Consider the following 72,089-nt stretch of genomic DNA (forward strand, 5'->3'; position numbering starts at 1 on the left):
TGTAAGAACAAACAGCTAATATTCCATGTGTAGTTTTAACATTTTAATACCACGTATTTTGAATAATTAACAGTAAAAATTAACGTTCTCTTGGATTTCAGGCAATATTATATACTGCTAACTACTGAACTTGCAGGGCCTACTATTCAAGAACTTCAAGAAGATATCCAAATCCAATGCTTGGTGCCTAAATCTGTATTAGGACAATAAAAATCCATTTTGTGACCTTGGGTGTGAAAGTGAACAGTCAAACAGAGCTCTAGAATATTATTTACAGACATTTAACAACTGGTTTGTTGAGATTCTGGAAGCACATTTGCTTGAAGTTGCATTTTTTTATTAACAAGTTCATAGCACTGTCAAAAGGGAACATCAAGTATCTAGAATAATTTACCATTCTATTACCTCTATTTGTAAATCTAATTATTTTACAGAATCAGTGCTATGAAAAACTCAGCATTAGAGAAACTGAAAGAAAAACCCAAAAAGCACTGGATTTCCAAGGAAAGAGTCTTTCATTCACTCAGAGAGCACTTGTGAAGCAGGGCACATTACTACAAACGTTACTACAAATCCCTTACGAGGTTTTCTGTTATCTATAAAAGCACCTTGAGTTTATGAACTATTCTCCTTTGACACATTCCAGTATTTTTCTTTATAATCCTGAAAACAGTGAGGTCAACAAACAAATATTTAAGTACTTTTCAAAATAAGATATTATATTAGAATTCTATAAATTAGACACCAGTTTTATTATTATCTACTCTATGTAGCAATCCAGTTATTGGTAAACAGGTATACAACAGAAATCAAATTCTCTTAACTGAAGGCTTCACTCTGTAAAACTGACTGTAATTTTTTCCTCAGCATTTACAATGTAATTTGTTTATATGTTTTACAAAATGCCATCAAATATTCCAAGGAAGGGCTTGACATCATTGATTTCATCATCAAGAACATATCTAAAGAATATTAAGAAAACAAACAAATTAGGTATAGCACATCAAAACCTATGAAAACAAGAACACTACACATAGGCAAGAGATACCAAGACAAGCAAAATAATTTTAAATAATTGCATTTTTAAAAAAGGTAATTTTTACTATTATTATCAAAATTAAACTTTTTAAAAATTAATGTTATAAATTAGCACATTGCTTAGAGGTCTGTATTCCATGAAGAACTAAGCACTTGAATGCTGAGGCAACAGTAAAATGTAACTGTTTGTTACCTGGGATCCACTTCTTTTTCCTGTTCTTTTGTGAAAATAAAAAAATCCTCTTTTCTAGTGAATCTAGAAGAGTCTGAGATTATCTTTGAGATGGGAGAACACCGTATGTTTTTCAGCTCTTGAGAAGCATTTGAGTGATTTTTTTCTTGAAAACTGAACTGCAACATAAAAGTTAAAAAGTGTATATGGTTAAAACAACTACCAGAAAGAGAAACTGCCAGATTGTTGTAGAATGTAGTGCAGGTATTTAATTGATATTATGGTATTTGACAAGAACCAAGCATGTGATAAATATAATTATATACTGCATGGAAAACCTATCAAATTGAGTTCAAACAGTTTTGAAATCATGCCATATAAAGTAAATTCATGTCTTATTTCTTTGTATTAGGAACATCACACTGAACACAGGATTCATGCAGGTTTGGACAACACAGGTTCAGAAACTCAGGGTGCCCAAACTGATTCATAAGTAAGATTTACATATTAAATACTCCAAGAATAGCAAATTCTGTTAGCAGTATATTTTTACTCACCGAAGTTATATTTCTACTCTGTACAGATAAATTCCCTTTTGATGTGCAACTAACCACAGAAACATCCGAGTTCTGAGTATTGGTCTCATCATGTACTGTGCATGAACTGAAAATACCAAGTTGAATAATTTCAGTATTTTTACAGAAGTGCAAAATTATTTGCTTTTCAGTTCAGGATTTTCTACTTATTTCCCTACTCAATTAAATTAAAAAAATTATTATAATTCAACAATTCATACCTTTTAAATGTTGAAATTCACTCACTTTTATGAGTGAATAACTTTCTATATATTGAATTATACAGACGTGTGAAATACAAGAGACATTTTAAACTAGCAGAATTCTAAACTAGTAATAAATTATATGACTCTTACTCTTGTGAAATAGTATTTGTGGCTCTACTTCTTGTATACTGGCAAAGGGGTTCACACTCATCTGGAATTTGAAGGCAGATATTTCCATGTTCTTTTTAAGAATGAAAGTTTTAAAAACAGAGTTAAAAACCAGCCAAACCCCCTTGTAAATATTTCACATTATAATGATAGTTTAAAAATTAAAATAGTTTAAAAATTATTCAAATCTCTTAACACTTGAAATATTTCTTTTGTGGGTTTTGGTCTAATGTAAAGTTAAGCAAAGATATGGAGTCAGATAAAATAATTATGCAGTTGTAAACCATAAAAAAATTTTAATTATGACTTCTTCAACTTTCCATTCTGTATTAGATTTGTCACAATATATGACATTTAAGACAGAGTAATAAACCTGTCAGTGAAGTCAATCAATCAAATATTTCAGGTAGTTCTATTCATTGTATATTACAATAATTTATTCTTAAGTAATGGCCTGTAGAATAACTTGTATGTAGGAAACAAAGAAGTTTGTTGAAATAACCTTACCTAATTCTCTACTGACAAAGTTACTAGCAAGTACTAATTTGTCATCATCAATATCATCCCAAATATCATCTCTCATTTCAAAGTCCACATTCAAAGCATCTGAAAAATAAGATCTGCTTTTATCTGTATCAATAAACTTATACATTAAATATTTTTAACATTTTTTATGCTATTGTCTCTTGGCTCTGCTCACTCCCAAAATACTTGGCATCATTTCCAAACTGGCTGAGGGTGCACTTGATCCCACTGTCCACCTTGCCACCAAGAACGTTAAAATGATGCAGTATAGCTGCCAACACTTAAGGCAGTATGAACTAAAAAAGTGTCGATTCATTTCAGCACCGTGTTTCTTACATCTCTGAGTGTGATCTAAACACTGGAGCTACAACTTATCAGCCAAATTAATCAAACCCTGACTTACATCAATCTACCGTCACCAAATACAAAAAGGCATGCAGTGAGGAAAACATCGTAGTTACATACTGATAATGGAGACTGATCATTTAACACCAAATGCAAAAACACTTGTGACCTTTTAAGTGGAAGAGAAATAGAAAGAGGAATTTTGCCAACTGCCAAACGAAAGCTCACGTTTCACTAACTTCTTTCATCAAAAAGAAAAAATATTTATAGATATAGGGGTAAAATGCCTCTTGTATTACAACTTGTATTACAACTGGCTTCAGAGGAAATACATCTTTCAGAAAGTATATATTTGGACCTTTATGTATTTGATTTAAGCATTAACATTTTCTTTTAAACATTTAAATGTTTAGATGTACATTAAAAATTCTTGCAAATACCAGAACGAAAGCCAATTAAGGCCAATCCGATTCCCCATACATTCAGTGTTCTACAATGCTATACTGGTTGCTGTACTGACTTCAGCAAGTTTGAGTTTACCACTATATGCAGATAAAAACAGTGAAAATTGTAATTTCAAACATTAGCAATAACTTACTACTCTTTCCATAATTCCAGGGTTGCATTTGTTTCTGAGATATTCCTAAGCTATTAATATTATCTGCCTGGTCCACTGAAGGTGATAAAGACAACTGTTTATTGCTAGATCTATTAAAAAAAGAAGTAAAAAAGTCAGGGACAAAACAGTTGCAGAAAGGTGCAAAATAATTTTTTTTCACAAAAAAATTCTAGTAGTTACAACTAAGTATACTGTCTAAAGTAAGACAGATTTCCTTTTTATTACTTATATTAATCAGTACCTTGGCAATGCTGGCAATGAAGATTTAGGTGTAAAACCAAATTGTTTGAGATCCACATTTTGAGCTTGATTTAACATCTGCATCTAAAGAAAGCAGAATATTTTAACTTTTAAGATAAAAAAATAGCAGTTCTCAGTTTGTTTGTAACACAGTTTAATGACATCATTAATACTATCTCAAGTTAGCATATTATTTAAATGTCCTATATAAAACCTTCCTGATGTCTGCTTATCTAATGTAATTGGTTAAAAAGATTTGAATTATGTGCTTCTAGTGGAGCTATCCAAGCACCCTAGCAAAGCCAGACTGGTTAACTCTCATCTGTATTAGCTATAGGCTAAATAATCCTGTATTGCAAACAAACAAAGAAATAAAACTCTGAGGAGGAAATAAAACTCTCTAATATCTCCAATGTCATTCTTGCTGCAGAAATATCTGGTTTAATACTACATTTAAAGGGATAAAGTGCAAGCCATGAAATCTTTCACAGGTTAAAAACTAATATGGATGGTTTTCTTACAAAAGTGTATCTACCTGCCGGTGAAAGAAAATCTCTTAGTAGCATGACTCTAATAAATACCACTATTTGTTTCATTCAGGTCATATTTTGACAAAACTAAGTCACTGTACGGTACCTTTCAACGTCTTTGGACCTCACTCACCACAATCTATCAAACACCATTACAGGAAAAACAGAGTACATGCACAAAAGTGGACCATTGGGAGTGTTCCAAACAGCAGCAGAACCTCTTAGAGGTTCCCAAACCTTTGTCGTTATTTGCTTTTTGCACTCCACGCAGAAAAAACAAATTTGAATGTTCATACTTGGTTATAAAATTATTTCTGCAAACAATACATACAAATACATAAAGATTAAAATAAATATATTAAACGGCTGACTGTATTCAAATGAACCTTTAGCCGCTTTACTGGAGGTATAGATGAAACTGAGTTCCTGCTCCTTAAGTCAGCTAGGTACACAGAAAACTGTGTATCACCATTCATCTGCGACTTTGGAGGTACTCCAGTTTTACCTGAAAAAATGAAGTAAAATAATCTTCAGATTAGTTTATTATGGAGAAATCCTAATTCTTTTCAAATCAATGGAAACTTTGCCACTAAGCTTAGTATCTTCTCTTAGAAGATTCTAAAAGATACAACATGCTAATTAAAAAATGTAACACACCAATATCAATATGAAACTGTAACAAGCTTGACATTGTTCTTAAATCAAATGCTAGATGGTCTGAAAAATATTCTTAATCACTGTAGTGCCTACAAAAGTGTTATTGACAAAGCTTTCTATAACTGCTTTTGTGGCTGCATCATAGCAACAACTCTGGTCTATTTTCTTGCTTGTGCTGCTTTTGCTGCTGTAGCTATCGGTATGAAGGAAGCTATTCTAAATCATATTTGTCCAAAAAGTATCAGAAATGGTAGACTTAATGACACTCACAGCAGTCATGCCCACACACATCTTTATTTTTACAGCGATGGTTGCATTCTCTGTTTCCGTATTTCTTGTAAGCAATCTCTTGTTTAGATCTGCCTCCTAGATAAATATAGAAATTCAAACAGTAATATTCGATATCAAACATCCATGATTTTTCTTACTTTCAAAATCATCAAAGAATTGCACAGTAGTAGTATATGACAAGCAGAAGCAGCAGCACTGTACTTTTATTACTTTTGAGAGAGAAACAGCATGGATAAATAAAGATCTAGCTCCCTACTGACAGCAAAATTCAATTTTCTGTTGACTTTGGAATTAGCCAGATATTGTGATCAGACCATTTACCTGTATCTACTTTTGTTGCTGGCAGACTTTGTAGTGAGCCACAACATACATCAAGTGTAGACTCAGCTTTCAGTTTTCGATTTGTAGCCACCTTTCGTCCCTCTGGTTTTGGTCTTAAGTAAAAGGCTGTATATGTTTGCTGTATATCAAAGCCAACTTTGAACAAAAAAGACAAAAATATTTAAAACTGCTCTAAAATGTTTCTAAATTATTGATTACCTTCAGTTTTCTAAAGTGTTTAAGAAAACATAAATGTTATTCAAAGGTCATGGAAATTTAAGATAATGTCCCATTAAAAGCAAACTTTTATATGAACAGATTCTTTGTGATTGAGATTAAAAGTGCTAAATATTTTCAGAATGTTATAGACAGTTAGTAGAAGAAAAAAAAATTAGTCCCTTTTACTGAATGTTTCTGTATTGTTTTAAAAGTACATTTATCCATGGCTTTGCACTGACAATGTAATTTTAATATTTAAAATGTACTACAGTCTGTGCTCACTAACAGCAGCAACTCTGTATTGGCAAAGGCATAAAATAAGTATAGTTGACAGTACTTTTGAAATTGAATGCTAAAAATGGTTCTATTTCTAATTAAACCAAGATTCATACAAGACTGAGAGACACCTTTTGTAAAGAGATTATTTTTGTCTTTTATTAGGGAAATAAAATTTCCTGGAAATATTGCTGGAAAAATGGACAGGCTTTTAAAAAATTTCAGATATCCTCCAAGTCTGAAACAGAAGCAGACTTCAAAATAACTAGAGACTAGGAAGATCTGGTTTTAGCATCATTTCACTGTCACCAGATTCAGAGAAATTAACTGTTGTGTTGAGTTTTACTGAACTCAGTACAATGTGTAGATAGCCAAGTAGCAATAAAATGTCAAATTTTCTTCCTTTCTGTTTGGTTAGCAAACACTTTTTTTCCAGAGCCACAGGTTTAGCCATAGAAATATAGATTATTCCAGGCTTATTACTGTAATAATCTCAATATTCATTGTTTACCATGGAAGCATCAACTCCATTTCAGTTAATCTAGCACACAGCAATCTTCTTTACAGTTAGGCTATGATGACAGAATTTAATAGTGCCAGTCTATTTTTAAATTGTATTTTAAAGTTCTGTGTTTCAAGGTCATAACAGTCTCCTCATCTGCTGCTGTAATTCCAATTATATAGAAATTGACACTGAGGGAACAACGTTTAAATCTCACATGTTAAGATTTTCAACTGTACAAGTTTCTTGCAACTGAAGATGAATCCATATCTAATACCTCTTTGCCACTATGCAAAACATAACAATTCACAAAGATATAAATAAACCTATCAGCTTGACAGGTTATCCCAACTGAAAGTTAAGTCACTTGAAGGCGAAGGACAAAAGAGAATCCGAATCTCTACCAACAGAGCAAAATAATGTCTCCTAGTAACAGTTTTGATGTTTCCCAATTCCTTGGTATGGTAGTAAATGAAATAAACTGTTAAATAATTAGGACTGGTAATAAGCAACCCAGTAAAACATGTGATAGAGTCTTGTTTCCAGACCAGCTCATTTTATTTTATATTTTTGGCTTGATATGAGGTGTTTTAATAATTTATTCAGAATTCTTATGCAGTTGTTTTTTAATTCAAAGCATACTGCAACCTACCATAATCAGAACTAATTAAATTTATACTAATGTCTTCTGATTTAAGAGCTCTTTTTACTTCAATTTTCTTTGTCCAATTTCCATTTTTCAGCAGCACAGAATCCCTGTAAGGCATCAGTAAAGTTTTGTTAGACATGGACAATGAAAACAAGACTGTATACTACAGTATCTGTTAATGAGTGAAAGAGTCTGTATTTGGTCTTAGTTATTTGGGTTTGCTTGATCAGTGGCCTAAGAATAACCTTCCAATAATATAAGATTTATGGCCGTAAGAGAGCTGGGATCCTGCAGATCAGCTTAAGTTGTGCCAAAAGTGCCAGACTTCGTTCACAATTCTCATGAAGGTCAGGCAGTTGGAAAACATTTTGTTTCTCTTTTCCCATTTGCTCCAAGCATCTCTAAGCCAACTGGAGATTTTAACTCCATCTTTGAGGGAAAAACAATTTTAAAAAAATATAATTAAAGAAATATAGCTAATAGGAGTAAGTAACAACTGGTGAATATATCTTTTTAACAGGTATTTTGCTTGTCTTCTATTTATGGGAAAATTATTATGACTTTCATAACATGACATCAATGTTGTATAGATATTTACACAAACTCTCTGCACTGACAAGCACACTGACATGTTTTTGGGGTCTTTGAATCTTGTGCAGCATTTTAAATGACAACAATGACTAGGAAATGCTGTAGAATAAAGAATAATTTTGCACTATTAGGCATCAGTAGGAAGTATTGCAAAAACGGCAAGTCGCAGAACAGATTAAAACCCAACACCCTAAAAAGATGTAAGGCAAAAAAACCTGATCATACATACATAATTTTCTGATTAAAAATGACTTGGTTGTCAGCATCTCCTATGACCAGTGTAACATAGTGAAAGTCTGTCGCTGTTCTCTTTGTCTGTAGCTGCTCATAGTTTGTTAATCTGACGGTTACTAAGAGTTCAGCCAATGTATCACTGTATTTGGGAAGCTAGGGAAAATGATACAGAAGACAAAACTGCTAAAATATGCAAAGGAAAATACATACCCTCCCATAAATTTCTACCTGTTGATACAAGTACAAAAGCTCAATTCAAGCAATTTGAATTTGTGGTACAATTTTTATTTGTTGTTCTGAGACACTATTATACAGTTCTAACTTGCCTTAGCTGAATATCCTAAATTTGGTTAAGTATTGAGAATAAAAGACATATGCAAAGAGAAATATGCAAGAATAAAACTTGTGATAGAGAGGTTATATTTTGGCATCCCAACATTCCTCAGTAAGATACTTATTATTGTTACATCTTTTTTCTGAGAATCAAACTATTCATCTGATATTACGTCAAATGAAAAACTAAACTATAACTGATTGTTATAACAAAAAGTCAATAGATGTGTGAAATAGTATTAACTTCAAAGATGTCTTTATTTGTACCAACTTTAAGGTTATTTTTCAAATGTTACATTTCAGAAAGGCAGAGCAGCTATGTGACCCATTTAAAGATAAAATGCATATCAGAACCTCGAAGCTCTTGACTGCATGTGGAACTGCACCTTTCCTTTGGAAGGGCACCAACTAGGTTAATGTAGTCATTTACTGTTTCTCTGTATTCCTAACTGTGATGCAGAAAATAAATATGAGTTAATGCCTCTTCAATAAGTTTTATTTGGATGTTTTCCTGTCTCTAGGGTTTGTTTACATTCAAGATAGAAGAGACCTCTCAGACTCACATATAAAACTAGAAATGTGAATATACTGGTTTGTATCTGTAACATAAAATGCGATTAATGAGAGAGTGAGGGGCCAATATATTATAGGAATGTCTATTCCAAGGCTCTCCTTTGATGTTTAAGAGTTTCACTATACATACTAGGTTGGAAGGAGGTCACAATATTGTGTAATCTTCTATCAATGAAGACTCAAAATTTCTTTAAGTCAGTATTTGCTCTTTCATTTAATAATACCAGCATAAAAAACATACAACAGATAGAAAAGCATTTACCTGTTCAATATCAAGTTCATATTTTGGAAGGTGCAAAACAGACTCTTTTATCTGGTTTCCAAAAGGAGGGTGTCGGTTTAAAATCTGCAAAGATTGAATTTAATTTCTGATACATTCAGCTGATTAGAAATGCCAAGAGAAATGTAAATCCAAGGAATCCGAGTCACCTGAGTAATTATGCTAGCAACAAAAGCCCTTATTACCCCTGGCTCTCTACTGTCAGGGATGCACAGAACAGCAACATTACCAAAAGAAAATTCCAGTACTTTTTCATGTTGCTACTGCTTCTGTTCAGGTAACAGCCAACGAACTAGACAATGACCTCAGAACCCAACTACTCAGGTTTTAGACGAGATGACTCTTCTATGTTGCCCTAGCTTCAACTAAAATGAAACAAATGACAGGGAAAACCACAAAAGGGGCAGAAACAAGACCTCAAATTCCTGAAGTCAAAATAGAAAAAACCAAGTAAGATTGGTTTCCTTCAGAAGTCTGTTATATCTTCCAAAACGCTAGAATAACACTTTCCTCAGAAAAGAAGCCAAGAACCAAAGAACTTGCCCTGGGGTAAAATCTAACTTCCTTAAAATAGGAAGTGCTTTATAGATGATTCAGAAGAGTTTTACTCTATCACTATCTCAAACTAGCAATAATGGAAATTGGGGATTCTCATAACTAACATACATTAAGAGAAACTGTATATATTTCCTTTTATATTTTTTCTAACACTCCTCAAAGGGAAATGCATATTGTCCTTTCTTTCAAATCATGTTAATGATAAAATTCTACATATTTAAGCAACTGCTTTCCAAACCCAGCCAAATCAGTGAAATAATTCACACTAATTTTGCTACAATAAAACATCATATACATTTTCAAGGACAAGCAGCAGTAGTTACACACTTTTTTAAAATTCACTAGTAAAAATGAGTAAGCCAACTAAACCCCTAAATTTTGCTACGATCACACAGCAAATATATATTAACCATACTGTTTTTACTGGTGACAGTATTAATGCTCAATATTTTCCTTATCATATTTATCTGTGTACAAAATAATAAATTACCAATTCAAGTTCTCTTGCGTTTATGTCTTCAATTTTTTTAAATGACGTCAGCCCAGCACTGACCATAGCATTTGACAGTGATACACCTGTGAAAAATTTAAGTTTTATGCTGTTAAGGGACAATCAATAACCTCAAATTATTCTGAAAAACTGCACTATAGCAGGTGAAATCAAAGCATAAATAATTTTATATTACATTTGACTTAGCTTTCTGCCCAGCAAATCACTACATTTCTTTGCAGTTGATTAAATATTTTAGTGTTATTTAATTTCTCCACTTGTAAAGAGAAGAAATGCAACACAAATCAAACATGAAAATATTCAGTATTTCAATACTGACAATTTTTAGTTACATTCTCTTCAATAAACCAGATTTCAGATCACTTTCTATAAGAATCAAGAAATGTGTTCTGCATATTATATGATGAAAAAAAAGCACATTACACCCTATTCTTTGTGTCGTATTTTTTTCCCTATCCAAAGAACTACTTAACTATGTTAAAATCATAAGATTCAAAACATTTTTGAGCAAGATAATAACGAAAGTCTCTGAAAAAAAATGCATTTATTAGAATCTTCTAGGAGTCTTTGCAGAATTAGCAAAAAATTTTCCTGCGGCATATCTGCCATAAAAGCACACTGGCAGAGAATTTCACATACAATTTTATTCCTCTTTGTGATTCGCAGTACTTCCAGTGAGATTTAGAGTTATCACAGCACGTGAAAAGGAACTTAACTGACTTGGAACTACAGCTACTAGAATAACTGCAATGATTTGAGATAAAACATAGTAGCAAATACTTAGAATAAGCATATGGATCCTTCTCAGGCAATTCTGCAAAACAGTAAAGGAGATCTGAAAATTAAGTGAGAAGCCTCTCTAGAGACTTTTAGGTTGCTTCTTGGAAGACATTACACCAATCTTATAAGAAAAGACTCATATCAGCTCAAGAATTCAATGATTTAGAGACACAGAAGACCTTTTGTCCTTGTATATTTGAACAAATTTTGGGTCTGATTGAGGGAAAGAATCTTTTACCATCTCCCCTTTCCTTTGCAGAAGCTCTGCAGTCTGAAGACTAAAGACTCTCATGTATTACCTCCTGCAGCTAGAGCTTTTGCCCTGTTTCTTTATAACTGAAGCTGAAGACTAGTTCCTTTGTTGTAATTCCTAAAATGGCAGAAGGATTTCCACTAATAAAGAAACTACCAGATATAAATAAGACATTTTATTGTTATCATTTCTGATAAAAGAATAAATGGACGTGGAAATCAAATTGAACAGGTAATAAGGGAGATAAAATCCTGCATGGCAACTGATCATCATCCTGTCAGTTCAGAACAAGCAAACAGAAATTAAGCACACCATTCAGCAACAAGAGGGAGCATCATTATTGGACAAGAGTTGTAGAAATGCAGTAAGAATTCAACTGAATCATCAATCTCAGAATAGCCAAGTGTGAGTTAAAGAACGGTTACTCTTATAATGGAAATACTGATTACTGATTTAAGATTCAAAAAATAACATACTGAGATAAGAGTTTAAAAATTAGGGATTTCTGCTACATGGTATCAGCAAATTTCTGTGAACTCAATTTATTTAACTTCACAAAGACACAGATTAAGTTTAGCAGCCATAGACAGAGGTCAAGAATCAGACATTGTACTATTGGCATCAATTCAGTATTTGATTTAGGAAAACAGTGATTTGTCAGAACAATGTTCAAGAGAAGCTTTTGAGGGGAACAAATGATACTTTGAAAGTCAGTAGTTCTTAGTAGCATATGCTGCAAGAGCTATGACAGCATAAGAAAAATGTACAAAAAAAAAGAGGAAAATTGGACAAATATGTGTAGATAAAGCACATTATCAAAAAACTAAACATGATTTTATTCTATTGAATATAGTGTACAGGAAAGGATTTGTCTACACTGCCAATGCCACATTTACTCCACGCATCCTAACTCCCCAGAAATGCTGAACCCGAGGCAGGTCCCTCAGATGACTGTGTTGCCATCGGCACAGGTGCGGAACAGTGGAAATGCATTCCCAGCACACCGTACTGTGCAGTGCACAAGCTAACAGGCCTTGTCCCTTCTTTGAATGCACAGGAATGAAGCACTACAGCTGCTGCACTTGAGCTGGCAAGGCTGGAATGTACCGGACCATACAGACTTTCTGGTTTAGCCATTCTCTCATTTGCAGATCTCTGTACTATGCTGTTCGGTACAGAGTGAGTGTGTCTTTAAAGAAGAAATACAGAGAAGGCTGCAGTGAATTCTGAAAGCATGAAGGTGTGATAAGACCAGACATCAAAGCAGGAAGCTACACGACTACCTCAAACAAGTATGACTACATTTTTGTAACACGGAGGACTCAAAAATTTCTGAACTCCTTTTCAAATAATTATGACAAGCCAGTACTTCCAGCTGGAAGCTCATCCAATAACAGGATACAGTGATAGGAAGAAGATCATTAGAAACTTTTGATCATCATGTGTGTAAGAACCTCATGCACAATAAATTTATTTCTATTTCAGGATTCCTACCGTGTCGCTGTGAATTAAAGGGCTTTCATGCATATAAGTAAGAGGAACTACAGTGACAGCTGCTTGGAAAGCAAGGCATAGCCTAGTCAGAGACATGCAATCACACAGATGTGGAATATGCCTAAGACACTGAGATGAACATTAAGAACTACGAACAATTCAGAAATACTTTGAAACCCTGAAGGAAAGTACTAAACAGTTTGTTTTTGTTATGACAGATTCTTCTGACAACTGTGGTACTCAAATGTGGCAAATGAGTAATTACGAGACTAATTTTATTATGTAAGCAGACACCACAGAAACTAGCAGGCTACTGAGGAGTTTTGATTCTCTATCAGATTACACTTTTATAACTTCTGTCTAGTACCTACCAATTTTTTCCAATTGTTTAGACACATGAAGTGAATTTTCCCAAAGTCTGCACCTGAAACACTTTGCTAAAATCAAAGAGTTTAATAAAGCAGAGAAGTTGTTCTTAGATGATGCCAGAAAGTCAGATAACCCTGTAAAAATAAGATTGACTTATATTAATCAAATAAAATGCAGTTTATTGGTATTTGTACCAAAAAAACAGATTAAATTTTACCATACATCTAGTAACTCGTAAGCCATTTCTAAATATTCTGCCAGTATCTTGTGTCAAAGTAAAGTCTTGAACTGGAATACATCCCAGCTGAGCCTGAATGAGACTGGAAAAAGAATTTTTTTGACATACAAGCCATTTTATAAACAAAGTACAACAACATTTAAAAAAAAAAAGTAAATACAAAATAGAAATAACGAAATGCAAGATCTGGTCCTCTGTAAAATTAAAATTTTAGCAGGGACTTCAACAGCCATAAAATGACAGTTTTTCAACAAAAAATAACAGCACAATATAATATTTACCAGTTTACTTTCATTTCTCTTGTTTTTATCTTCCCCTCCATTGGAAACCTATGCAGGAAAACATACATATTTTCTGCAATTCATTTTATTCATTGCTAAAAAGGTACTTTCATTCTTCAATTTTTTTTTTTTTTGGTACCTGATAGTTATTTTGTCCTTGTCTTTATTCAAAGTGTTCAATATTTTCTTTTCATTTGTTCTTAACTTGACATCCAGAAATTCTGCGCAGCTGGAGATCATTGTAATCTGTAGCAATTAGTTGTTTATTAATTGTTTTATTTGCCATTTTTTCTATCACTTCTTCCAAATTTTGTTTTTTAAACGCTTTAAAAATTTTATTGTTTCAACACTATGACCATGAAAAGACAGTCAATCAGTTCTTTCTAATATTGACCAGCTTTCTTTCATTTTCCTATAAGACTATTATATAAAAAAACTGGAAAATTTTCTTTCAGCTCTTAGATTACTATTTCACCTGAAGTTATCTGAAATTAATCACACTGCTAACACTTTATCACATACAAGGCAAATACAATCAGCTTTTTCCATCTGCTATGTATTTAATTTTATTTTCTTCATACTTTAATAACAAAGATAGCCACAAGAGAACAAGCATTCCATTTTTTCATGGAAAATCTGCTCTACCATAGTATTTGCTTGAAAACAAAATGTCTTTTATGACTTAACAGTAGCAACAGTAACCTGTTATCTAACAGAGGAAAGTTGTTTAAAATAGAAAGACAATTCCTTTAAAAGTGAAATATACTCTTGATGCAGTTGGTTTTTGCAACAAGAATACCACAAAAGAGTAAAATGTTTAACACATGAATAGAAAAGCTTCAGCAGCTTTCTCTCTCATCTTCATAAGCAAGCTTAGTGAGGGGAGAAAGAGTTGGAAATCAAAAGATCTCAAAGTACAAGGTCCCAAAAATACCCCATATAGAATTTAATTAAATGCATTCTCTAAAACTTTACATTAACAAAGACCAAGCTCTTTAAAAGAAACAAAACCTTGTGCTTTTTATCTTAGATTCTGTTTACAATCAATTGAACATACGTAAATTTTCTTTAAAAAGTAAAATTACCAATTCATTTAAAGTCTCAGTTCCCTTAATTGTGAAAAATTGCTTCACTGTATCAAATGCAATATAATACCACGCCATTAATCTTCCTGTCTCTGAAAAAGAAGAATATATCTTAAAAAATAAATATGCCAAGTCTATTTCAGTGAGTTGGGTGTTTTTCGAGTCACAAAATTAAACTACTTTTCTTATTACAGGTCTCTGTGAGATTCACCACTGACTCAGTTATTGCCCCCAGTCTGAGGGGCATTACTGACCCGTTCATGGATTGGCAGAAAGAACCATGTGCCAGTTAGTTTTCTCCAGTGGAGATTAATTCACACTAACATGCCAGGCAGTGAACTGTGGTTGCTGAGAAGCCAACCACCTCTGGCAGAGGACTACAGACATGAGCAGATATTGATAAAACCTGTCCTTCATTGCACTGTGACACATCCAATTATCCTGTCACAATGTTCTGCAATTTTCTCCTAATCTGCAACAAATTTTCAGCAACAAGAAAAAATTGTTCTCTTAATGTTGATCCACGTGACTTGTTAAAGAAACCTGTTCATATATTCTAGTCAAACAATCTCTCAGATTCTGCTCTCTACAAGCAGAATTTGTGTACTCCAATTAATGGGTCATAAGAAATGTTGTGACCCTTCATAGTTCTATCTCAACATCACTTCTGAAAAGTAGTTTATTTTAAAAAACTGTTACCTGTTGGCTTGAAATTATTTCCTTCATCCATCCTGATCAAATCAAAAGATGATAAATCATTTAAGTTCTTCAGACATAGTTCTGTCAAAAATTTGAAAATATCTGTATTTTTAGTACATGCAGAAAAACTTTGTACCAACCAGAAACATCATCAAATTGCTATGAACGTATACCCAAGTAATTCCACTGAACTCAAGTAAAGTTTTTAGAATATGATCCTGCTTCTACTAAAGTTGGTGGTTACCTTCTGCCTGAGGAAACTCACTGACAATCCGACTCTTTTTCAGCAGAGCAAAAGTAGCAAAGGAAAAGAAACAGTGGTGGAATGCAGGCTGCCACATTCAATTGTGAATGACAGACCGGAAAGCCCACACCATTTATACAAAAGATTTCTGCTGCAGAGTTAACACAAATGCTTCAGATTTCAATGATCCACAAGTATTTATTAATCTTTCATCAGAAATTTTCATACTGTATCAGGTGCATTTGTCTTTAGTTCACTGAATCTATTGTGTCAGGTATCTTCATAACAATGACCAAAAGTGTTTTAGTTTCTCTTTTTCAAGACCAAGGCAATGTTCAGAATTTAAAAGTCAGTTAGAAAAGCACTCAGAGTGATAGTTCATAGAACAACCAGGAATCATTCACATTACACATCAAATGTATGAAAACAGATAACTATATACATTACTACAAAATACTTCATGTGTGCAGGGAAGAGGAGCTAGTTTCTGTAACAACTTTAAAAAGAGGTTATTTTTAAGATAAAAACACTTCAAGAAAATACAATCCACACTGAAAAAGCATTTTAAAGTGAATTCTTCTATCCTTCTAACTGGAGAGGTGATTTCATACCATGCTTTTTCCCATAAAGGCTTATTTAGGTAGTAATATGCTTCATTCCCTCTATTCCTTTCAATCTAATGCCAAACCCAGAAAAGTCCTGATCTAAAAGACACGAAAATAGACAGAAAACTACTGAACAAGCATATGAACAAGGTAACTTTTCTTACTGACAAGTACTTCTTTTTTCGCTATGTGCAAGTCACAGTCAATGCCTCTCCTATTTGGAGACTTCAAGCAGTAGCACCTACACTGTGTTCCTGAGGACGGGCCTTTGGAACCCCTACACAATAAACAGCCTCGGCATCCTTCCACCAAGCCCAACATCAACAAATTCTTCCTACACAGGTGTGTAAAATGCAATAAATATGTAAGTGGAGTCCAAGTACAAACTCTACAAATTTCTGGGCGTATATCTGTCCATGTTTTCATGTACCAGGCCCTCTTCCAGATACTTAAGTTCCAAATGGTCTAGTACACAAATGTACAGAACTATGATGGACACGAGGACTCACTGATGATAGAAAACTGTATTTGTGGATTTGCAGAACTTGACAGCAAATAGTCTTTTATTAATATACTTATGTTGATCTACCAGAAAACTTACATTAAAATAAATTAAAACCACTCAAAGGGAGTTGGATGCTATTTCTGTATTTAAAGATGAGAGGCACTGATTCCCAAACTATTTAGTCAGCTGTATGTTTTCTGATGGAATTCTAAATAGCTAAAATGCAGTATTAAGAAAAAATCAGTAATTGGATTTTATTCAAGTCTTCGCAAAAAAACCCCTCTTAAAATCATGCAATTTTAAATTGTTTCTGAATAAGGTGACGATATTTGCATTTTACATGCTTTGTTTTCAAAGCTAAATTTATCACAAAGGGAAGACAACAATTTCTAAAAAGGACTTTCTTGAAAGTATGGCAACAGAAATTAATGAAAGTAAATGAGATCAATCAAAGGAAAATTAAGAAGAATGACAAGCAATCAAAATTAAAGTGCTCTGCTCCATATTTCTGAGCATGTATATGGAGATAGGTAAAAGCATTTAATTATTTTCCCATATACGAGAAAAACAAAATTCACTGATAGTGTTTCAAAATTATTAATAATTAAATAAAATAAATAACACAAGATAGTAAATTGCATTTGTTCTGCAAATGGATCTATTGCAATTAATGGATATATACATAATGAGAGAATCTGCCCCAAAACATAACACTTTACTGAAAAAAACCTAAAAATTTCACACTTACCTTGTAATTTTGCTTCAATTCCAATTTTATCCAATCCAGGTGAAAAACCTTCATGGAAAAGACAAAAGGTGTTTTAACCTAATACAATTATACACTTCCTCCTCAATATCATCAGCCATCAAAACTGATTTGCTGATTTTTGGGAGCCAGATAAATACCCCAAAATAAAAAGGTGTTAATATTTATTATACTGTGAACAAGTCAAAAGCCTTAGAGAGTGTAACTATCTAAGTATCAGTAAGTGGTTGTTGGAACAGATGTGCAAAGGTAAAAGCTGCAGATATTCCTCGATGTAAAATATGAGTCCTAGAAGTTGCAGAAGTGTCAGTAGCAACTTCCCAGGTACAGTTTTCCTATTTTAGAATACAGAAAGCCACCTAAATTGTAACATCCATTCAAGTAGTAGATGTACTATGTTCCAGTCCCAGTTTTAAATCCTTATGAAAAAGTGTCCAGTGACTTCAAAATCAGTGTAGAGCAAGTGGGCAGGAACAAAGATATGGTCAGGGATGGGGACCAAGATGATGTTCTGGACAAGACAAACTGAAGAAATTGGAATTAATACTACTGAAGTTTCATTCCAGAAAAACTATGAAGTATTAGACTTTTTTTTTTTTTCTTAGCAGCAGATGACATATTCGGCACTGAAAAACACATTATGGCTTGATATAGCATAAATATATGGTCCAGTGTATTAAGAGCAAAAGAAATACATTATGAAGCTGTAAATGGTTCCTTCATAGTTTTTAAATGTTATACCATGCTAAAACTCCCATTACTTATGTCAAAGAACAAAACATTACAGGCCATATTGTACATCTTGTTTTCATCTTGTTATGAAATAACAGTCCATAAGAAATTGATAGAAACAAATAATATGGGTGTAACACATCCTAGTACCATAATTTAGATAAATTTAAAAAATATAAAAACAAACCATAATGAGTTGGATTTTTTAAGGCTCTAATGTACAAGAACGTTGACCGTATCCACTCCAAAGCTACAGTGACATCTGTGACAGTGTGTAGCACTATTTCTGCATTTAAGTGCTCGACAAGATGCCTGTGCAAGCTAGTACAAAAAAACAAGAGTTAAGTATATTTACCAATTAGCAATACAAAAAGTGTTAAAGCTATTTTTTGGGAAGAAACAAAACCAAACAAACCCCTCCCCCAAAAATACAACTGTCCACTGTAATCAGCAAAATCAATAGAAAACAGTAAAGATAATGTAAATAATCAACAATGTAATTTGTTCATTATGGTATAATGTCCAGCAAGCAAAAATAAACTGTCAACTGTGAAGTTTCACATTTATTTAGAAAACAAAGCCACAAACATTTAAAAGTTACAGTACAGTCTTGACTTTCCTACATATTTCTCTTGATAATCTGTTAAAATCAAGTGAATTCTTGTAAGTCGAGTACTTTCCAGACTCTATTATCTAAAAATTCAGAGACATGATCTGGGTTCAATTCCTGCTTTTTGTCTTTGCAATATGTACCATTTCAGTTTCTTCAGTTTTCCAGCAGGAATCTGTACAACTATTTTTTTTTGGTTGAGTTTAAAACATTCTAAAGATGGCTCTAGCTAATAAAACAGAAGCTTTTAACTCCTGAATAGCATAATTTGATTTTCCTTAAATTTTTCTTGATTTCTTCTAAATTGATCAAATAAACACCCTAAAACCCACCTGAAAAAAACATTCTGTGGAAACTATGAAGCTTTGCTACCATACATGTAGTCTTACAATAAATACTTAGTTACCTGCTCTCTATTATATCAGCACCATTTAACATCTGAATATACCTCCCCTTTGTGCTCCAACGAGTCATAATAACTGCTGTAGCTGAAGTGTCAAACTGAAAAATAAGACCACAAATAAAAGCAGCTCTATAGTTCTTAGGAAAAAAAATCCATTTGAATACGTATCACGTATCTGTTGAATCCATTAAAACTGTTTTCTTCAAATCATAGTTGAAATGGTTATTGTTTGCCAGCTTCCCAATTTTTCTCTAATCGCCATTCACCATGTAACTGAAATGTAATCTTTAGATCTTTTTCCACAGTAAGGTGAAGCTGTACTTTTTGGTGGACAACACAAAAGCAAATAGATTTCTTTCTCAATTAAGAAGTTACCCAGGAGCAATTTAAGTATCAATAATAACCCTTTCAAAACCAAATGCTGCAGTAAAATTATTGGCATTGTTGTTTCTTTGTTGAGAACAGTTTCTACTAATCTATGGACAGCGCCAGTGTATAGAGCATTAACTTACCTGAGGCCTTCCAGCTCTCCCAATCATTTGCAGAATATCAGTTTCACTGTACTCTTGAAACACTCCTCCAACATAGTGCATTGTGGATTTTATAACCACCAGGTGTGCAGGTAGATTGACTCCCATAGCTAATGTGCTGGTAGTAACTACATCAGAGCACAGTACATGAACACCATCGAAATGTCCTGGCACACACTCAACAAGCAGCAAATAAGTGACTTAAGTCATGATGCTTAAGACTTGTTAGTTTCTAGTGGAATCAGTGGGCATTCTGCACCACAAAGAATTTTATGTAGATTACAGACAAGTACTTGCATAAAAATTTCTGTGTATCTGATCATCAGCATCATTTATTATCAAGTTCTTTAGCAATTTACATCCCAGATACTTTTATTTAAACATTCCTTTACATTTGGAGATAATCCAGAATCTGATCCACCTTCAATATTACAGACACACAATTAAGAAACATTATTTCCTGTATACACACACACACTGTGAGTATAGGGATATTCTACATCAAAACCAAAGATTTCTTTCCCTCTGCAGTAGCTGTGAAAGGTGTGTTAAAACCCTACCTCCCATCATGCTCACAGAGCTATGAAGTGGAATATGCTCCATACTCTTCCAGCTTCCCCTGTTATAGAAATGTAATTCCAGTATCTCAGATGATTCTGAAATACTCATACAAACTACAAATTTCAAAGGACTTAAATACCAATAAGCAACTTTGCCTTCTTTCGGTGACAGTCCATATGTATGTTCATGTTTTGCTCAGCTGTGGCACAAGGTCTCAAAGACATTTTTGCAAGGAGCAATCATAGAATTAGTATCCTGAGATTCCAGAAATGGCACCACAGCTGACAGCCACACACAGTGCACCAGGCAGCCAAAGTACAATAGATTGCAGGGATTCAGAGGCCTTTTATTACCATGGACACTGCAACTCTAGCAGGGTTTCCAGATAACAGTAAGGGTATCTACCTTAAATTTTCATAGCAATTTTCATAAATTTTCCTGACCATTGTAACAGGAAAGAAAAAAAGCATGCATCTTTAGTGTTGTACATGAAGTACACAGACAATTCCCCATAGGGTCTGGATCTTTTATTTACAGAAAAAGAAAGCCTGGATAAAATGAGACAATCATGTCTCAGATACCTTCTCATTTCACTTAACAGTTGGAGTATTTCTTAAGAACCTCCCTATCAGTCACAACACCAGGCATGGGAGTTTGAAAACAGCATCCTTCCCATCTAAGAAACATAAATATAAAAGAGTACCTTCTGGAAAGCCACTGCTTCAAAGGACCCTAACAAAGAAAACATCAAGTGAACTCAGAGGAAAGACATACAGGTACAGAGCTCCACCTCAACAGGATGACTCAATGGCAGGAAAAAGAAATGGACATGGCCAGACCTATACGGACATATGAGGGAGGATAACTTCCATGCACAGGGAAAGGTTCTATGGTCTTTAGCAACAGTGTATACATAATCTCACAGGGTAAAGGTGCATGTGAAACACAAAAACACCTTTATCTGGATTTCATAAATTCCAAAGGTTTAACAAACCATGGGATCATAAAATATTACCACTTCCAAACTGCAGTCTTCTTAGGATACGTAAACGACATTTTGACTTTCAAAGTTAAATCTACTTACAAAGTACTGGCAAGTCTCCTGCAGTAAAAGCCCCTTCAATTATTTTTCTGTCAGAGATCTCCATACCCGCATGATGATAAGCCACACCACACATTAAAAGATCTGACAATGAAATCATTACATGCATCATTTAACCAAGTTTACTCAAGCAAGCATTCATTCACAGAGCAGAGAAGTAGTAGATTATATTTACCTCTCAGTTTGGAGTCTTTCAATGAATTTGCAAGCCTCTGTAATCTATGCAACACAAATAAAAAAAAAATCTTAAATATATATTCCTTGGGTATTTTAAATGACCAACTTTCCCATCTTCACAGAGGGAACAGACAGACTCTCTGGGGCAGCTATTGTAGCTTTTCCAGCCTGGTCATCTTTCAAAGTCTACAATGCTTATGTGTTGTTCACATAAAGCAAATAAGATCATGTTTGAGGTCTAGAATAAGGAGGTAGCTTCTGCAGCTCCCGTAAATAGGTAAACCTGAAGTAAATAATAATTAATACAGCTGTATTTATTAAAGGTATCTGATAATACAAAGACATCTTATGGCTTAACTTAAAACACTAGTAAGACCACATCCAATTTAACTATTCAGACATTTACTGCTTGCACTACAATGCCTTAGAGGCCTGTAAGAATTAACATTTTTATATTTATAAAGCAGCTTTGAGAAACAACTTAATGTTTGTGACAAGTACCCTAAAAGTTTGAGAAGCAAATAAAACTTCCCAAGAAGAGTGCCAGTTTACCAAAAAGAATGTTAACTGTGAAGATGATTTTTTTGCACACTCCTCTGCTAGAAATGGTATTAGCTTAACAGCTTTCCTCACAGATATCACAGGTTTACTAAAATATACGAATACTTATTAACAATTCAAATAGAAAAATACCTTTGTTTCTGTTCTATACTCAGTAGAAATTTAGCATCTTTTGCAAGAACAGAAGCAGCCTGCTGCACTCCTTTTCTTGTGGCACAAAACTATAAACAAGAAAAGGGTTTTTTGAATCAACACTTTTAAGAAAGAAAGAATTTCAAATGCGATAAAATAAGCTGCTGTACCACAAGTGCTGGTTTTTGTTCCGAGTATGTTTGTATAACACTAGCTATCTTGTAGTTAAGAGTTAAGTCAAATTTGAATTCTGTCTGATTGTCACTGCAAGGGAAACCAAGAACAATTTTGCGTAGCTTCACTGGTCGTTGATCCTCTTCTATTTTCAGACATACAGCAGGCATCTTACTATCTGAAAGCCATTCTGCAATCTTTAAAGAAGAAGAAGTAAAAGAGAAATTATAAATTTCTTTTAATCCTGCTCCTGCTCTAACAGCATCACAGAATAATTAACTTAGCTTTTTGTCACATGTAAACTGTTAACACATTTGACATTGCTTTTATCACTAAAATCAGGTGAGGTTCTGCTTTTTATGGGACCAATATAATTTGAACTGAGATCTGTAGTCTGTTGTGATTTGTACTTAAGAACCAAAAATCACAAACAGAAATCTAAAACTGAAGCATGTCCATACTTGGCTGATAGTTCCATATGGTTGAAGGTAATTTGTTATAGTAGCATCAACCTCACAGCTATCTTTGTCTGACAGCTTCAAAATTAGAAATGTTGTTATCAATCTGAAATTGCAATTCCAGATAAATGTTATAAAATACAACTCCATTAATCAAAATACAGTTAAAAGGTAGCTCTTACATCTTCAGTGTTTGGTATTGTTGCAGAAACAGCTACAAATCTCAAGGGAGGAACAGTGTCATGATTCTCTAACAGACGCCAAAGAGAAGACTGAATAGTCTTCATCCGACTGACCACAACTTCTAATGTTGCGCCACGGCTTTCATCCTTTATAACATGAACCTAGCAGGAATTTTAAAAGAATTGCTAAGTATTTCTCCAGTTACAATCCACACATGTGCTAATAAATGTTGTATTTTCTAAGTATCCTTCCATCTTCACAAAAGATACAAAAACAGTGCATAAAACCCCATCCTTTTTCTTACCTCATCAATGAGAAACAGTCGTACAAGCTGGACTATAGAGTTGTCTCTCCATCTTCTAGTCATGCTATCCCATTTTTCCTTGGAGAAAAAAAAATCAACAAAACAAAACAACAACAGAAGTAAAAGATGTTTTAAAGGTCAACGTATGCCACAACCACAGTCCAGGCAGACATGCCTAAACTTTATCAAATTTCTATTAAAGCTGATGCCAGGTATACTTCATCTGGCACATAAGTGTATTACTAACTCTTGTTTATATGAACTAACAGTATCCACAGCGGCGTGCAGGCAAGCATAAGGGCTACAAAATTACTACATATTAGGGAAAAAAAAGAGCTGTCCTAGCAGCATACAATTAGAAGGTTGCTAAAGTCTGCTTTTCCTAAGTTCCTGTAAGAAGTGGGATTGAAACCTACAGGTGTAGTGATAATAATATCAGCATGATGTATTTCAAATAAATCATCCACCAGTGTATCTCCTGTCAGCTCCTTGCAGGTTAGTCCAATAGGTCCAAATTTTTCTTTCCAATCCTCAAAACGCTGACTGCATAGAGCTTTTATTGGAGCCACTAAAAATAACACAAAATAATGAGAATTACATCACAAAAAACAAATCTTCAACTGTATTGCTAAAGAAGCCAAAAGCATACATTTTTAGGATGTCTTCTTGAATTTATTTTCCCTAATTTTCAGCTTCATTTCCAGAACCATAAAATTTTTAACTGGTGTTCTTGTCCTTATTATCCTACTCCATGTAGGCAGATCAACGTTGAGCTTTGGGTCCCAGTCCTTCCCATCAGCAAACAGAAATCTTTAATTAAGATTATTTATGCTGTCTCTTAATCCTTATTTTTTTTTTGCAGTACCACATGGAAACCATCATTCAGCTATCAAAGGTTTTCTCAGAGACAGAAGAAACCACAGGAGATACATCTTTTCTAATGGAAGATCATACAAATACTAACCTTTTTCCAGTTATTAATTATTTGAGCACTCTGTATCTTTATTCAGAGAGAAAAGGGGTCATAAATGAGAAACCATCTAAAAGTAGGAGACAGAATACCAGAAGAAATCAAAGTCTATTTAAATCAAATGTACAGTTAAGTGTAGTCAGGGTCATATCAGGCAGCTAACACAGCAGGTAGCAGCTAATGCAGCAGGCAGCAGTTCCCATGCTGGTCCTCATGAACAGTCTCCTAAAACAATCTATTTCTTCATATTTTTTTTTCCTGAGGATACATACTGTACTTTTGCAGATTCTGTTTTTCTAGAAATTAGGTGTAATTCCCAACAAGGCCTGATATGAGCAACACATGTAAGTCTATACTGGATGGGTAATCTATATGGAAAATACAGTGATTTAAGTTAAAGAAGTGATCTGTGCATGACCTGAAAACAGCCCTAGTAAAAGAGATCTTGCAGTGATTACATTCTAGGCTAGTTAGAGCCACTGGAATATGAATGCTTTATTCATATTATTATCACAAGTGATCCCTAAGATGAAGAGATTTAAAGAACCAGTTGCTGCTTCAGAAAGAGGTGTAAAATCTCATAAGAGAATCAATGCCTTATAAAGCAGGGGCAATAATTAGCTCCAGAAATCTGATTAAGCTACCAGCAAGTAACTCACAAAATTGCACAGCTAATCATCTTTTGCAATGCAAGAACGTGAGAAGCGAGTGATTGCTCCCAGAACTTTGGTTACCAATCCCTCCCATATTAAAGCTACTGTGAAACAACTCTGACAGTACTACTGCAAGCCAATTCAACACACATGGGGCCCCTGAGGAACCAGGTACCAGTGCTCACTCAGCAGCGCATAATCCCACTGCCACCTCCATTCCAACAGTCAGAAAGCTGACACATGTCCTTCTCCATCACTGTCGAACCTGGAAACGTCGGCAGTCTAATTCCACTCGGAGGTAACTGCTTCCTTACTGAAAGTTCCAAACAGCCAACACCTATCAGCTCTACAAAGGCAATTACCTTATTACCCTACACCAATAGGCTCAACCTCTACCTGCTGACAGAGAAGCTGTAACATGCCTGGCTATAAAGATCAGTTCACAATACAGAGCAAACTCTAAACTTAGTGTTGCTTTAATGTGAGAAGTTGAAAACAAGGCAATTAGAGAAAAAAAACTTCTCTAAATATAAAGATTAAACCTTTTATAGCAAGAATGATAAATGTATCACTGTATGAATTAATTAAATCTGGGATAAATCCACCAATTTAAACCGATTTACATGATACAAACTCAATCCTCCAGGAAGGAAAGAAAAAAGGTTAATTGTTGTGCCTATCTCCCAGAATTTTCCTTAGTTTCTACAGAGATTAATTAAAGTCATGAAGACTACAGTTCTGTTGCCTCTGAATGACTATACAAAAAGCAGCAGTTAGCAGGAAACCTTGTCTGGCAAGCAAATATTGGAAAATTTGATCCTCATCTCAGAGCAACAGACAGGTATGCAAAAAATACTGGTAGGGCCGGAAACCATGCACTAAGAATTTATTTTAGTTTCCTTTTCTTTCTTCTTCCCTTTTTGTGTATATCTTACTTTCTTGAAGGACAAACTGCTTACAAGATTTTCTAATTTTTATTTGTATAGGCAATGCTGAACACTACAATTAAACAATGCTGTTAAATACTAATAATAGTATCAATGGTATCACAAATAAACACTAAAAGGAAACAACTTTTTAAAGAATCGGGTAGGTCACAATTTCTTAATATATTTAACTTCAGTATTTTTAATGCATTCACTCCAGATTTCCACGTCGACAGAATGACACTTTCTACTGCTGTCACCAAAATGTTTAAAACTGCATAATACTTACTGTAAACAACTTTAATATTTAACCACGGCAGTGGGGCTTCCATGAGTAATCTGGTGATAGCTAGCTCGAACATTACAGTTTTTCCAGAGCCAGTCGGAGCACAAATCACAAAGTTCCTATCTGTATATAAGAGCTGAGAAAGAATTGCAAACTAGTAAATATAACACAGTTATCCACAGTATCTATTCATACATCCCAAAAGCATTGTCTGGGGGAAAACGACACAAGGAAATTATTATTATGTTGATATATGTAGTCTTCTAAAAATTTTTGTGTTCAATGTGAAGTTACAGCAAAAGAAACATCATCTGCTACACATCTGCCACAGAAATGTAAATGAGATACTGTTCATCTAAGCTTTCATGTAATAAAGTCTGCCAATCTGTGACAAACAACCCCCCCCCAGTATGTAGCATTAGATGATATTAATACAGAATCACTGCCAATGTCCACCTGCAATCAAACGTGGGCTCATTAGAAAGAGGTATCTTATGCTCAAATTAAAAATAGAATTTGTTTGCCTTCTGTAATTTGATCTGCATTCAGAAATCCAACATTGGAATATATATTATTTAAACAGAATTTTCAATAATGACAAATAAAAATTTTGCATGACTGTGCTTCCTTCCCACACAATCTATCCATCACCATCTTAGAAGCCAGGTATGTCCATGTCAGCATCCCTCATTTTCCTCTGATAAGATCGATTCTACCTTCCTTCCTCCTCCGCAGTATCATTTGCTCACCCAGCCACCCTTCCTCCATGTAGCATTCTCTGTGCGGCCTTCCTGCCTTCCTTCCTTCCCTCTCAGCTCCTCATGGATTCTACTGTTCTCACTCTTTTTTCCTTCCGTTCTAGCTGTTAATGCTCTAAGTGTTCTATGTTTGCTTGGAGCTCACACCGATGAACAGGAATCACCCAGCAATTGATTTATATATAACTGCAGCAATGACTGACACTGACAGCACTGCTCAACAGCTGCAGGAATTACCCGTGTTCTTCATCTACTACTGCCAGTTCTCCAATGGTCAAAAAAAAAAATCAATGAAGCATGAATGCTGTATGAATACAAAATTTCCCCTGACTTTAAGTAGTCCTTTGTAACATTCACTGTGAATCAATCAAGCTGAGTGCTTGCAACTTCCAGGAACCAGAGCTGCTACCAAGTTGAATTTTTCAACCTTAACCAATTAAAAAAAACATGCGCAGCCATTATATTTTTAATATGCCAATTTCTCTTGACTTTTTTTAACAACGCCATGTCATATACATGACTGATAAACAAACTTTGTCCTTACTGCTACTTATAAAAAAGTTTATATTTAGGAGTACTAATACATGAGGCGTACAAAAAAAAAAAACACCAAAAAAAACCCAACAAACAAAAACAATTGCCCCAATAACTCTTTTTTGCAACTTTCATGAAAGTAAATCTTGCTTATAGCAGCGGTTCCCCTTTATTCTAAGGACAAAGAGTCACAGAAAATTATTTTACAGGCCAATGAAAGAGCATAATCGAAAAGAAGGGCATGGACAAATGGCCCTTCTCGAAAAGGACAACCTTCTCTAAAGTCCTGCTTTTCTTAATTTTCCTGTGAAAATCATTAACAAAATATTACTAATCTGTATACATAAATACAAATATAATCCACATCTTCACACAAATGTATTTTACACTGAAAAAATTTTAAAAAAATTCTTCTATCTCTTCTCCCAGCTAAGCATAATCCTGATCAACCATTCCAGGAAGAGGTTCTAGATAGATTACGATTTTCCAATCCCTTCTAGGTTCTGAATATCAAACTATCACTTAAAGTTATCTACAAAGTACTCCTTGCAGACATAGTTACTGTTCCATACTTACATCATCCAAAGCTTTAGACTGTGCATAGTTAAAATATGGGAACTCCTTAAAAATACTTCTAAATTGGGTTGCTTGACAGCATTAAGGAATTTAAAACATTTGAGTGAAAATGATAAAATTTATTTTAGAGCTGTAAATACATCTCTTTCTTGTAACTTAAATGCAAACTTAAAACATATACAACAATATTTCATAGGCTTGTAAAAAGTTATCTAAAATTAACCTATTAAATGATTCAGTAGTTTTCTTTTAGATTCTTGGTGTGACATATTTTCCACTTCACTGAAACAAACATGACCTATTTGAGAGGCCTCAGGATTATACCAATACTTAAGAACCTCCTCCCTGGCACAGGGTTTGTGGAACAGCATACAATTATGGAATGTGAAACTGCAAGGGACAAACCGGATACAGGAACAAGCAGAACACCGCTCTTAGCCTATTTAAGGTGTCAATGGTCACATGACATTTGTAATATAACACTAATTAGCATAATATTCTATGTTCAGTCATAACAGTAGCAAAGAAATTCATCTATGATCTAGTACTGTGGTTTTAAAGCTTTTTATAGTTGCTAATAATGTGTGTTCTTCAGGCAACAACATTCTTATCTAAAACATCCATAAGATGAAAAGAGAGTATCGTTACATTACAAATCCAAACGAGTGAGTTGATCGTTGTCTGGACTTGCATTGAAGCCACACAAGCACACCGACTGTGACCATCTCATCAGGCTGAGGATGCACACACAGCCAGACATGACACCAGCAGCAAAAAGAACAATGAACTGCTGAGGCCTCAGATTGATGTCACATTAAATTACTAAAGAAAGAGGAAAAGATTAAGGAGTAAAGCAAGAAATAGAAGAAGTTAAACATTAAAAAGGAGTTAAGCAAGTAATATCAGATTAAAGAAAATGAGGATTTAAAAAAAAATTTATCTAAATTTCCTCTTTAAATAAGTGAACTATTTTCAAAATGCAGAGCATTAATGATTTGTGACTGGTCAATTCAGAACAACCGAGTCCTTACTCATTCTGAAAATTAGGACACTTTTTAAAGCTACTAACATGAATTTAAGATTCCTACATTTAGACACTTCCTAATCCTGATATTTAACCTACAGGTTACTAGAAACAAAATATTGAAAAGAAAGTGTAAAAAAAAAAAAAAAGAAGTTTGACAGATACAGATGAATAGTCAATCATGTTATGTGTTCAAGACAGGGTCAAGAAGGAGAAAAATTACTGTAAAATCTGCTTAAAGAATGGAAATACACCATAGGCACACTACAACATAAGTACAGACCAAAAAGAATATGTGAGGTTAATTCTCTGAGAAAACGGGATAGAAAGTAAGATTCAGTTTTTCCAATAAGCCCAAATAATAACGTACTTCTACTTCAGTTAAAGTGTATGGGGATATCTGTGTATATGCATATAAAATCTTGTGTGAAATATATATATAATGCAAATTAAAATGTTACATTTTAAAAATAAAGTTTTGAGGATTAAATTTTAATGTTTTAAATAAGTTTTCTTAGGAATGAATTATCTGTAAGTTGCCTTATTTTCATTATGTATTTTGAAGTCCAAAGGATAAACACCTACTTACCATTTGATTCCCAGCATCATTTTATAAATCAAAGCTATTACAATGTAATGCACAAATACCCAATGGTTACAAATTAAACACTACAATTTTGTAAAAGCATTGTAATAAAATCAGGAAATCAGATAGAGCAAATGCAAGGATACGTATTTCTGTAACAGCCCTCAAAATTTCCAGTTTTCTTTCTGTAGTTCCTAAAGAAATAGAAATAGTAAATTTATAAAATCAGATCTTTTTTCGACCAATAACCATGAAAAATATTTTCCTGACCTCAGTCTATGTGCTCTGTGAGGAGTTTCAGGGCTACAACAAGGTCTAGGTGATATAGAAGGAGCTGACAGGATAGGACCGTCTTGGTGGCCTTTTGCTGAACTCACTCCAGTTTAACGATGTCTTGCACGTACCAGAGACCCAAAACCTCATGCAATATGTAGTGTAGCACATAGAAGGGGATAATCACTTCCCTTAACCTTCTGGTTTTGTTCCTGTTACTGAAGCTCAGGATGCTGCTGACCTTTGTTACTGCTGGGGCACACCGATCGTTCATGTTCAGCAAGTTGTTCACCAGACCCCAGGCACTTTTCCACAGAGATGGTTTCAGTCAAACCATCCCAGAGGAAACTCAGGCATTCTTCTCTTTCCCTGCAGCAGGACTGTGCACTTGTTCCTGCTGGTTTTTATGAGATGGCTGGCAGGCCTCTCCTCCAGGAGAGACCCCTGCAGTACTGCGCTGGTAGCAGGCACATGGGCAGAGCATGACCCAGTAACCACCTTCTGAGCCTGGCCAAACATTTTTAGACCCCTGCAGTGGTCAATCCACTCCCTGTTGCCCTAACTTAGACACAAGAAGTTGTGGAAGATGTTGTTTCTCAAACACTCTATCATTCTATGAACATCCTTGCTGAAAGCAAAGTAAATTATATCGACTGCTCTCCGCTCATCCACAAATTAAAGTACCATTGCTCAATAAGGCAATCAGACAGGAATCACACTTCTTGTTCTTGTCCTGTCTCCAAACCCCATCCTAAGCCACAGCTCTGCCCTGCACTTTTCCACGAGAAGTAATTTTCTATCCCATATTTCTGAAGCAGTTAGCCAGGTACACAAGGTACATTCCACAGATGCAGTGAGGCTCTGTCCCCAAAAGTTTAAAAGTTAGAAATAAAACACAGTTAAAAACTATTATAAACCAAAAATAGTATCTAAAACAAGAATTTATCATTTCATCAGAATACTAACCACTTCCCTTCATTTTCTAGATATCTCCTATTTAACATCTGTTTCTACAAAGATACAAGTATGAGCCACACCACAAACAAACATTTCATTTTCAGTATCTGGTTTCAAACGCAGACGAGACTCTTTACCACACAAAGGGACGAGGCTGCTCTTTTCCAAATTGCTTAGGGGACTGATGTGAAGTGACATTTTCAAATAAGTTTACGTGACTTGGTACTTCTGAAACTGTGAATCTTCTTCATAAATTGTTGAGCCAGCTCATATTAAACAACAATGCAATTAAGTCCCACAGAATTGCAATATATTCTATCAATTTCAGCCAATTATATCACCTTGAGCTGGTGAGAAAATGTTCTTCACTCCAGATCTTGGATATCCATTATTGTTATATACCAAAGATAGACTATGGACAATTTTTCTTAAAATAGAGTAAAAATAATTACCTGTCACATCCAGAATCTCTGAAGCATTAGAAAATGATTGAAATTTAATTCCATTTTCAGACACAATGTTCTCATTATTTACCCTATGCAAAGTAAAATCTGAGTCTTTAGTTATTGGAGTATGGTGATTATTTTTCCATAAACCTTCTTTTCTCACATCTTTCACATTTTCCTTTGTATTCAAGCAAGCATCAACTTCTTTCACATCAACAGAACCAGCTTTAAATTCTGCATTTTTGTACGTATAACCAGACTTTTTAAATAAGCTGCAAAAGATCCAGAATTTTCATTAGTTTGTTGTAATATTTGTTGTCTAATATTTGGAAATATGTATGTTTGAAATAGATTTGGAAAATATGTATGTTTGTATTAAAAGCAGAACTAGTAAGATACATTAATCATAAAATTGTATCTAACTTTATTTGATCTGACATAAAAACCCCTTTCAACTTTACTTTCATTCCAGAAAGAACCTGAAAGAATTAACAACCTGTCCAGCTAGGCTATGACTCCCAATAGCAGATTAACTTTGAATTTCTGCATAATTAAAACCAATAGTGATGCAGGTTCTGAGGAACAGAGGAGTGGCTCATTGGTAAAACCCTTCCTCCCATGCAGCCCTGAAATCACACTGAGAACTGCTCGAGGTATTTATTGCTGACTGGCTGACCACTGCTCTGAAAAGCAAGTGATCTTTGCCTTCTTGCTTGTTACCATGCAGATAAAGAACTCAGAGTAGTATTTTGCAAAATCTTTGTTATCTAACAATTTCTTTAAAACTTAAGCAGCAAATCTCATGCTTACTTTTCACATGAAAGAGGTTGAGCTCAGGTCACATTTAATTAAAGTATTAAAATATTGGCAAAAAGAAACATCTTTTTTCCTTATACTAAAGAGAATTAGTGTCCGGAGCCCCAGAGAAGAGTACCTTCAACTTTGTGTTAAACAGATTAATCTAAAATAATAATACCATTTTGACAGTGATAAGTTATCAGAGTCGATTAGACACGTACCTTTTTCTTAACATTGAGTGGACACTCTCATCATCATCATCATCATCATCACTGTTTTCTGGAAAATTACTTAACGCTTTATTTTGTGAAAAACTTGCACCAGGTTGTTGAGAAAACTCTATTCCTCTTTTAGATTTATCTTCATTAGAAGAGAGAAATGATGAAACTATTTTCAGACTTTCATGCTGAAAACTAGTTTTCTCTCTGTCTCCTAGACTTAATTGTAGCACGTCTTTCTCAGACGCTATGCCGAAAGGAACAGGTGCTGATGATTTATCTTCTACTTTTTCAGTGTTACTCTTACATTGTTGTATAAACTTCTGGGGTTTTCTCCCTCCTCCAAAAACAATAAATTAGTATTTTTATTAACATTCATATTCTTATTCATAATCATTTAATCAAATATCTTCCAAACAGTATCAGCCAAATTTACAAACGTTATAGGAACTGATATTTCTATCTTATTGCAAGAACTTTAGTGTATATTTTATGACTCATGCTAACAAATGTAATGCATCTGTTGTCAAAAAGTTATAGAAATAGGATCACTTTCTTTGCTTCCTATACAAAGTAAAGGAGCAAAACCATTCCTCAGAACCACAAAGTAGTTTTTAGGACAGAACACTTCACCCTGTCCCATAATAAAGATGGTCTTTAAAAATGACACAATGACCAAGCTTGAAGTTCCAGCTACAAACAGCTGTGAGATAAATGCTGCAATGTCAACAGTCAGAACTGGTACCAATGCTGGTGACAGGCTCCTCTCACAGCCCTCGTGGTTAATTACATTTTGCAGGGTTAGTTCTCAGTAGGATCAGTGTCCTGATCTGGCAGACCAGATCAATAAGCATTGCTTTTGGCAAAAGGAAGGCAAAGGCAGGAGCAGAAATAAGCAACTAAACCCAACAAGATAACAAACCAGTTCTATTCTGCAGTCTATTAATTTCAATGTTATCCATCTGGAAATTTCAAATTACAATGCCCTGTCAGTGATACAACCACAACAGTTCTAATTATACAAACACCAGAAAGCTTATTTGAGTAAGTAGTTTTTAATGGAATTGCTTATGCATGAAGTAGCAAAAACCCTCAAACCTTCTGTTTTAATATAATTTCTAAACAGAGAATATCACAAATCAGCACAACAGCTAGGAAATGCAGAAACCTGGTTGACAGAGATAAAGCAATAAAATTTTTTAAATAAATTTCCTTAAGATGATCCCAAGTGTCTAGATGGGACGAATATGCCACTTAGCAGCAAATTAATGACCAGATTCAAATTTCGCCTCCTGAACAACAATTTGATAAAAGCCCCAAAAGGGAAGAAAAAAGTTAGTTTCATATAAACTCTATACCTTGGGTGAGAGACAGGTCATCAGATCCACATGTTAACATGGTGCTTTTATTGCCCTTCCCACTGTGTTACAATGCTTTGTGAAACAATGTGGAGTAACTGAAATTTTGACTGTACTTCTGATCTTGCCCACTTCTGCACAGTAAACTTCTGGCCTGCATATGCCTAAAGAGGACTGTTAACGCTCCAAACACATCTAACACCATCATTCTCAACTAAAATACGTTTTTTGTCTATACTTGTATCTCTAGAATATTTCATATTTCACAGCAAAAGAGGAGGAATTATCTGTCACACATTATTTGTTAAGTAATTTCAAATGAATGTCAAATATTATGGTTTAGTAGGACTTTGAAGTGTTACGTTAATGTATGTTAAACGTATTTTCCAACCTTTCCAACAATCCAGTGATTATATTCTATGATATTTTACCCATATGAGTGTTGGCTGAGTCTTTTTCCAGTTCCCTCTGTAACTCCTCTGCAGCTGGAATGTCAGCAATAGCTGGAGCAGGTGCAATAAACCAAGTCTCAGGTTCTTCATTTTCTAGATGCCTATTTTTAACACACAAATGTAAACTAAAAGCATTCTGTAAGCACCCTCTACAACATCTAGCTCAAAAGCACTAATTATAAATAACCTACTGTTTCTCTTGCTACAAAACCTTCTTATTCTTCAATTAATTTGATTTTTAGTCACATAAAATTAAAGAGGCAAAACTTCTGCTAACCTGTATTTGTTATAGCCCTAAGATACACCTGCATCATTCAATGTGCTTGGAGACATTTCCAAACATGGGTTATGAATCTGGAAATTTCTAGCCCCACATTTCTATCAGTAGATAAAAAAGTGAGTTACAAGAATACTACTGTAAAATGATTCAGAGTATGGAAAATCTCACGGAACAGTTATATATGTCTAACAATAAAGCTTTACCTTTGTCTCATATCTGGTCTTTCATAAAATAAATTTTCCAGTGGAAAGACCATGTCTGCAGAGTTGAACATTTTTAGATCAAATATGAGGTCTCTTAATCTGCAAAGGGTAGCACAAGCAACTGTAAAACTGAAATTACTAGAACTGAACCTGTATAAAGCAACAGAAAGTTTATTAGTTATAAGTGCCAATATTTTCTAGATTGTTTTCTTTTACAGCTTTTTCCTGCATCCTTAATTCTTCTTCAAACAACTTCAGACTATATATTTTTTCTCAGATTGTATTTTTCCTTCAGAACAGAAGCAATGTCTTATGATTACAGTCTGTCAACTTTTTGCAAAATAAAATTATATTGTTACCTAAACAACTAATTTATAAGGAAATGAGTTTTTTTTTTAAACCTACGTGCAAATTGCTTACCCGGATAACTGGAGTACAGGCCCAGCTTCTTAATGTTCTTAACAGGTTTGTTCTGAAACATCAGAACCAGAGATTATTTCTAAACTATTTATCATGTACCCCAGTCTTAAAAATACCCCAGCTAATTTCAATGTTTTTCTTTTTAGCACCAACTGTAGACATGAGACATGTTTTCTTTCTTTATTCACATTGAGAAGTTTCACAGCTCTTAACTCTGCTTGAGGACAAGTTTAAAAACCAAAGATTTTACTAAAAGAATACTAGAGAGATGATTTTTTGACTCAAAAAGCTTAGATTCACTAAAACAAAAGGTAAAATACTAAAAGAAGTTTATAAAGTTCAATAAAGGCCAACTCTGGAGATAAGGTAACAAAGCAAAGCTATCTTCTTTACCCACAGAGGTTCACCAAAGGCAACACTTCTTTTGTACTCCAGCATCTCTTTAGTAACACATGAAAAGCATCTTTAAGAGTGCTTTGCAATTAGGACTCAGGTTTATTTAATTTCTGTGTACTGTCAGCCGTGAACCAAAATTTTCAAATATATTTTTTTTACAGAATCTGCAAAACTTCAGATATTCCAAAGAGATGCTTCAAATTTAAAACAGAAAACATTTCACAATACCAGGAAAATACAGTGCATGTAAACAAAACTGTCTGTGAACACAGCGAAGAACTTCAAACAAGAAATCTGTCAACGCCCCTTTAACACAGAGTGAGTTTGCAACACCACTTCTGCCAATTTCTGCCACTCCCACTCTGCCAGGTTTTGCCGCTTTTCCCTTCACATTATTAACTCTAGAATTTAGAAATCACACTGATAAATCTAACAAAGGTGGTTTATTTTTCCATCGTGCTTTTGCGTGCTTTTAATGTCGGTAATCTAAAGCAGGAATTCTCAGGCTTGGTATCAGTACTGGCAGCAAAACCATCTATCAGGAACATTATCACGTTGTTGTTACTGAAGTAGTAATAATCCCTACTGGTGCTTATCCAACTGAATAACCATTACTCCATCAGCAGAGCTGCAAACACTGCATACCACTATGAAATGGCTTTCCTATCTCAGGTGGGGAATTGCCAATCTACAATTATGCGACTTCCACTTAAGTAGTTCAGATTCATGATTCCCATCCTCGAACAGTCTTCATTATACACAGTATCTGATCTCCCAGATGCTTATGGCCCATGCTCTCTGTATGTCGTTTATTCTTTGATCAGCTCCATTAATTCCAATTGCTTGATAATATAAATAAAAAAGTCATGGTCATTCTACAAGACTATAGAAATGTAAAAGAGATGCATTCCTCTATGCAGCTCTGCATTCATCCAGCTGCTTACAGGATGTACACTGGGACATCCCCCTCAAAATCTCCAGCCGAGCAATAATGAGAAGTCTCTCGGAATTTTAAAAGAAGAACAAAACAAAATATGCTGGGGTGTGGTGGTGATGGTGGAGGAGCCCAAAATGACCCAAAATGGACAGAAATCAAAGGATCTTTTCCATATGCTCAGTGCTGTTTGATTGCACAGGTAAAATACATATTCCAGGTGGCAGAATGAGGGAATACGTGTTTGCAGGAGCAGTAAGGACCACTGATTTACATTTACAAAGAGGTGTTTGCCAAACCCTGTGAGCAAAGACCTCTCATGTATCTGCTTTAAAAAACACCTTACTACAAACACTGCAGACCTCAAGGGGTTTTGCTCACTTTTGAAGCACCTTCACTTTTCACTCTCCTCCTAAGCCAAGTCCTTTCCTCAGATCACCTCAATGCTCTCTCCAGGGGCACATCATGAAGCTCGCAACCTTCAGGAGTGCTAGCCCAAACAAACCACAGCTGCGCTCCTGGCCGTGGTTCCGGTGCCCCGAGGATTCAGAGCACATCCCCAGCTCACTTGCACTCCTTCCCGGGCCCTGCGAGCCCCTCAGAGCCAGGCTCCCTCTCCCTCCACTGAGGAAGCAGAACCTGGAGTGCCGCTCCCACCTCACCCACAGCGCCTCCCGCCGCCAATACCGTGTAAAATGGCGGCCCCGGCGGAGCCGCGGGAAGAAACCGCCTCGGCCGGGCCGGCGGGAAGCAGCGATCGCCGCCCGCCCTCCCTCCGCAGTGTGCGGGGCCGGCCGGCGTCCCCTCCCGCTCGGGGCTGAGAGGTTCTGCCCGCGTTCCCCGTTCCCTCCCGCCCGCGTGAAATGGAGGGTGGCGGGCCCGCTCCGCGCCCGCTGCCTTCTCCCTGAGGGGCGGCCCGGCCGCGGCACCTGCCAAACCCGCTACTCGGAAATCCTGCAGCAATAGGAAGGGATGGGGCTAAATTCCCCATAAAAACCGTCAAAGAGGAATGTGGAGAGATTTCACTGGTACAAGATTTAGAACTTGTCCAAACATGGGAATTACTCTCTCTTGGAAAGTCCTTACTCCACTTTGATCCTGGTATAAATTAGAAAAGGCAGCTGATTCCTGAGCCATATGACTCTGTTAGCAAGATTATTCCTGCAGAAAGAAAAAAAGATACTGAAAATACTGATTGTTAATATACTTTATAGTGGACTTTTTTTTTCTTTGCTGCTGAACTGGAGCAACAAAATGCCTCAAATTCTATGAATTGAAACAATATCACATAAAGTATTTGTAAAATGCAGAAGTAGGTTGCTTTTTATCCTCCCCCCCTGCCCCGAAATACTGCAATTTATAATCCTGGACTTGCCATTAGAACATAGCTTTTGAACTAGTAAATTTTAAATAAATTGTGAACTGTCTCAGAAAATCTAAATTTTAAGCTGGTTCAAAGCTTCATGCCATTCAACAAATACTATAGAGGCAGCAACTGTAAATATGTATTTCCTCATACATAAATAGATGAAAAGGAAAAGATTTCCTCAAATATTGATTGATTTTAACATACATAATTTTTACTTAATCAACTTTTTTGTTTTTCTTTCTTGAAAATATTGATTAATTTTTAACTTTCCATTTCAAATTCTTAGACATTGTATGTTTACATAATGTGTGTTCGCTCAAGCCATACAAGCCAGGTCAATTAAAAGCATGCAAGAAAGGTTATACACATTTTTACAATTCAGTGTGTATGAGGTCTTTCCTTTATTAATTCTTACCTTAAAAATACTTACATCAGTACTGTGTCATATTACAATAATCCAAAATTTACACCACATGTTTAGATGCTCTAATCCACCTCCCCAACTAATTACTGGGGAGACAGCCAAAGGTGAGAAGCACTTCATTCCTATTTCCAACATGACAGGATCTTGGCCAGCACAGAATAACAAAAGATTTTATGATAAAAAGGTTAAAGTACAATTAGGATTTCTAATGAACCCATAGTTTGAAATTCAATTCTGAAGCCACCAACATTATTCAGTAATCTGAATAAAAGTGGGGAAATGTTTGAGCTTCTAATCATACAGTAAAGCTTTCATTTTTTGCTTATAATAAATTCTGAAAACAGAAAGCATTTTTCCTTCTTACTATTAAAGAATGCCTTCTTCGATTCTGGCCTCAGGCAAGTTTCCATCTTAGTTCACAACATCTGCTTTTAGCTGACCAGACTTTAATGTTTAAAGCCATAATACAAACAGTTCATTTTTTAAAGCTATTTTTTCTTCGATTCCTTTCCCTAGGTGACATCTCCCTCAACACACACACAAGTCACATAAAATATATAGCAAAGCAGTCTCTCAACTGCTCTGAGACAGTTTAATTTTTGATTTTCCCCAAGCCTAACATCTGATCTGCCATATGTTTTGAGTCTTTCCAGCTCATGGAGATCACATACTAAGTCATAAACTTGCATGTTCTGGAGCAATGCAACTAGAAAATCATGAACACCAGACATTGGTCAGTGATCCATATGATAACAGAATAATACTCATACTTGCTAAATACAGAGCTGTTAGAAGATTCAGTTTTCCCCAGAGCTTACAAACTGAACAAATCAGCTACAAACAAATTAAATGCATAATAGTAGGAAGACATAAGTGATCTGACGATCAGTGGTGTCTTCTCTCGGCTTCCTTTGTTTGGCTTTATCCACAATTTCAGAGGCATGACAAAAACATTGGTCTAAAAAGCACCACACCTCGTGGCAGAAATCACTGAAATGTTAAAAGGTCTAAAGTCACAGGCGACCCATGAACTGCATGATTTTTACCATTGCTTGAGGTGGTTGCAATTACTTATTTATTAAAGAAATTGTAAGGTTCAAGAATTAAAAAATATTTGCGGCTGTAACCTTTTCCAGTCAAATAAAATACAAAGACAGCAAAAGTTATGTTGCCTGGATGACGGAAAGGGGAATTTCTTCCATTTTCGTATTAGCTAGCATTTACAAATGTGGGCCGGATGTTGCACCACCCTTGCAAAAACTTTAAACAGGTGAATAACTTAGTTTATGGCAGCTGAAATTACTCACGTGCATAAGTGTTTGCAAGATGAGGTCTTAAGAGAGCTAAACGCGGCTCCCGCTGGGACCTGGCAATACTGCTCTGCATGTCTGCCGGAGGGGATCTCCCCGGGCTGATACACGGCACTGCTCCCCAGGGCTGAGCCAGCAGCCTGCTCTTGCTGTGCCCTCAACAGATGCTTCTCCAGGAAGTTTAGCTCTTGAACTTTGAATTTGATGCGGCTAAATTAAAGTATTTTTATCACTACTGCTTTTTTCATGGTGAGGTGGGGAAAGTCTTATTTTCTGTGCTTTTTTACATTTGTTTCCTTTTTTAATTTCTTACCCATAAAGATATTTTTAATTTTTTTTTTACACTTTTTAGATATGAACTCCTCCCACTGAACTCCTCAGGCATAGACTAACCATTAAGGATTATTTTTGTTATATCTAGTATTAATATTGTACTTCAAATTAACAAAACAAGCACATTTCACATTTACAACTCCATCCTGAACAAGTCTTATCATGTACAAACATTTATTTTAGGTCATACACTATTTAGAGACATTAGCAATTTTGCACATAGACAATGGAGATAATGGAATATTGAGCATAGATTTTACAGTTCAGATAGCTAATACTGTTCAATTCCTGTATCTAAATCATAAACTCAGACTGATAAAATGAGAGATATATGCAGAAGGAAAGAAAATGAGATTAATGCTGGGTGGTATTTGCTCTTTTAGAGTGTACCTCCTAGGAGGCAACTTATTGCTGCTTCCCCTAAAAGTGAAAGAATGTTTCATTGATAGTATCCGTGGAGTCTGCTTTTGTACAGATGACAAATAAGCCTGCAAGTTATATCTGCAACTACTGTTTTGGAAAATATCTGGCTGTTTTCATCTTGTCTGTTCAAACACTGTACATTGGACTTTTGTAAAGATAGGAAGGGAATGGATGTTTTTGAATCTAGAGCTATTTTGTTGAAGTCAGATCTCAACAAAAATATAAGGTACAACAAAATGCTCCTCTTTTATTAGCTTTTTGCTCTAAGTTGTTATGAATCAATGATATTTACTATTATACATCTGAATTCCAGATCCTCTGATGGTTCATGTCCTTTGACAATGTTTCCTGCCAGCAAAATTTCTCGCTTTGGATTGGAAACTATAGTTCTGTAGTTGAGAATGCACTGTTTATGAACTTCATTTTGTGTACAGCTTTGGCAATTTTAAAAATATTTACTCACAGTAATCCTCATGTATTATTCTGAATCATTCAATAAATGTACATCATGTACGTCCAAAGTGTTCATCTTCCAAATCATCAGTTCTATAAATAGTCCTCAGTAATACTTGCAGATTAGTTGACTTTGAGTTAGGTTTGTAAGTGAAATCCTTCTAACTTGCTGCTGCTCAGTAAACTGGAAAGAAGATACACTTATGAGAAGACAAGGTCCATAGAATAAGACAGGAAATGTAATTCTCAGGAAATGGATGTTTCTTATCATGGAAAAGCTGCTTATACAGAAACCTTAATGTGACTGAGGTATTTGCCTATATTCAAGGGACAAAAGAAAATTTGTGAGTTTTGAAAATACAGATATGATAGAGAATGAATTTTTAGAATACATTTTGTTTTACACATAGCATTTTTATTCACCAAGTTTGTATCTGTTAAAATGTGTTTTATTATTTTGGCAAACACTGGTTTGAAGAGTGGACAAGAGGTAAGGAGACAACGATACTATGACCACTTACCATCTATATTCCTTCCCAGACAAATTTGTTTTCTTGGCTTTATGTCCACTTCATTTGCTTTAGAAAAAAAGAAGCAAATACATTAGCTACTGTTCTCTTTGAAATGCTCATCAAAAGATTCTTAGAAAAAGTTCATCTTCCTCACTTATTTTCTTCCTTCCCTGGTCCAGTCCAAATTACTAAACTTATACTAATGAAAGTGGAATAAAGCAACTCAGCCACATAAACAGCATTTAAAGCAACTGTGTGATCCATATACAAAGTGTGTGGGGTCCAGCCAGTATGATTAATGGATTGATGTAGTCAGGGTTAAGACACATGTATTCTAGAGATAATTCTCTTAATTTAAAACTGTCTTTTCTAGGATGACAGCCTACTTACTCAGTTATTTCTAATAATCTTCCATACTGTAGTTATACTGTGCATTTCAAGTTAAACAGCAACAATATGCCAATTAAATTTCTGCAGACTATATGATCTGAACACCCTACAGATCCTTAGCTTTTTCAAAGTAGGTCCGTGTATACAGATTTTGTTTGATCTCTGGTTCATGTCAACTTGGTTTTGAAACATACCATAACTAGAAAATGTTTCTTTATGATATGTTAGTTATCAAGAATGTGATCTATACTGATAGAGAAGGAAACAAGTTCATGCACTGATCTTTCTTCAAAAATGAAGTTTTTCTCCTTGCATTAAGGTAGAAAGCATACATTCCTCAAAGTTTGTATTTTCTCCCGTACTTACTTATTTTAACTTTTTATGATCATAAAAAACATTTACCTTGAGCTTTATGATTATAAATTTAATAATTTGATGCTTGATAACATATTTACCTGATGCATCGGAAAAATGTTAAGTGCAAAGCTGTGTGTCTTGTAACAAAGTGTGGTCTAGTCCTGAGGAGAGCATCAGGATATTATTGCAGTGCAGGTAATACTCAACAGTAAGTACACGTACAGAAGTATTACACATCCCTGATGGTGGGACATAAGCCAACCCTCCTGTCTCCATATCAGATACCAGAAAGTTGTTTATGTTTTGAAGCACTTACACCATATTGTTTTAGTAACTTAACAAGACTTGGGCCTTTGAAACGTGTGGGGAAACTGTACTGTTGTAGATGCAACGCACAAGAATAATACAAGCATCTAATATCAGGATGAGAAGAAATGGCCTCAAGTTGCACCAGGGGAGGCTTATTCTTTTTATTTCTATTTGGATATTCTTCACTGAAAGGGTTGCCAGGCATTGGAACAGGCTGCCCAGGGAAGGGGTGGAGTCACCATCCATGGGGGTTATTTAAAGGACCTGTAAACATGATTCTTAGGGACATAGTTCAGTGGTGGACTTGGCAGTGCTGGGTTAATGGTTGACTTGATGATATTAAAGGTCTTTTCCAACCTAAACAATTGATTCTACTATTAAAGTATCTGTTGAGTACTTCATCATAGTTCTTGGGCTCACTAACCTTTATTCTATTGCACAAATTTGAATAGAATATTTTTTCCAATTCAACCAAATTTGTACCTCTGTAAATTCCAGTGGTATCATATTTTTGGACTGAAAATCCTTGTGAAACAGGTATAATTCAAAACTTGAAAGTAGCAAGTATCTTACATTCAGTCTTACATGCAGTCACTTGTACAGATGCTTAGCTTCCAGTTGGGGCACTTGAGGCAATAGTAGCAGTTCCTGACATGTTGTTTTCTGAAAACAAACATTGAAACCTTATAAGAGAAGCAGGAGAATAGAAAGCCTGAGTACCCTCACATATAAGAAATTGTCCATCACTAGATGAGTTTGTTTCAAGCCAACTGTGGACTCCAAATTGCAGAGCATGTCAGGAATAGGCACTGTATTAGATTGAACACATTCAGACAAACTTCCAGACTAAGGAATAAAGGCAATGACTGAAGCTTGGGAACTTCCCACAATCACAAAATCATTTGAGTACAAAAATCCCACTGTACTTGGCACAAAATGCTGAAGATGGTTTACATAGACTCAACTTATCCTCAAAGTAGCACAACTGCTTTGGTGACAGTGGAGAACCTGAGATATCAACATGTTGCAAAGAAAGAGAAAAACTTCCGTCACACAGAATTTTTGATAAAAATGGAAGAGGCAGCAAGGAACACAGTTGAAAAACGCAGTGTGTTGACACACTACCAAAAGAAACAGAGTTAGATATGAAACACTTTTATAACAAGCTGACTACTGACAACGATACAGAAAGTAGGTGACAGCATTTCAAAGTCAAGACATTCTACATACTTGTTGATGTGTTTACAACATAGATGAAAGAGCAGTTTCAAGATTTCACAGAGAAATGCAGGCTGACACGTTGACATTGATAAAGTTTTAAAAGCATCTTCTCATATAAAGCCATGAAGAAAACTTTGTAATTTGCATATTTAGTCCAGTTATTCACTAACCAGCCATTTCATGTATTAATTCAGACCATATAGACTTACTGGTAAATTTTGTGGTAAGATATTCAGAAAAGGGCATATATATTTAAATAGATGAAGAAAAGATGGAATGATCAGTGGACTCTATCTACAGAAGAACTTGAGGTGTCACAATGGTCTGACAGTTTTGTGTGTCTCTTACTGTAAGGTGGTATATGTGCCTTCTGCTAGAATGTTCTGTGGAAAATTGAAAGCCCTGGTTTTCTATACAATCCTGAGAAAAAAAACGTGGGAACTGGTAGAGTCTAGCACATCACTACAAAGTATGGTAGGATTCTCCTTTCTCATTTTACCAAACAGCGTTACAGTTATAGCATTCCCTGAAGATCCCTTTTCAATCCACATCTCCCACCTCATGAGTGAAAGGTCCTATTACTCAATTATTCAGTTTTGTGAGCCAGGCCCATCTCAGCATTTTCAGAGTAAAACCATTTAAAATGGTATGGTACAATTAAACCTTATATAAAAAGAACACATACAGGCCAACATGACTGTATGGCTCAGGAAAGTCACCTGAGAATTGGGAGACCACCCCCAACCCCACCTCCCCCAACAAAATTACTGCATTCCCCTAGGCTACAAGAAAATACAGTCATGAGTACTCTTTTCCAAATACTTAATTCATCCAAAGGAACTCAACCAAATAAACCCAACCCACTCTAAGGAAGCAAAGCGTTGAGTGGTATCAGTGGTTTGTATCACATTTGCAAGAAAAGACAAACAGTCAAGTCACTACTTAAAAATGGAACATGTAACTTGTTCATTCTAATAACATTCAATTGCAGGAGTGGATTTTATATATTGGAGGAGTGGATTTTAAAACTGTCTAATTTAGTGTGAAGAAACTAAAGATTAAAAACTCATTCCTTAACAGAAGGTTTCTGCAAATCATACCAACTTACAAAAAATAGTAAGATCAGCCTAAGCTAAGCTGTTGCTACAGCATGTGTGCTCCATCAGACATCATTAAATGTTACAAAGTGTGGGTTTCTAGTGTTTAGTAGGATTCATTACTTCTTTGTACTGGTTTAAGCATCTTGTTTCCCTGTAAAACATGCTAGAATTGCAACATCTAGGCAAATTACCATTTGGTCTTCGTAAGCTGACTACAAAATACCCTATGTGAAAAAAAAATATTTCTTTATGAGAAGTGTTATTTTCTTTTTTTGAGAAGTTGCTGATAAAATTCTTATAATATTGAGGCAGTATTTTAATTAAACAAATATACATCATCTTGGTTTAGCTCTTGTTTTTCTTTTGGCTTCACCTCTAGAGAGTCAGAGTGGTATGACCAAGGAGGATGTAATAATCCCCAAAATTAACTCCTTCATGTAAAAAGCCATTAAATTTCACCAAGTCACCCTCTTTTTGAGACCTATAACTTTTCCTTTTCTCTCCACCCTTCTGTTTTCTCCAAAGTGTGACCTTTGGGCTATATTCACAGTCTGTGCAAAGACTGTGGAAGCAGAGGGATTTGAGGCAGAAACATTTCCTTGGGCAATAGAAGTAGCAACAGCAGGAGTACCAAGAAAAACAAAGTGTTAGGATAAATCTCCTCTTAAAAAAAAAGAAAATCACAGTGCCAAGCTATTCCTCACAGCTACTATAGACCTATGGGGAAGAATCTTAATCACCCATGCACAAGGTACAGAATATAGATCCACAGAACTTCAGAATTAACTTAGATAAACTCACAATATTCATTCAAAATAATAGTAATTAAAAAAATGGAATGTGAGCAAGAGAAATTCAATGAACTGTTAAGATCATGCCATGATCATGAAGTGTTAAGCCCAGCAATCATGCAGTTTTAGAGCACATATTTATAGAACTCTGTGAGACAGCTCCAAACATTGCTTTCCAGATGCCAGAGGAGAGCAGAGACACAAAGCAGTTATAGTGATGGAGCTGAGATCTATCACCACAATAATAACCCTGCAATAAAATAGCATACCAAATTACAAAAGTTTGCATCAGCAAAGTGGAGGAGGTTTACTCACAAAAGAAAAAAAAAAGAAGCAGCATAGGGAAGGGCTCCAAGAGTGGCTAAGGCTCCTGGGAGTGGCTTCTAAATCCTGACTTCCCAACTTTGGCAGCACCTGCCTTGGTTAGCTCCCAAAGAAAGAATCTGGTTACATTTACTTACAGGTATTTCATGTTTCAAAAGTAAATTCTTATGTTCCTAAATATATTCCAAGCTTTTAAATCAGGGTCTTTGCTACTGCTTCTTGTCATCTGTTTCCCAAAGACTAAAGGGAATTTGTCTGTCACAGTCTTTCTGCTTTGTCACTAGCTCATGGGTGTGCATTGTGTGTATTTTAAGAACTGAAAATACAGCTCAGCTGTCACCTGGTCCTTCTTACCTGACGCTGAGAGCATGAAACCAGCCTAGAAATACGAGCACACACATGTACTTGTACCTATCACTACAAGAGCAAAAAAACAATCTACAGCAATTATCTTAGGGAACAAGAGAGTATCACAACTCCCCTTTTGACTACCACTGCTACACAGTCAGCCTGAAATAAGCATTTTAACCATCATTCCTTTCCTGCCAATTAAACAGTTATACAATGTGTCACTGAAATACAAGGAATTACAAGGACCCAGACTGATTTCCCTGTAACTACCACCTCACTTCTCTGGTAGTAAAGCATAGCTTTATTTTTAATTGTTGTAACTAGTGATTCCTTTGTTGATTTATGGGAAGCCCACAGGCACCATCAGCACAGTAGGAGTATAAGATTTTATGATATATGATACTGATGTTGGGCAGTTTGGTTGGTTTTGTCTTTATCCTTGGAAAATTTTGTATCAATTCAGGGTGAGAAATTTACATAATAACACTGGGGTTTAATTTGTTAAAACTCACATTTTTCTGCTGAAGACCATTTCAGACAGTGTGGTGGAATTAGATAAAATCAAGTCTGTTTCTCCAGACTAAGTGAACAGCTTTCATTGCTCACAGAGGACAGGTGAGTAAAAGCTAGTGAAATACTATGACCACCATCAATATGACACAGGAATTAAAACAGTGCGTTTCCACTAGACCTGGCTTGAAAATAGAGTTTTTATCCTGGTAAAATTGTAATATCTCAGACTGCTTCTCTTTTAAAATATCCAATTGTTTTAAGACTTTCCATAAAATCTTTGGGCAAAGTTGATATCCTCAAATTGAATATTCTAGTTATGATGAAATTCCAGCAGGACATGGCTTTGCTTCAACAGTATTTCAGTAGTTTCTAATTCATTAAGAACAGCCTTGTAGAAAAAGGCATTAAAAAGAAATTTTTTTAAGTGCAGAATTGTTTTTTTATTTCAGTTATATTTTTGAATTATCTATGTATTTCCTAGTTATATTTTAATAGTGAAAATCTCAGCAATATTATTTGTTACTGTCATAAGAACAAGCCATCTTTCCTATGATGATTTATATAGCTAGACATTATGCAGCATACATCTTAAGCCCTATGCAATTGAAATTTGCACAAAATGGTATTTCTAGGTTATGTTTTTATGTTATACAAAGAACTGTTGACTGTATGTTTGGAAAGGATTAAAAAAGCACTATTGTCATATTAAATTGGGGAGAGGGGATTACTACTTCCCAAATTTCTATTCATATTCACAACACTTCAAGTAACTGCTAGTTTAAACATCAAAACCCACAAGAAATATCTACAGAAATATTGGAAAAGAGAGGAAAAACCCTTATACTAAACACAAATTCTGCTGCTTCTCATTACTGTAATTGTTGATTAAACCAAGCTTCTATGTTAGTAATCTACCAGTTCTCAGGAAAAAAGAAACAAAATATTTCAATCATATACATCCAATTTCTCTGGTTTAAAAAGAATTCCTTTCAAAGAAGGTATCAGTTAACACCAGAGAGATTTTTGCCCCTTTGCAATGCTCTATAGTTCTGAAACACTAGCTGGAAATAGGACTTCAAGGCAGTGGAGGAGAGCATAAGATGACTTCAGGAGCTTTCTGTGATTCTGTATCCATTGAATCATTAGTAGTTCTGAAACTCAAGAAAACTGGGTATTGTGTAAAATAGCTGGAGGGAACAGCTTCAGAACATTAAAATACAGTCCACAGGCAATTTTCTGAAAGAACTCTCCTTTCCATAGTTCTGTCCTCCTTTTAAATATTTTAAGCTAGATGCCTTAAGTGATATATGTATTACTTTCCTTTCAGTGTAAAATTTCTCTTTGACAGACGGCTTTGGTGTGAGGGCCCCAGCGCTGCTGTCTCCTGGGGGCTCCAAACCGCTTCCCTCAGCCCGCCAGGATCCCAGCACACCTCCACCAGGGATGCTGCCACGCTGGGCACAGTACAGCTTTCTCTGGATGTATTGCTTTCTTTTTCTGCATGGGGGAGCACTTTTCTTATGAACTGTGGTTCTTTGTTCTTGTGTTGGTGGCTCTTTGCACCAAAAGTGTGTTAGTTGCAGGGAAACACCAGACAATACCTCTGCTGCTCTGCATTAGTCAGTGAGCTGAGGGTTAATTAATGCTCTGGTATATACACAAGGAGTCAATAAGTCCTCTCTAATGCTAATCTAAGATAAAGTATACACAAATAAGAGTAGCTGAAGCCTGGGGTTTTGGGGCAGGGAGTTGGTGGCTTTTAGAGATTTACAATTTTTTAAATTTTTATTATAAGCTGTAGAAGTTAGAGGCAAAGTTTCCTGTGGGTCATGAGTGGGGACAAAGACTGGAGCAACACTTTATTGTGGGAGAAGTGGGCTTAGAAAGCTTGCTGCTTTTGTTTGTTTGAAAAATCACCTGCAGGGTGGTTTTTTTTTTCCAAACAAGACTGAAAGAGCTAGAGTTTAAAAAACTAGAGTTCAAAACCAAATACCGTTGGTTTCTTCTGGGTTTAGAATAGTAAAGCCTTGTGTGCATGTATACATGCAGATAAGTGGGCACAGTTTTACTTATATGCAAAACCAGGTGTTAGATTAAAATAACTGTTCCCACACCAGTGACAACTTCAAAAATAATATAAATGCTACAAGTATAAAAGATATGACAAGAAAGGAGTTTCAATCAAAGTCAGTTTTCCTGCTTATCAATTCTGGGAGCTGATTCTCCTCTTCATCATTCCTTTTTACATCACTGATGCCAAAATATGGAAAACACGAATACTAATACTGTAAAAAATAAACAAATCCTCATTTAAAAAAAATGTAGGTTCAATGGGTAGAATGCACTCAGAATTCAGCTTTAAAATGTGAATAAATAGTATACTGTTCAAGCAATAGTGTAAAATACCGTGCTTTCCTAAAATGGTATTTTAATTTGAAGAAATTTATCTTGCTGAAACAGAAGGCAGATATGAAACAGGTGAATGTTTACTCATAGAAAATATACAAAACAAGAAATTCAGCAGTGTCTAAGATGATAATAGTAATAGCAGTGGAACGATGAAATAACAATTGCCTAGAAACAGCATAAGAGAAAATGTAGCCTTGTGCACTGATTTAAATAAAAGCCTGCATGTATGTTGTTAGATCATATTGGAAGTGACATTGTGTTAAGAGGATTCAGCCACTGAAGTTGTACTGATGTAAGTTCAGACAGGATTTGGCCCTGCCTATCACATATATTATACATGTGCTGCTCACTCTCTTTTGCTTTTCTTTTTTTGACCTGTTGGCTGTGATGCTGACTTCATTCTTGACCCTGGCTTATTTCCACACCCCATATCTCCTCTGGCTGCATATTACTGCTATCATTCCTGTAGCCATCTTTTTTTAAATCAAAATTTCATCCTTACTGAGGTCTCCCATTAAGAAATCTGATTATTTCAAAGCTATCATTGAAGCTGTTTGATTTCCTAGTTTAAAATGCTTGTATTCTGACCTTAATGCTTCTCAGTATAAGCACCCTACAGGAACATTAAAATTAATCCACTTATGGCCCATTTTAATGTAAAAATATGCCCATTTTAATCTTCAGCTATCCCTACCAGGTCTTCATTGATTTTAAGATCTGTTAAAAAATGTCTCTTCTTGTTTTCCTCCATGGATTTTCTCCAGAATACCTCTTCATCTACAGGCTTGACTTTTCATTCCACCTCTCCTTAGGAAGTAACTTTCATCAGAGCTGCGTGGATACCATATGCTATCAAATAAAACTGTTACACACAGCTTTGTTTGCATTGTATATATGCAAATGCAGATAAAGTCAACAGAGAATAAGATTCCATTGGTCAGTGCTATGCAGGAGTGCTCTGGGATAAACAGACTGTCTATGACACAGAATACCCCTAACTGTGTCCAAAGGGTGTATTTGGGATACAAATGAGGAAATTGAGTTTTCAGAGTTGAGAGGCAATGGTTAGGACACAAAGCCTGTGGCTACAAGAATATTGAATATAATAGGGATCATGATGGCATAACCTCTCAGCCTTTCTTCTGGCAAGGAAGGCAGCATTCATAGCAGAGGGGGGCATTACAGTTGCCTCACTTTTCTTTCCTTACTCATAAGTCTCTGAAGGAAGACACCCTGCTAAGTCATATACTTCCACAACAGCTTCATGGTCCTTGTAACTAGAACAAACATGACTTTTCAGCTTTCCCCAGTAACTCCAAAGGAGCACTGTAGTGTTCCTGTGAGGTTTTTCGCCCCTGTTTAGCACCACTGTCACCATTCAGTTCTGTCCTTTGTTACAGTTTTTCCAACACTGTTTGTAAAACTGCTCCTGAGCTGCTTCTGCTATCTGAAAAAAACCCACTTTTCTCAATCCTTCCTTCCTTCCTGCTGCTTTTCCATTTGTTTTCAAACTTCATATGATAATATCTCTTTCTGAGTGACTCCTTTTACTTTGCTAAAAACTTCAGTTAAGAGGGACAAAAGAGAATACAAGAGATTTCTCTGACAGTAACACCTGAGGAATGCATGGACTTGCACAAATGTCAGTTTACTTCCACATTTGTACCAAAACCAGGTACATTTCAACACCTCCCGTTTGCTGAATACACGCACTAGTCACTAGGAAGCTGACAAACCCCACGGAAAAAGTATGAACAGCCACCATTGCATCCTTCATTCCCTTTTCAGGGATGCTAGTAGGAAATCCATTTTCAGTGAGGCAAAAGAACTGAAGTACCTCCATGTGTTACTCATGAATTAAATTAATTTTCAGTTGTCTTCTTTGCATTAGGTATTTTAGAAATACCTATTGGACAACAGTATTTCTGTTTTCATAGGTAAGTGACTTGGACTTGCTGCTTTCTTGAACTGTGACATTACTTTTGATCCATTTAACTCATCATTTCCATATTTTGTAGCTATAATAGGAAGCAGTTTCCTAATGAGTTGGCATATTTCTGTAGCTGTACCATATGGTCCTATGGTTTGCATACCACAGAGTGAAGAACAAAAATAAAAATCAGAAGGTAATCATCAAAAGTGTACCCTGGAAAGCTCATGTGCAGCCAAACCCTCTACTTGGAGCATGCTCACACCAAATTACAGCACTAAAATATTTCCTCACAGAGGATATGAAAGGGATCTACAAACTCCAAAAATGGTCTTGTGTAGGAGGACTTTTAGAAAAACTAATGTCCTATGTGCCTCCCTGCAATAAAAAAAGCCAAAAAAGCCAAGAACAACAACAACCAAACAAGAAAACCCCAAAACTTTGGCAGAAAGCAGGCAATCAAAACTGCAAAGCTATGGCAGAAAGCAGGCAACCAAATAATAGGCAAGGTGGTGTGATATAATAAAATTTTCTAGATGAGTTTCTATGCTTAGAGGAACATTAGAAGATTATGACACTTGAGGCCTCAAAAAAGTTCATCTTTAAATGACTGTCCTGCCTATTCCAGATAGAGCCATATGTGCTACTTGGTCCTGTTCCTCACCTGTGTTGAGAGGGCTTGTCTGATACACCCAAACAGGAGAGCACAGCTCCCACTTATTTGCCAGAGGTCCCAGTAGACTAGAAACATGGCATGCCTTCCCATGCAGGGAAGAGGAGAAACAGAACAGCCTTCGCACACCATCACACCCCTGCCCTCCTTGTGCCCAAACCTGAGAAGGCTCTGCTGTATCCTGATGCAAGCTGTGCCTGTGACATGAGGCTGAAGCCACAGTAAACTTCAACATGTTCCTCTGTCAGCCCACAGCAGTTACCACCTTTTCCTGTCATTAGGAAAGTCTGCTCATTATAGTTTTTCATATAATAACAATGAATCTAGTTTTCATTTCATTACCTGTAGCTAAAAGTAATGAAAAAAAGGAAAAAAAATCACTAAACAGAACAGACGATTCTCTTGAAGAATAAATGAATCAGTCAAGTCACAGCAAACTACTCACAAGAGAATTCATCCTTGGAATTTAATACAGAAGAAGTTCTGCAGTGCAGCAATACACACTTTAAATAATGCCTTTCCAAGCCATGTTATCTTCTCCTTTTAGTAAAAGAAAAAAAATCCAAAGCAAAAATCCAAAAAAGGTTCTATATCCAAGTTCAGTACTATTATCCCTACAGTAGCTGGTAGGTACTGCAGTAGCATTGGAAGCAGCTGATTTGGAGGTATGACTACTTTCAGTATAAGAGATCGCAAGAAATTAATTGTTTTACTCAGATTTTAATACTTTTATCCCAAGGATAAACTGAAGTGGAAACAGGAGCAAGCAAGTATATCACAGCCCAGAGTGTGGAATTCTTCTGATTTAACTATTGGGCTGTGAGAACCTAAAAATTAGGTTACTCAGTTGCCCGGACTAGGTTACATGGTGCCTGATTTAAATTTCTATACTTGCTTCTTTTGGCCAAAGGACCTAAGAGTTTTAACCAGGAACAAACAGTTATATGCAAAGAGAGCTGCCAGGCTGAAAACAGGTGGGTCAAAACATTACCTGTCTGGAAGGCTTTCACAGAGTCTCTGCTGTACATCTCTGCCATGGAGGAGAGAAATAAAGGAAAACTGAGCTGAGTGCTGCATTCCTTCCTCTGTAAAATCCAGGTGTAATAATGGTCTTGTCAGGGCATATCAAGGGCTGGCAGCTCTGGCAGTGCTTAGAGGGACCACCAGGGCAGGCAGAATCTCACCAGCCAGGGCTCATCCTGGGAGATGAGCAGAGCAGGGAGGGGACAGTCCCTACACCCCTCTGTCACTTCCCTGGGCACAGGGACAGCCCAGGACATCAGCTCACAGCCAGGCAAGGCTGTAGGGAGCAAGAGACCAGCACTCTTACAGCATCACCAAAATGCAGGCTAATGACCCCAGCCTGGGCTGAAATAGGGTCCTGGGCAGGGTGGGGAGTGGCCCCAGGTGGGGCTGACCAGGCCCATCAGTACCCCCGGGGCTCTGGCAAGTCTGGATGTATGTAACCACTTCCAAAAAAAGGGGGGAAAACAATCATATTCTTGTACTAGGTTTTCTTCCTTTTGCAGAGCTAGGAGTAAAATTCCTATTCATTTCACTACTGAAAATTTCATAGGCAAAACTATGTAATTGAAGAATACTATATGCACATTTTCTGAACTCATCCGTACTGTTAATTCTATCCTTACTAGTATATTGAAAACAACCTACAGCTTTATTTCCTAGATGATATACAGCTGGTTTGTTTGGGTTTTTTTTTCAGTTTTCAGCCATGAGAGTTCAAACATATCAAAATTACTGTGTATGTCAAGATTTTTTTTTTGTGCTCCTTCTTAGACTATTTTTTTGGTAAATAAAGCTTCATAAAATGTCCTAGGGGTTACAGTTTAAATCTATTTTCAATGAGATTTTTTTTGCATATCAAATGTCTGTAGACTTAAAAACTTGTTATTCTTGGCTACAATGCTGTCACAGATATCCCAGCAAAGCAGATATTTATACTTCTTTTACTTTCTGTTTTGACTGTGCTTATTGTGAATAATATTGTAATAGACAGCATATGCATACTGTTAGAGGCGTAACAGCATTCTGCTGTTGCCTGCAAGTTTTAGCTTGTATTCAACATGCAGAATATAAAAGAGTCTCCAGAAAAGAAGTTTAATGTATCAGCTTTCTTTTTTTTCTAAATTAAACTCCAGAAAGGAAAGTTATAGTGCTACAGTATTGATTTGGCTTCAAAAATTAATGCAATGAGTACTTTAGGCATAATGCTTGCAGGTCTTTCTCAATGTTATAACAATTAATGAAAATAAAATGTGTGATTATACAAACTAGCATGAAAAGTGGATGTCTTTTGTAGGAATTTTGTAATTCAAAACACCTGATCATGTATAACATGATTAAATTTTGCTCTGACCATCATTAGGACCATAGTGACTAAGACAATTTGAGAATTTTTGGAACATCCTTTGCCTCCCTGATTCTGTCCCCTAAACCAGGATCCTTCAAGTAGCTGCAAGCCCATTCACAGCCCCCTCTCCCCCCATCTGGCACATGCTGCTAACAGCAGCACACAACCCAGTTCAGTGCCTTCCAGAAGGTTATGCACGTGTTTAAAGTTTAGGTAGATACTTTAGTGCTTAGTTGGATGAAGCCCAACATAGTGGCTTGCAGACCCTTATTTCACATTCAAAAAATTGGTTCAAGAACAGTCATGTCTACAGTTACAGGCTCATTTCTTAGTCTTGATTGAGATGTTGAGAGATTTCCACAAGACATGCTCCATGATCTTGCTTCCAGAGAAACACTAAATTCAGCCCATGCCCAATCAGCAATGTCAAAATACAAGTCAGCAACTTCTCCCGCAAAACATCTTCAGCTCTCTGCACAAACCCCCAGCCTAGATGTACTCCTCTACCTTTCATTTACAATAGTTTTGCTGTGGTGATTTTAAGAGGTACTGTGTGTGAGATTAAAACTGTGCTTGGATTACAGCATACAGTAATAAATCCCTGTGGGCTGCTTATGAAATGTTCAGTAGGTCTTTCACATCCAGACTTTTTCCCTTGAATTTTCCTTAAGTTATCCATAGGCACACAGGTGCTCTTGTGCAATAGCACTGGACATCTAATGACTGTCTCATACTTCAACTCCATGGGGACAATTCAGTGCCAGTATTTTAAAAAAAGTGACTAATTTAACAGAAATACAGGGATCTAACTCGGATAAACCAATTTGTATAAACTTCTTTTAGCCACTTTGGTCTCTATGGTTTGCTCTGATTTTGCTGAAGAAAATACCTAGCTCTCTGAAGCCCATCTGCTGCAAACATGAAGAAGGTGTTGCCTTGTCTAAGCAGAGCATTGGGACATCCCTGTTCTGCCCAAATCCATCAGGAGATTGCAGACCTGGCTGTCCCAAACCAGGGTTCAGTGCTGGGGCTCAGCAACGTAGGCAGCCTCTTTCACAGCACAGATAGAACTGAGTTCACACAGGATTACTTTGATTATGATCTGTACCTGAAGGGAATATTAATTGCTGGTCACTTTAATGATGATTTAAACTCCAGGCAGGTTCAGGCTGTAGATTGTACTGTCACACCTGCAGCTAACACTCAGTCTGCAGACCAGCCCCTCTGCCCAGAGAAGGCACATCACTTTCCTTATCTGCTTCTCCCTGGCATTCCTTGTAGTCTTTCTTAGGCATCTTTTCTTTATTCAAAATTATTTCAGTGTGTATGATTAAAAAAAGGTATTAAATTGCTCTGTTCCTTTCATAGGCACTTCTTGGAACTTAGTAATGGGGATGGGTTTAGTCCATTTTCCAGCAATGCCTCTGCCAAGGAGAAATGCATAAGGAGTATTTCATCTGGATAACCCAGTGTTTCCATTACAATCACATAACGTCTAATTATGTACTCCATAAATCTTCATATTTTGTTATGAAGCTCATAATAACAAAGCCTGATAAATAGATTCTCTCTCATGGCCACTACCAATTGAGTAGAAAAATACTTATTTATGAAGCTTTATTAATAAAATCTGAATAATTCAAACAGCTTCTTCAGTGAAGAAACAGCAGTAGAGTATATTCTTATTTGCATATAAATGAAATGATGCTTTAGTGTCAGAGTGAAGAATTAAATAATATGAATTTTTACAGTGCAGTCCTGACAGCCTCATAAATATTATGGTCATAAGTTGCAGTTTCCTAAAAATCTCATTTTATCTTTTATTACAAAAATATGACCAAAGAGCCAAGTCCTGCTCATTTTACATGTGTGAGTATTCCCAATGATAACACAGTTTTTCAGTAAGTGAGGTTACCAGATTCAGCCTTATGTCAGCTATTGGAGCAAAGGCACAGTGTTATATCTATTAGGAAACCAGAACCTCGTATTTAACCATGAGAAAAACCTTGTGTGTTGGTAAAATATAACAACAAAGAAAATTGTAGGTCTACATTCAAAGAGACAATAAACAACATCAGGAAAGGAAAAGCACACAGCTAATGCACTTAAGATGACGGTTTTGCCAGTTATGCAGGTACCAGTTTGGCCAAGCCCAATATTCCTGTTAGGCTGTAAGTAATCACTAAAGCTGCAGCAAATATAAGAACACTTAAATTACTGTAAATGGACTTTTGCTTCTGAGGAAAGCTTTGATTTTGTCTATTTTCTTCTAAAGGTTGAAAAAGAGCAGCTATGGAGGACGCTTGAAGTGCATTCTCCTAGAGGTCAAATAAAGGTGAGGGCCACGATCACTACTTAAGAAACTTCTCTGAGAGATGTTGTGCAGTCTCAGGAGCTGGGACAAGAAGTGTGTATGCCATCATCTCACCATAACCTGTCAGTGGTATTTTTCCAGTCACAATGCTGTGCAAGTAGGACAGGATAGTCAAATACAGATGAGGCATACATGGAAAGGAAAGCTAAACTTGAGGTGGTAGGAGGAAAAGAATTATTTATAGAGGTTTTGGAATGTTTATTAACTATAGAAATTTATTTATTAAGTCTAAAGAAGAGAGACTGTAGGAGTATACGGTTTTATCTTCTGTAAATTACAGGCAACTTATTTAACCGTGAACTGAGCCTGCTGGATTTCAATACAGCATAGCCTGTGTTTGGCTAGCCTGCATTTTTCAGGGAGGCATTGAGTCCCAACTTGAAAATAGAGAGCCAAGGAATCAACCACAGCCCTTGACTATTCCAAGGATTATTTGTTATCAGTGGTACTGAACTAGGTACTGAACAGTCCACTATTTTATTTTGCTTAATTCCAGCTGCTAGACATTACTCCTTCCTATTTGGTAGGTTCAAGTGGCCCTTATATTCAATATTTTTCCTGTGCATATATGTATACATTGTTATCAATTCACCTTTCAATCTCTTTGATTCAGTGAGTAGCTTAAGATTTTTAATTCTTCAATTACATGGCATTTCCTCTGACTTCAGATCATTCCATAGCTCTTCTCTACACTCACTTCATTTTTTTCAGTATCCATCTCGCAATGTGAGTATCAAAACTGGCTCAACAACTATCAGAACTCTGCACATACAGGTAAAAATTATCACCATTACAGCTGTGCTCTGTCTATAAGTCAAGGTTTGCACAAACCCTTTCTGCTACTCATCAGCTTCCTCAGCTTGTCCTTTTTAAACTTTTCCATTGTGTAGGAGAGCCTACATTCCTTATTAGATATATATTGATAGATTTTATTAAAACATACATTGTTTGAATGAGACCCAGTTTACTAAAGGTCAAGAATTCCTCTGTATTTTTGCCTGAAGTAATTTTTATATCTATTTTTAACTGCCTTTAAATGGGCTGTAGAGACTGCTATATTGTGGTATTTTTTCTGACATCACAATAATTCTTGATATTTCAGATATAACTGATCAGAAAATGCTGGCAGACACAGTCACTGCCACATCCAAGAGCATTAATCTGGGGCCATGCTCATTTGCATGTGAGAGCAAAGCTGGTAGTCTCAGCTTTCCTGGTTAAGGAATGGAAATGGAAAATGAAAAAAAGGAAAAAGGACCTTAGTCCCATGGTTTCCAAATCAATCTCTTCATGTTAGTGTAAGACTCATGAGTCCTGAATGATTGAATTTGACAGTATTCCTAAAGGGCACAATAGCATGAAGAGATTTGTCTCAACCTGGTGCCAAAGAGAGCAAAATTTTGCCATAGAATCATAGTGCTAACAGAAAGAGTAATTAAAAGTTGGAAAGCATGTGACATTCAGGCTAATGAAAACTGAATAGTACACTTAACAGTCTCTACTGTCATTAAAATTGAATTTTGTATATATGTATATTTGTACATATATTTTTAATACTGTCTTTAAATATACTTTTATTTGCTCATTTCTAAGTAGTTTCTGGTTTCTAATTTATGAACAGATGTTCTCGGCAGCAAAGGGACGTTAAGGATCTCCTACCTCTGTTTGTGCTGGATACATTCATCAGTTACCTTCCTGGACCTTGCTTATCAGTTTTTCAAGGCTGGAAGACAGTTCAAACACATGGAGACTTCTAGTTTATTTGACCTAGGAAGAGGTGAATAGATGTGCTCTACTGTCAGCGCAGATTCTTTTAGGCCTGACAGCAGATACAAAAAGTTTGATTCAGCTGCAGATTCTGGCAGCAGTGGATGCAATCACACAGCAGTGTTTGGATCCTTTCCTGGCGAGCTCCCAGAGGTGGGCTTTGGTGATGGTTTGTCAGCCATAAGGAATGTTCCACATGGGCCTGTATTGTCATTTGGCTTCTCATCCTTCATATCCAACCTAGAGATAAAGCCACTAGAGAAGACAATGCTGCAGTTTGGCTTGCAGAGCATTAGATGTGCTGCTTTGTTTGTCATATTTGTTGATGCAATTTCTTGTCTTTCCTTCTGAGAAGTTCCTACCGTGGTGCATTGTTAGAACTGCACGCTCAGTGTTGAATGATAAGGTAGAGCCTTCTTCACCCTAAGAGTGAAGGAGTTTCTGCTAATCCAAGCCAACAGGAAAGATGAGTGTCTCATGCTATAGGAAAGGCACAGAAGTTGTGCAGAAGCAAATCAGAAGCTGTGTCTTTACCTATTCTACATTAATTCAAAATGAAGCAAATTAGGCTGGAGATATTTAAGCGAGTACTGAGGAAATGTAGTGGAAATGCTACACATCATCTGTCACTCTCCCAGGAAGATGTATATGGAGAAAGACATTGAAGAAGTGACTTTTGAGAACATATTGATATGAGTCATAGTGAATTTGACTGAACTTCTGCCTTAAACAGAGAAAGAATAGAATTTGGTCTACATTATTTTGTCATTACCCCTCATTTAATTAATGTTTAATAAAATCTGCTTTTAAATACTGTCACCTTTAACGGAAATTATTGAGCTAGCTTACTTAACTTTGCTTAATGTCAAACTGCTGCCCTAGCTTATTAGAGCCCTGAACAGAAAGTCCAAATTAGAACAACTGCTGGGAATGAAAACCCCACACATCAAACCAAACTGCTGAAAACCACCAAAGCAGCTCAGCAACTTGTTTCTGCACTCTCCTTTTAGACTGTATAACAGGAAACACAAATTAGCAAAAGTGGTGGAACCTGTTTCTACTTTTAACAATTTGTTAGTGTAAGCACAGCTTGTTATAATGTAAAACCATATTAAAACGTTGCCTTGGGAACTTTGTCCACCTCAGGTTTGGTTATTTACTAAGGGCTGCAGTTACAGATCCCTACCTAAGGTATGCAATAAACAAGAGCATTTTAGTTCATATTCTAATAAACAAGAGATCTATGCATTAGCATGTGAAGAGGAGCTACTCTTTTAACAGGAGCAATGTTATTTTACCTTAAAAATTGACCAAAATGGATAACAGACAAAAAGTGCTAGATTCTTATATTTACAGACAGACAACTGCATTGGTTTTGGTAAAAACCAACTACTTCAAACATCAGCAAAACGTTATTCCACTGAATTTCCTAGTCCTGCTCACTGCTGGTCAATGGTTACAGCACAGACCAGAGCCAAGATGCCAATTCAATTGGCATTCTGTGCGATTACACAAGTTGTGTAATCAGGTACTGAGGCAAAGCTGCAAGCCAAGCTGTTGCCCCGTTGTTACGGTGTGAGCGAGGCCGCTCCACGGCCTCTGGGCTGTTTGACCGAGCTCACAGCGGAGCTAACGAGGACAAGATCTTATTGGGGACTGTAACCATAACCACGAGCAAAAAAGAAGATGTAAGGGGCGAGGTGTGTTGCAGGGGGCCCGAACACCGCCAGCGCACCCCGCCCCGCCCCGCCGGGCCCGCACAGGGGGGCAGCGGGACCTCGCGCCGGGCCCCGCCCCCGCCCCGCCGCTGGAGGCGGGCCCTTCCCCGGCGTTTGGCCAATCGCAGCGCGCCTTTCCCCGCGCGGCGCCGCCATTGGCCGGGGCCGCGGCTTCCGCCGAGGGCCGGGATTGGCGGCGGCGCGCGCGCGGCGAAAGGGCGGCAGCGGCAAAACACCGGCGCGGCGCGCGCCACCGTCCACGTGAGTGCCCGCGAGCGCGCGACCCCCGCCCCGCGCGACCCCCGCCCGCGCGAGCCCCCGTCCCGGCCGTGGCGGCCCCGGGGCTGGAGCGGCCCCTCCGCGGGGACGGGCCCGGCACGACCCGCCCTGACGCGGCCCCTTCGCCTCTGCGGGACCTGCTGCGCGCGCCCCCTCCCCTCCGCTGCCGGCCGGGCCCCGCCGAGGCCGTTCTTCCCCTGCGGGGCTGAGCGGCGGCCCCGCGGCGGCAGCTGAAGGGCCCGTCCCGTGTTGTGCCCGCCGCCGCCGCCCCTGAGTCCCGCGGCCGGCGGCGAACCCCGGGGCGGGCTCTTGGGCCGCTGCCTCGCCGTCAGGGGCTGTCCCGCAGAGCCGGTGACGAGCCCCGGGCGCTCCCCTTGGTCCGGCAGCGGTGACAGCACCGGTGCGAACTGAAGTGCTGGAGACGGGATGGCTGTAGCCTATCTTGAGACAGACGGGTTTACTGTGTTAATGTCCGTATTAACTCGCACTCTTTGTGCTGCGGTGAGGCCCTGCTGTTACAGGTTTGGAACAGGCTCATCTGCCTGCTCAACACTGGCAGAGGGAGTGTCTGTCTGTAAGAGACTAGAAACCTCTCTAATCTCATTTCATTAGTTTCCAAGTCCCACTCTCCAGCAAAGCTCCGTCAAATCGGAGGCTGCTCCTTGTCCCTGTTCTGTTGCACATGGGTGACAGACTAAAGGTAGCTCGAATTCTGTGGGGACAAAATGTATTTCCAGCTCATAGCTGAAACAGATGAATCCTTTCATTGGAAGTTTTCCAGAACATGTTTCCCCCGTGTAGAAAAGTTCATCCAGAACTTTTAAGGTTTGGCAAAGTAATAAGATTTTTGAGTTGAACTAGTGTGGGGAACTGTCAGAGGTGGTGCTTCCAGGCTCACTTATCACCGGTATTCTGCCCTGGGGCTCCCTGCCACTCTTTCACTCAATTAATACGATTATCAGAGGTTTTTTGATTGTACAGTATTAGCACACTTTACTAATTTACAGTTTTATGTAGTATTCCCAATATTTGTGAAGAAGCATTTCAAAATAAGCATGTGCTGTTTTTTCTTTTTACAGTAGAAGGGCAGCAAGTAATTATGCCTTTTGTTAAGATTATCTAGGAGGGAGAGAAATCTCGTTTTGAGAAGATAATTTTTTTCTCATATGATTTCTTTCAGGTTTTCTGTCTTTCTACAGCTCTTGCAGTGTGCAGTGCAGCTATTGCTGTGTGCATGAGTTCCTTGCTTTTCAAAGGAAACTTCAGGGAGAAGACAATGCTTTAATGTGAATGAGGAAACGTGAAAGATGAAAGAAAATCACTTGTATCTAAGCTTATCCTGCAGTCTTTCTTCCCTTCCCCCCCCCTCTTCCCTTTTACTAGAAACAGCGTGGATTTACTGGTTTGGTATTTCTCTGGGATGATGGGTGACACTTTGTTGTTTTAGGTAACACAGAGGAACTCCTCAGACTCCCTAAATCTCATCTCAGGGACTGAGTGCAGAGCTAGGAAGTGTCTTACCAGATATGCTTGCTCCCCCAGGTGTCCAGAAGTGGCCCTCGAAGTCTTGGATTTTTTACTTGAGATTTGAGATGGAGACGATGTTGAACTCTCACAGTGATGAACAGCACCCTCATCAGGCTGAAGACTTCCACAGGAAGCTTGAGCAGAACAGCAAGCTTTCAGGTATGTGCTGAAATAGGGATTGTTAACATTATATTTTGTTGCTGGCGTGCTGCTTCATCACTTCAGGAAGTTTCAATATAGATTATAAGCCTGTCTGTGTATGGTCCTGGTGTATAAAGAATTAATGAAATGAAAACATTTGAGGTGGCTTTTGATTTTAAGTTTATTCCTGCTTTTTGTGTGTTACAATTTGTCACAATTTGCTAAACTTACTATTTATTTATTATAGAATATGTTATTATAAGAGGATACTGGAATTCAACAAAGCTAGCCCTAGAGAATAAAACTCTGATCAGACAAGTGCACAAACCCAATATTTTTCCTTTTAACCTGTAATTGCCAGCCTTATCCTTCAATCTTTAGATATGCTTACGTGCATAAAAACACTCCTTTTTCTTTGTAGAAGCTGAACTAAGAACATATGTTCTGATAGTGATTTGTTTGTCTCTTTGTGTATGTACTTGAGTCTGGACTTTATGTACAATTCCTGCTCAGTAATCCCAGATGGTCAGCCAGTTTATATATAATGGCTACTGATTTTTCTAAAATAGATAGTCCTCTGTCAGTCTCCTGCACATCCATGTTCAGAATTACATAGAGTGATGCTGAACAGTGTTGGTCTTGCTTGGCAAATTCAGAAATTACTTTAAAATCTGCTCACAGAACATGTTGGATATTACTGTTATTACACACTGATGGTACAATGACTGTATGTTCTCTATACCCAACTGGCTATTTGGGCCCTGAGAAGAGACCAGGTGATGTTTGTACTGCTATCTATCAACAAGGACAGTCACTGACTTTTTCTAGAACTTCTCAGGATCTTTCACACAGGCAGCTGTGTTGAGTTCCTAAATGCTCCCAGTGCCTTGGGTAGGTACTGTAGCCTGACACCTCGCTGGAAGAGCTCCGACAGCACTGAGCTCTGTCCAGGCAGGAGTCTGAATTCAGTGTCAGACAAAACAGAGTATTTGGCAGATTCTATAGAAGCTGTTGAGGGAGGTGTCCATGATTGTTAGTATACACCTTAGGACTGCTAGACTGGTGGCACAGAACAGCCCAAAAAGTGTTATTAATTTATTATTTATTTTTAGGATGAAAAATGTATACTTATTTTTCTATTTGATTGACTTTTCAAATACCAGTTTGTGTTTAGTTCTGTATAAAATAATTCTTACCCCTACTTCAGAGAAATTAGTCACAGCCTCTACATACTTGATAGCTTCAAAAGAAGTGAATTCTTATGCAGGGTATAGAAAACACTTAAAGTACAAGAATTTGTAAAGTGAATGGAAGACTAGATGATTTTTTTGAAATAATACAGTATAGCATCCTTGTCGTGCCATCTAGTGATTGCAGCACAAAGTGCAGCAACTTAAATGCAAACCAAACATGGGGTTTGATGTTTACTATTTTAAGGAGGTGTGAGAGATTGCATTATTGATCTTAAAAGTATATAAAACATAATTCTTTTTCTGTATTTTTGATATGCCTCTGATGGATATGCACTCGTGCTTACAGAAACAACTATTACAGTTTTGTGCTGTGTGAAAGTGATATTGCAAATCTCATGTAAACATTTGGCAATGAGCTGTAGATGTTGTACTAACCAGAAAGCTTTTACCCTCTCGGGATCTCCTAGGTATCAGATGAGTAAAAAACTATTTTTTAAACTTTGCAACTTATAAGGGAGTGGGATGAATAATTATATCAAGTATGCAGATGGCAATGTCAGCAGGGATAAGATACCTTTGTGCTATTTTTTCCTCTGTTTATGTGAATTCTTATGAACTAAAGTGTAATTTGTATACATCAGATATTGGATCAAGTAATAAAATTCCTAACTTATTTTTCCCATTCTTTCCACCACAGGAATAAAAAAAGATATTGAAAAACTTTATGAAGCAGTGCCACAGCTTGTAAATGTGTTCAAAATTAAGGAAAAAATTGGAGAAGGTAAGTGTTTCAGTTTAGCTTGCTTAGACTTAGATTTCTTTTTGAAATCTAAGATCCAATATATGCAGTTTAAACCAAGTTCCTTTTTGACTTGCTACTTGGTCTTTGTAGGAATTCTAATAACTGAGCATATAGGTGTGTTAATTAGGAACATTTTCAAGGTATTTTCATGAAAATCTTGAAAATATATTAAAGCCTTTTAAAACAACACTCCAATTTTGACAGTTAAATTTTTTTTAGGTAGATTCAAGTAAATAAGTCTTAACCTTCCATTCTTTTTCTTCTTCATGTGAGAAATCTATTTTTATGTAGCTGTGTTTTGACATACTTAACTGGTGTTCCCTAAGTTGGCTTTGTTTCCACTAAAACCCTGTGGACAGAGGTGGAGGAGGAAACTGAAAGGTTGGAGCTGCTTTACTTCAAAAATAAACAACTTTCTTAGTTTTTGATGACATTCAGTATCGAGTTTTAGAATGCCTGTGTACAACTTGCCTTCAACAGACACTGTTGCAGATACCCTCAATTAATGTCAGGCGTGGGATTTTGGCACTTTATGGAACTTTTTACCCATTTAATCTCTGAAATGATCTGTAATATTCCACACTTTTAAAACAAAAGATGAGAAGCTGGATTGTTTTGCATCCATGTTGTGATAGAACTCGCTGAAAGGTTTTGTCTCAAAAAACCCCCAAAACAATCAAAACCTCCCAGCTCTATTCCCCACAGAAATGCAAAATTTCAATAATAATTAGAAAAAGGAGTTCTGCTTATCATACAAAAGATATTGTTATTAACAAAATTTCTGGTTATGAATAGTACTCTGATTTTACTCTTGGGAGCAAACAAACAATGCTTTTCAAAAATACCACTTGCAGTTTGGCAGCATTATGAGAAAACAAGCTTTAACTTAGGATTCCACTCTGGAGTCACTTTCATTTTAGCAGTTCTAACCACCAAAAATAATGTTTTACTTCAGCTTGATAACTCTTTTTGCTGTAATCAATTATATTGAAGGGATTGGTCTCTAGATTTTTAATGAGTGCAAAAAGTATTTCTGAGTTTTTGCTGACCTTTTGATGTATGTGTTCACTCAGACTTTTGAACTACCATGATGCAGACACAATACTTAAAATGTAATTAAAAGTAATTTGTATTCTTTATTCATATGGAAGAACACTTCAATTGTGTGTTCAGGTATCTCAGATCATTAGGATAAATTAACCTCCTAAGAGGTATATTAGGATATCCTTATAATTAAACGGGTGGGTAAGTTTATTGTGAAGTCTGAAAAATCCCTTTCTCAAATGAGTTTATCACATTCTTTGGGGTAATGCTCTGGGAAAACAAACAGTACAGTCACACATCGTGTGAGAAGCCTTACTTTAAAGGCAAGATACAGAATTAAGAAAAAATGTAGCAATTTCAGAAGTGCTTTGAATAGCAAAGGCAGTGCCTTCCAGATTAGCATTATATAGTTCCCTTACATTGTAGAGAGAGGAGTTAGATGTCAGATGAAAGTAAGCTACCTAAACAAGAAAGCAAATCAAAGATAGGAAATTTACATTCAAAGAGCTCTGTGTCCCAGGCAAGTTAGACAGTGTTATATTTGCATTTTTACTGACATAAAAAACTTGTATACAAGATCACGGAATTCAGTAGTAGAAAAAAGGAACTGGATTTTTCTCTTCTAGAATCTGCTTTTGATGTAGTATCAAGTACACTGCAGGATTGTGAACAGTTACATCACTTCTGTAAAAAGCTGCACTGACCTAATTAAAAATGTTGAAGACAGTGTTTGTCTTCCTTGTTTACAGGTACTTTTAGTTCTGTTTACTTGGCCACAGCACAACTACAAACTGGATTTGAGGAAAAAATGGCTCTAAAACACTTGATTCCAACCAGCCACCCTCTGCGAATTGCTGCTGAACTTCAGTGCCTCACAGTAGCAGGGTACATAAACAAAATATTATTGTCATGACTAAACTGATGAACGTTGTCTCACTGTTCTGTATTTATTTATTTTAAATTTTGGAACTTCTCTTGCTTTTTTTTTTTAACCACAGACACAAAAATTCTTTTTATCAAGAGCAGATAACAAATGGAGTGTCTTACCTGTAATGGATGCCCTTTTCTGCTAATCTCAGTTTGCAGAGGGTGCTCTATTTTCCATCTGAGAAATTCCATGATTTATCTCTGTGGTAACAAAAATTCCAGTTCTGTAATGCTGGGAAAAAAGAATCTCTTCACTAGAAAAATGTGGTTTTAGGAATGAATACTTGTTGCCGGAGTGTTCTGAATAGCACCTTCTTGAAGTAGTTGGATCGTGAAGGTTAGGTGCTATACTGAATTACAGCAGTCACTACAAACCACAGCTCCACAAATAATCTGTGGAGCCCTTATTGCAAACTGCAGAACTCAAATGGAACACAGCAATGAGCAGCAACAGCACAACTACTGATTGCTGATAAGACTGCTGTCAAAATATAAGTTAAGATTATAAAAGAAAGCCTGACTGAATTTTTTAAGGAAGAAATGAAAATAAACTTCCATCTTCTGGTCTTTATTGAGTACCATTACTTTTCTTCTAGGGGACAAGATAATGTTATGGGAGTTAAATATTGCTTTAGGAAAAATGATCACGTGGTTATTGTTATGCCATACTTGGAACATGAATCCTTCTTGGTGAGTATTTTAATGTGTAGTAAAACTTTTAATTAAAAGCAGCTCCATAATTATTCTGTAATTATTCTCTGATTCTATGGATTACAGTATCCAAATAATCTTTCAGGACATTCTGAATTCTCTTTCCTTCGAAGAAGTGAGGGAATACATGTTTAACCTGTTCAAAGCGTTGAGGCGCATTCATCACTTTGGTATTGTTCACCGTGACGTCAAGCCCAGTAACTTCCTCTACAACAGGCAGCTAAAAAAGTAAGTCTGGCCATACTGTGATCTCATCTGGGGATGAGTGCCTTGGCAGAACAGAGTCAATTAGGCTTTTAGGCTTTTTTCCTGCCAGCTGCATAACATGTGCTTAAGTAATAAAGCTAAAAAAGGTATTTTTATTTTTTTAATTTGTAAAACTTTTTTTTCAGTGTTTAGGGATTTAAGGAGGGAAGGCTTTTTTTTTTTATTTATTTAAGATAATATCTGCTTCACAAAGCAACAAGTACCTGAAAAAATGAAGATTTTACTACTGAGTAAAGGTACTACATTTACAAATAAGAACGAGTATTTTTTTTTAAAGAGAAAGCTAATTGTATTTTGTGCATAGAATGATACTTGTACATTTTTAATAGTGGATAGAGTAAAACTGATACAGGTAAGATAGCTGGATTTGGGCTGTTTTACCTTGCATTGAATTAATGTTTATAACTAGTAGGGTTGGCTTTTTGCCGGCAAGTTACAGTATTTAAAGACTGTAAAAAGTCAGGTACTGCTTTTTTGTGAAGAGCTGAAATGGACTGAACACATCAGTGCTAGCAGTCCTGGAGCTGTATTTGTGAGTACCGTGCTTTGTACAGTTGAGACACTGATGTGCTGGAGTGTCTCCAAAGCAAAGCACTGCAGCTGCTGAAGGGTCTTGAGCACAAGTCTGATGAGGAGCAGCTGAGGGAGCTGAGAGGGTTTGGCCTGGAAAAAATGAGGCTCAGGGGAGACATTGCTCTCTACAACTACCTGAAAGGAGGTTCTATCAGGGTGCATGTTGGTCTTTTTTCCCAAGTAACAAGGGATAAGATGTCAGGAAAAGGCCTCAAGTTGCACCAGGGAAGGCTTACATTGGACATTAGGAAAGATTTCTTCACCAAAAGGGTTATCAAACGTTGGAATGGGCTGCCCAGGGAAGTGTTTGAGTCCCTATCCCTAGAGGGATTTAAAAGACCTGTAGATGTAGCACTTAGGGACACAATTTCATGGGACTTGGCAGTGCTGGGTTACTAGTTGGACTCAGTTTTAGAGGTCTTTTCCAGCCTAAATGTTTCTATGATTCTGAGTAGTGACAGTTTGTAGGGAAGTTTTGACTGCATTTTGCCAAACCTCAAGCTTAAAAGTTTGAAAAATACTGTGTTCTTTTTTTCTTTTAAACCTGTCAAAATGAATTTGTACTGTCACTTTGTGACAGCATTTGTCACTTTCCAGCATTTGAGCCTTAATCTCTGCTTTGTGTGTGGAGGCCACGGAATTGAGTTTGAGTCCCAGGGAGTAGTGGATTGTGTCTGAGCTGATTGAAGCAAAAAATAATTCTTTTAAAGACAGATCTGAAGTGTGAACTAATGTAGTCTTACCTGTTTGAAAGCTCAAATTTCAGCAGTATTTGCCAGAAGTCTGTCAAAAATTTCAGCAATTGTTAGTCTTGTCTGTCTTCACTTCTACATTTGTCCTCTGCCCGTGGGAATCCTGCAGAAGTGAAGTTACTGTTGGTTGAAGGTTTAGAGCTGTAGGATTAGAACCCCAGAAATCAGTTGCTGGGAATATTTTTTTAACACCATGGAAGAAAGTATGCACCTGAGAAGATTTTGGGACAAGAAACAATGAAGTAAGAGTGGTATAGGGTAAAAAACATTGAGGGGATAGGTTAAGATGGAACAATAGAAGGCAAAGGAAGAAAATAAGGTTGTGATGCTGGCAATAATACAGGTAAGGAAAATATTGAACAAAATGTGAAAGATAAGTAAGCAAGTAATGAATAGTAAATTGAACGGTGGATAGATAATTTGAGACTCCTGATTCTAAATTTGTGTCTTTCAGATATGCCTTGGTAGATTTTGGCTTGGCACAAGGAACCCCTGATACGAAAATTGAACTTCTGAAAACTGCCCACTCTGAAGTCCAGCAGGAAAGTTGCTCGCAAAATAATCCCATTGTAGCCTTGGGAAATGGGGTTTCTGTCAGTGACACGGCACCTAAACAGATACCTCAACAGTCAGCCTCAAAAGCAGCTGATAGAAGGTCCAGCTCACTTTCAAAAGCACAGATTAAACAAGGAAGAGGAGGAAAGGTTCTCAGACTCTTTCATTAATGTTGTATACATTTAATGTATTCCTTCAGCCAACAGGGGGAGATGCAATACTTGCACAGAAGCCGTGTGTGCACATCTTTCAGGGCTCCAGAGGGATGCACAGAGGCTACTCCTATGTAACTGTATTGGCTTCATCATTATCTGTTAAATATAATTCAGTGCCAAAGGCTGTATAAAACCCTAGCACGGGTTACTATTTAGACAGCCTTAAATCCTTTTTTAAAGGACATGTGCAGTGAAACTCCTCCCCAAGCCAATAATTATTCACCTACACTTAGTTATTGCATAACAAATGCAGTACAGACTACACTCACATTGTCTTGGGGCACTTCAGAGCTGTGATATGTTTTGTAAGCATGTTTGCTATTCTGTCTAGACCGTGTTTTCTTCATCCACAGTAAACTGACGCCTGAAAATGACTTACTTGCAGCTGTTCATGTTTTATGTCACTTCACACTTTTTTTTTTGAATTGTCAGTATCCAGCTGCCTGTGTTAGATTGGATCCTTATTGTTCTTTTTGTTGGTATTGCAGGAGGACTCTGTGCACCATTCTGTCCAGCGCTCTGTCTTTGGAGAGAGGAATTTCAATGTCTATAGTTCCACATACCAGGAGAACTCAAGTACCAAAGTAAGAAGTATGACTCATCAGTAGAATCAATCTGTTACATATTTGGAAAATTATAGAACTGGTGGTTCTTTAAGACTAGACACTGCTCCAAGATGCTGCAGAATTAAAAGGTTTTGAGCAGATTATTAAGTGTGTCTTTGCTAAAAGGCTTAAAGATTTTTTCATTTCTGTTTCAGCCCCTTTTGAAACTCTTGAACAACTAGTTATGCAGCTGTCTCCCTAGCTGATCTTGTTTGGATGCTAAATTAATCTTTTTTCTTATACCTGTTTCTGTGTAACTGATCACAGAATCATAGAATGTGCTGAGTTGGAAAGGACCTATCAGGATCATAGAGTCCAACTCCTTACCCTGCACAGGAGACCCTGAGAATCCCACCATGTGCCTGAGAATGTTGTCCAAACACTTGAACTCAGACAGGCTTGATGCCGTGACCACTTCCCTGGGGAGTCTGTTCCAATGCTCAAACACTCTCTACTTATCTTGTGAAACTTGTTTTTTTGCTTTTGCAATTGATGCTGAGGATAAAACTTGTAATTATTTTTTTGTCATTTGTCTTTAATATGACAAGGGGGAAACCCCAACTAAATTAGAGGGTTTTGTCAACAATGAGTATTTTATTGTAGAATTAGAGTTAGTTTCTGAGTGTTGCTGTGGCATTTCATATTCTTTACTTCTTATTCTAATATTGAGCCCAAAAAATTCTTGAAACGTTATACTAACTTGAAAAATACTTGTCCTGCAGGTTCAGAATATATTGGGTTTTAGTAAACACTGAAAAATGTCTTCTGAAGGGGAAGGGGAGGAAATCAGAAATTTGGAAAGCTCCAGTGTCTGTTTTATAGATGTTGTGATACTGTTAAAAAAGTTTTGGTGTCTTCTATCCTAAAATTGCAGCTCATGAGCATTGGTTCAGTCTTAATATTTTAAATATGTCACTTTATCTAAAATATCTACATTGCAGCTCATAAAACAAGCAAAGGTGATAGATGTTTCATCTAGGAAGTTAGTAACAAAGAAGAAGATTATTTCTACCAGAACTGTGAGCAATGGGGCAGCCAGGAAAGCTGCTGGTGGTTGTCCCTTAAACCTGCCCTGTGACTGTTATGCAACGGACAGAGTTTGCAGTGTTTGCCTTTCAAGGTAATTTGCTTTGATAATGTTGTAAAATTTGTAAAATTGTCCACTCTGCTGTCAAACAAAGTCAGAAACTTAGATTTACTATACAGTTGATTTAGTAGGTGAAAGATAGGGTTGATCTCCTCAACCCTTAAAACACTGAGTATGCACTTTTTAAACAGGAATAGTTCATGGAATTTGTGGGATAATTGGTTCACTGCTATCTGCAGCAACTAAGATCCTCTGTTAATGATTTTTTGTTGTATTTAATTATTCACCTACATGTATCGTAGGAAATCGCTTGAGTTAATTACAACACTTAGATTGATATATTGTCTTTTCTATCTTAGTAGTTATCTTACAGGCCTAAATCACACCAACAGTTGGGATTCTGGAAATCATGGAACGTAGAATAAAAAGCAAACATGACTATTTCGTATTAATTAAAAAAACTAATAGAATCACAGAATTGTTTGAGTTGGAAGGGAATTTAAAGATCATCCAGTTCCAAGTCCCTGCCACTGGACAGGGACACCTTTCACTAGACCAGGCTGCTCAAAGCCCCATCCAGCCTGTCCTTGAACACTTCTAGGCAGGGGCATCCACAGCTTTTCTGGGAAACCTGTGCCAGTGTCTCCTGTTAGAGAATCTTAGTAGCTCAGTTCAACTCCGTCCCTCTGCAGTTAGTTTTGATTATGATCTACTATTGCCTTTTATCCCCATGTTATTTTTTAAATAATGATAATTTCGCAGCTTTTAGTTAATGACAAGTAAATTCTTGTCAGCACTCAGAAAGAGCTAACCTTAGTTTGCTCTGGACTAATACAAAGCCAGAGCATACACATTCAAAACCTCGTGCATTTTTTGCCTTTGGATAATTAGTTTCAACGTCAAAGTTTCCTATGAAAACAAGACTTTAACAAAAATTATGCTGCTCTTGGATGAAACTAAAAAGGTCATTGTGAATTAAGTATGCAGTAAGTATTTCTCTGGTACTATCTTATGCTAGATAATATAATAAAAATATAATAGATAATATAATAAGGCTGTTGCCTTATGCAACATAATGTCATGCTAGATAAGATGCTTCAAAGTTCTATAAAACTTGAATAAAGCAAATTAGGCTGTCAACACATCTTACACAAGTATATTCTAAAAATAATATTAAGCATTATTAGAACTTATTTATCAACAATTTATATTCTAAATGTGTTTGCTTCTTATTACAAGGCGTCAGCAAGTTGCTCCCAGGGCAGGAACACCTGGATTCAGA

The 72,089-nt window shown here is 36.5% G+C and overlaps 2 protein-coding genes across 2 annotated transcripts in view; one reads left to right on the forward strand and one right to left on the reverse strand.

The window, feature by feature from the left end:
* Positions 1–895: 895 nt before the first annotated feature.
* Positions 896–35,028, reverse strand: HFM1 (helicase for meiosis 1). The gene is made up of 38 exons (XM_050306925.1): positions 34,958–35,028; positions 34,454–34,575; positions 32,668–33,004; positions 31,655–31,920; positions 30,119–30,166; positions 28,363–28,433; positions 26,498–26,630; positions 24,076–24,227; positions 23,660–23,737; positions 23,355–23,516; positions 22,711–22,911; positions 22,541–22,629; positions 21,846–21,889; positions 21,653–21,754; positions 19,990–20,135; positions 19,481–19,575; positions 18,652–18,785; positions 17,715–17,762; positions 15,613–15,693; positions 14,914–15,005; positions 13,968–14,074; positions 13,829–13,876; positions 13,532–13,629; positions 13,312–13,443; positions 10,393–10,478; positions 9,327–9,410; positions 8,154–8,311; positions 7,337–7,440; positions 5,688–5,843; positions 5,346–5,441; positions 4,805–4,923; positions 3,890–3,972; positions 3,628–3,737; positions 2,667–2,765; positions 2,142–2,202; positions 1,768–1,873; positions 1,232–1,389; positions 896–962 (listed from the first exon to the last, which is right to left on the reverse strand). The coding sequence occupies exons 1-38, from the start codon at positions 35,026–35,028 to the stop codon at positions 896–898; spliced, it is 4,344 nt and encodes a 1,447-aa protein (XP_050162882.1).
* Positions 35,029–61,972: 26,944 nt separating this feature from the next.
* Positions 61,973–72,089, forward strand: part of CDC7 (cell division cycle 7) — a 14,703-nt gene continuing 4,586 nt past the window's right edge. Inside the window, exons 1-9 of the mRNA XM_050306891.1 lie at positions 61,973–62,094; positions 63,967–64,050; positions 65,865–66,000; positions 66,639–66,732; positions 66,839–66,981; positions 68,800–69,049; positions 69,604–69,699; positions 70,662–70,840; positions 72,047–72,089. The exon at positions 72,047–72,089 is cut by the window's right edge and continues 40 nt beyond it. Of these exons, the coding sequence (XP_050162848.1) occupies positions 62,001–62,094; positions 63,967–64,050; positions 65,865–66,000; positions 66,639–66,732; positions 66,839–66,981; positions 68,800–69,049; positions 69,604–69,699; positions 70,662–70,840; positions 72,047–72,089 (1,119 nt within the window). The 5' untranslated portion in view covers positions 61,973–62,000. The remainder of the gene's footprint in view (positions 62,095–63,966; positions 64,051–65,864; positions 66,001–66,638; positions 66,733–66,838; positions 66,982–68,799; positions 69,050–69,603; positions 69,700–70,661; positions 70,841–72,046) is intronic.

The sequence above is a fragment of the Myiozetetes cayanensis genome, unplaced genomic scaffold, assembly GCF_022539395.1.
Source record: "Myiozetetes cayanensis isolate MyiCay16 unplaced genomic scaffold, myiCay2020 scf12, whole genome shotgun sequence".
Taxonomy (NCBI): Eukaryota; Metazoa; Chordata; class Aves; order Passeriformes; family Tyrannidae; genus Myiozetetes; species Myiozetetes cayanensis.

Coding starts and splice junctions, on each gene's coding strand:
- HFM1 (XM_050306925.1), bottom strand. CDS start 35,028: ATGTTCAACTCTGCAGACATGGTCTTTCCACTGGAAAATTTATTTTAT. Junction 28,434..30,118: donor GAGGGCTGTTACAGAAATAC/GTATCCTTGCAT, acceptor AATGCTGTCAAG/CAACCCAATTTAGAAGTATT. Junction 7,441..8,153: donor ATTTTTAATCAGAAAATTAT/GTATGTATGATC, acceptor GATGCCTTACAG/GGATTCTGTGCTGCTGAAAA.